Consider the following 70,900-nt stretch of genomic DNA (forward strand, 5'->3'; position numbering starts at 1 on the left):
AAAATATTATATTATTAACCCCATAATATTTTTTTATTATCGATAATTGTTATTATTATTATTATAAATATAATTATTATTATTATTATTATATATTATAACTATTTTATTTTAATAATTATTAATTATCACTATTATTAATAATAATAGTTATTATTATTATCGTTAATAAGAATTATAACTAATAACTATAATTATTATATTATTATTATTATTATTATAATTATTATCATATTTTAAAAATATTATATTATTAACCACTATAATAATAATTATTATTATTATTATCATTATTAATATTACTTTTATCGTTCATAATAATTATTATTATTATTAAAATATAATTGTCTTTGTTATCCATAAGAAATATAATTATTATAATATTTATTATTATTATTACTATTGTTTTTATTATTTTGGTTAGTTTCATATTTTATTTTATTAGGTAAGAATCATGTTTCAATTACTTGTCATTTTTATTTGTTTTGTTATTCATTTATCTTTACATTTAAATAATTATTTCAATTCAAAAAAAGAGTTACATAAATTAATAAAATAATAAAACTAAAAAACATTTTTTTATTATAATTAATTATTTAAATTTAAAATATAATAATTAATAGGGTAAAATTGAAAAAACAAAAGAGGATATCAAAGATGTTTATATCTTTATATATGTAGTTGTATTATTATTATTATTATTATTATTATTATTATTATTATTATTATTATTATTATTTTTATTTTTATTATCACTACGTGATATTATTATAATGATATTATTATTATTATTATTAGTATTATTATTATCAGTATTATTATTGTTAGACATTTTATTTTTATTTATTACGAGATCATATCTCAATTACTTACACTTTTTATTTGTTTTATTGTTTATTTTATCTCTATATTAGTAAAATGATAAAACTAACAACCAATTTTTTATTATGAATAATTATTTAAATTTAAAAAGTTATAATTAACAGGATAAAATTGTAAAATAGAAAAAGAACACAAAAAAAATGTGTATCTTTTTATATATTTAGTTGTTGTATTGTTATTATTAACACTACGGGATATTAATATAATGATATTATTATTATTATTATAGTTAGACACATATTTTAATTTTATTTACTATAAGATCATATTTCAATTAGTTGTCATTTTTATTTGTTTTGTTACTAATGTATATCTTTATATATAATTATAGATTATATTATCGTTAAAATTAACCTTAGTATAACATTGACATTAATATTTATAGCATAAATATTATTATTATTATTATCACTAGTTTGTATTATTGGTATCATTATTATTTTTATTATTATTATTACTATTCATAGTGGTGTTATTAATATAAGTTTTTTTTAATTATAAAAACATTATTATACTAAATACTTTTGCTAAATAGATTTTTAATCTTTTAAAAATTTTAAAATTTATATTAATATTATTATTATTAATGGTTAAATAAATATAATAACAATTATATTATTATTCTACAAAGATTTGAAATAAAACAAAAAACAAAAAAAAAAGTGTGTACACGCTCGAGTTTAGGGATGGCAACAAGACGGGGCAAAGACGAGTTTCGCTATTCCATACTCATTCCTATCAAAAACATTTATCCTCATCCCCAAACCCGACCCAACGGGTATCAAACTTTTGTCTCATCCCCACCAGGTAACGAGTATATACTTGTACCCATACCCATACCAGTTTTCTTACTGTTTTAATATTAATTAATTAAGTTTTTATAAAATAAAAAAAAAATTAGAGCATAGGAAACATAATATTATTAAATATTCAATATTAAGAGGAGGATTGTTTCTCTGATATCAAATATTTGTAAAAAAATTATGTTATAATTGTATATATTTCAAATTAGAAAACCAAATAAAATTTCATGAGAACCAAAGCTTTTGTTAAATTTACAAACATTAATGAATTGTAGTTGATAAAATTTAATTTGTTTAAAAAAATATAAAAGAAAACAGATATTCAGATTAAAATATATGTTAAATGTATCTTTACTTCAATTTTATTTTTTAAATTATAATGAATATCTTTTTAATATACTAATAAAAGTTATAATAAAACACTTGACCCAAATAATGCAAAGAACAAATATTAAACTAATAATAATAAAGTTTTATAATTTATTTATACAATTATAGTGACAAAATCAAAGTATGATAATAAGTTAAAAAATAAAAGATAATTATATAAAATATATCAAAATAGTATTTTACATTATGAAAATAAAAATATTAAAAAATTATCAAATGTGTGCCTTAGAAACAATTTGAGAGACCATTGAATGAAATCACACGAAGGAAAACAACTATATAATCAAGGGTATGTTAAAATGAAAAATACTTTAGAGATCTAAGGAAACTTTTTAAATATCAACATAACTAATGGTGTAGAAATAACGAAAATTATTTTAGCGAAACAAAATATTTCTTCAAATGAAATAATAATAGAGTAAAAATGATAGTTTTTTTATATTACGTAGTATTTTGACGGGTATGAGGACCGGGACGGGACAACTATATAATCAAGGGTATGTTAAAATTAAAAATACTTTAGAGATCTAAGAAAACTTTTTAAATATCAACATAACTAATGGTTTAGAAATAACGAAAATTATTTTAGCGAAACAAAATATTTCTTCAAATGAAATAATAACAGAGTAAAAATGATAATGTTTTATATTACGTAGTATTTTGACGGGTATGAGGACGAGGACGTGACAAATATGTACATCCCCATATTCATATCATTATAATAATAATTTCGTAAAATTAATTAATTGCACTATATTTGATATCAATTTTATTTATTATACTTAAAACTGAAATTATCATTACATCATTTATATTTAGTACTTACTACTTCGTTACTTTAATAATAACATTTACAACAATATAACATAATTTTCATGATATTTCATTACTTAATATACAAAATAAAAAAAATATAACCCGTGCGTACGCACGGGTCAGTCTCCTAGTTTTTAACAAAAAGAAAATTATTTTGTTTTAGCCAAGCTTTGAACCCATCACCCCACAATTGCAATCCAAGTGCACAACCAACTTCACCATGTCATATTTCATACCAATATTTATGCTTCTAACATTAACTATTTCTCATCACACTCTAACCCATCATCCGAAAAATAATAAAATTAAATAACACACAGTTGGCATACATAAGACTCAAACCCAAATCCTCTCACACAATTAAATACTCTTAACCACTTGAGCTAGTACTTTTCCACGTCATTAAAATTAACATTTAAGGCCATAAAGGTTTCCCCTACCCGCATTTATTAAATAATTATTTATTTAATTATTTAAATTTAGTGGGTCTTACACAGTCAGTCAGGGTCGTCGGGTCGGTTGGGCTCGTTTGCATCGTCGGACCAATCAGGCTCATCTGTGTTGTCGGATCGGTCGGGCCTGTTTGTGTCATTGGGCCGGTTGGGCCCATCAAGGTTGTGGGTCTTGCTCAACTCGTCTAAGTCGTTGGGGCGTCCAGCTCATCTAGATCATCGACCCGACAGGCTCATCTGGGTTGTCGAGCTCGTCTGGTTCGTTAGGTTGGCCTGAATCGTTAAGGTTATTGGGCCGGTCAGGCCCCTTAAGGTCGTCAACCCTACCTGACCTATCTGGGTCGTTAGGCACCCCCTAGCCCGTCTGGGTCATCGAGCGTCTGACCTCTCTTGGTTTTCGATCCCACTCGACCCTTTTGGGTTGTCGAGCATGTTTGACCCATGTGTGTCTTCAAGCTTGCCCAACCTGTCTAGGTCGTCAAGCCCGTTTGGGTCATTTGGCCTGCCTTAATCGTCGGTCCACCCAGCCCATTTGTGTTGCCGGACCTGCTCAGTCTATCATGACGTCAAGGCGACCCGACCCATATATGTCGTCGGACTGGTCCAATCCGTTTAGGTCATCTGGGTCGTTTGAGCCAAATTGACATCTCTAATATTGAATAATGAGGAATTCCACAAATTGTGAAATTTCAATTTCCTTCATTTTTTAGTGAATTTCAAATTCTACTATTTTAGTGATTTGAAACACCTTAAAATTCCTCAATTTCAATTTCCTTTTAATTTTCTCATCCAAACAAGTGATTTTACTTAAAAGAAATTCAAAATTTTCAAATAAATGAATTACTCTCTTAAATTACCTTATCCAAACACAACATTAGTGTTTAAGGAAAGAAAGAAACAAATGTACTTTAAAAGGGAAAACAATAGAGAGAAGGATATTATACAAACACACAATTTCATTATACCCATCATTTAATAATGCAGCAACTCATAAAATCCCTATAACTAATAATTAGGGTTTGAAAAAGAATGGGGAAAAACAAATATTAGGGTTTATAATTTTAGAAAAGATCTCTAAATTCATAATTAGGTTTTAACTTGAATGGGAGAAAACATAAATTAGGAACAAACATCATAAGGGGAGAAACATTACATAACAGGAGAATTATAAATCCATGACACATGCTTTGATACCACATGTAGATTAACTTGTTTTCATACGAGCATAATTCATTCTAAAAAACTACTTCAAATCTTAAGATTTATGATTCTCACACATTAATATACATAAATCATACTAGGATGTTAACTTTTGGTCCATCAGAAATCCAATGAGAATGAGTTTTTCAACCTCGTTTTCTTAATCTGTCTCTTTGTCATTCTTTGTTCTACACACTTTCGTGATGACTTAATGTGAAAAAACCTTATAATAACCAATATAACCCAACATCGGTCAAATTGGAAATGATTTTATCTTTATTTTATTATAACTTCTAATAATAACCGATATATCTTTATATCTTGTTAAGTCACATTTAAACTCTCATAGTATTTGAAAGAGTTATATGATAAAATTATTTCGTCAATTAATTTTAACAAATTTAACCATTAGGCTGATTATTAATTTAAACCTTTACAAATCATATATTAAAATTGTGTAAGCAGAAGAAAATTCGTACTTCACTTATGTTACTCTTATTATATATTATGACAAGAAAAGAAAGAAGAGAATATGCCCCAAGCATCTATGGAACTTTTTTGCAAGTTTGTTCGTATCAATAGCATCTTATTTATATAAAAAGGTATTGCATACGTTAACACACACAAAAGTAACTAATTAAAACGGCTAATTTATTATTTTTCTCGATAGTAATGGGTATGTTGCTCTTATCAACTTTAATATATATATATATATATATATATATATATATATATATATATATATATATATATATATATAGATGGTACTCCCTCCAATTCTTTCGTCTTCTACAATTTCTCACCATTTTTTTAAAAGAAAATACGATTTTGTGTGAATATTTAAAATCATATATAACACAAAAGTTAAATTCTAATTTAATAATTTTCACTCAATAATCTATCTCTTTCAATTTATATAACATGTAATTTATAATATATTCTGTTGAGGGTTTTCTTAATTTTTAATATAATAATATAACTCAATTGGGGTCAACTTAAGAAAAATCAAGTATAATTTTGTTAAAGTTAAAAAAATACAAGCGTGGTTTAAAAAAACAGCCGAAATCGTGACTAAAACAGAATAAATTATATTTTACTATCAAGGTTTATCTTTTAAAAAAACTATCCTCAATATACTTACATACATATAATCGTAAAAAAAGGAGTGGAACCGTGAGTTAAAAATCAAAAAATCAAATATCAATATATTTTTCGATTTCTTCAATAATTCAAATTTTGACGTGTTTTCAACCAATAATTATGAATAAATTTGGTGTGTTAAGATAGAAGATCAAAATAGATAATAGATAATAAAAATAATATATAGGAATAAAGAGAGAGTATAAATAAATTAACTTGCCCATAAACGAAATAGGAGTGGAGTCGCATAAGATTCAATAGGAACAGAAAAAAGAGGGAGAGAGAGAGAGAACACTGATTCAAAGTTTTGAGTTAAATCGCAAAGAAACCAAAACGAGTGACGGGAAGAGGCAACACCGACTGACACACACCACCTTCAACCACCGATTTCGCCATGGTAATTTTCTCTCTTAAAGTTCTTTCCTTTCAGCACTAACAGTAGTAATGATTGGATACCTAGATCTCGTCAAGTTCATTCCTTTTACTCCGATATATTATTTTTAACCTAAAACCTAAAAATCCAATAGGTCTAAACTCCCCCATGTCTGTAATCATGGAGATCAATTCCCAATTGGTTACTATTAGGGTTGCATTGTCTCACTGTTTTCTGTTTGTTGCAGCTGCCCCTTTCCCTTCTCAAGACTGCCCAAGGCCACCCAATGGTGAGTCAAACCCGTTTTGGTTTTACTTGACCCTTTACTTTTAGGGTTATAAAAACTTCTGTTAATACTGTTTTATTTGTAACCTGTGACATTTTGTAACAGTTGGTGGAACTGAAAAATGGGGAGACTTATAACGGCCATCTGGTAAATTGTGATACATGGATGAACATCCATCTCAGAGAAGTCATTTGCACATCTAAAGTATTCTTCTTTTCACAGCTTTCTTTCCCTTCATTTTCAGTTATTGGTTTCTCATTTTTTATGTTGTTGCACCTTACAATTTTTCATTGGAATTGGTAACTTAGGATGGAGATAGATTTTGGCGTATGCCTGAGTGCTACATTCGTGGTAATACCATTAAGTACCTTCGGGTTCCTGATGAGGTAAGTTGGGTTGATTCGGTGTTTTTGGTTTTTGGTTTTTGGTTTGTCAGTGAATAAGGTTCAGAACTTGTTAGTGAACGTCCGAAGCTGGGGCTTGCTTACATCTATCCACTAATCTTGCTTCATTGCCTGTTGATTTAGGTTATTGACAAAGTCCAGGAAGAAACAAAGAGTCGTGCTGGTAAGCCTTGATTTTTGCAACTATTTGCATGTTCATGTTGCTATTTAAATTGACTAGGTGATCTGAGAGTTTGAGAAAAAGACATGCCGGTATGCTTATCATCAATGTTAAGGCTTTTTCGATTACAAGTATTACAAATACACATATTAATTTTCTTCACTTGTACATTTAATTTTTCCACCAAGTAACCTTTTCATTTCATCAACTTCCAAAACACAGTTGAAAAATTTGTCATTGGTTATGGTTTCGTGACTGTGAACAATTTATGGTTGTGCAAATACCATTCCTTTTTCAGTTAACAAAAAACTAGAAAATTTTGTGATTGATGTGATCATTTTTTCAGATCGCAAACCCCCTGGTGTGGGACGTGGAAGGGGAAGAGGTAGGGATGATGGTCCTGGAGGACGTCAAGGAAAAGGAATTGGGCGTGGCCTTGAAGAAGGTGGACCAAAAGGACAAGGAGGAGGACGAGGCAGGGGTGGTCCGGGTGGAAAGCCAGGTGGAAACAGAGGTATATCATTCTTTACGTATTAAAATGCAAGTATTCATTTATACCAAGTATTCATTGTTCATAATTTTCTATCTCTCAAATTCACCTTGAAATATGTTCTTGCTTTTGTGCTTGTATTTTCACTTCTATGATCTGCTGTTGGAGCAAACATTTTTTTTGTCGATGTAAAAAGTAAATTATTATTGAAGGAGCTTGGAGGTTTTATTCCTCCTTTTTTTTCATGTTTATAGAAAAAGAATTTGGTAGTTTGGGTTTCATATTTCGGAGTGGTTATAGGTCAAATAACTTGAATTATAATGTAGTCCATGTTGTAATTTTTTATCACTTTTTCACATCTGAGGGGAAGAGTGGCTTCCCTTCCTGTTCTTAAAATCATTCCCGAAATATTGTTTAAATTTGCGTCTTCTTCTTTAGGCCACTTTTTTATTTGTATCTTCGTCTTTACCTTCCATCCAACACATATGGTGTAATACAGAAACTGTGATTGAAGCTCATCCAATGCTTTTTCTTCTTGTGGTAGGTGCAGGGCGAGGTAGAGGTTAATTTGGGTACTGATATGGAGAATACAGAAGGACCAGTTGCTGCTTTTAGAGGCAATGGTGCCCATTCAGAACAAATACTGTTTGCCCTTTGTTTCCTGTGCATTACTTAATTGTAGGTTTCCAATTATTTTCCTGCATTTATAGCCACAAAAATGGTCACCAAAGCTTCTAATGCAAACATCGCTTTCTAATGAACTTGCCTTATATCTAGTGATGAGTAAAATTAAATCAATGGAATAAATAATGAAGTGGAATGAAATTCAGTAGTCCATTAGGTTTCTTTCCATCCTATTCAAAACTACCCAAATAATGGAACCTACTCTTATTCCATTTCACTCCACAATTATTAACTAAAATGTTTGAACTAAACAAGCCCTAAACTCTTTCTAGTGGTGATTGGTTCATCATGAAAATAATTGGCTAATAGTGAATAGATTAAATTTGGCTTAATCTTTTTGTACTTGATGCCAATAATTTACAGCCTGTTCTCACATGCCCTTAGTAATATGGGCTGCTGATCTGACGTTGCTTTTATGGCAAAACTGAGATGTGATGGAAAATATAGAGCAAGATTTATCGTTATGTTTGTTTGCATTTCATCACTTGTTATTGCTGTCCTATTACCATCATTTTAAATCCTACACCCTGAAACTTTTGTTGGTCTCATGTCCACCACTATTAGTGTGATCGGCCTAGTTTCTACTAAAGACACTGAAAATTAAGCGATGAATAGAGTATAAAAGTGAAAGTGAATAAGAAAGATACTATCGTTAGAATAATGGAAGATTTTTTTATTGGCAGTGAAGTAATCTATGGCATTGATATTATGATGATTTTCGTGAGTTTTTTTACCTCTTGCACCTCTCTAACCAAAGCGAACTAGGCTAAAGTTTTGGTGTTTGGTCAAAAAACACTCTGGTGTTGATTAATATTAGTGCAATGGAAATTTGTCTCTGCCGTTTTAAATTTTGTGAAAAAGAAAAAGGCTCTTTTATCAAGAGAAAAACAAAGGGACAGGCTAAAAATAGCACTGAAGAGGGGTGTACATAGCAATGCTGGATTTCTCTTAAACTTCATAATCAGGCCTAGGAATCGATTAATTTTTGGACGGAGTTACTTCCTTCACCTCCATAATTTTCTTCCTGCACCTTCATAATTTTCTTCCTGCACCTTCATAATTTTCGTGTTTTTCATTTTACCTTTCTTGATTATACAATTTTGATTTAGATTATAGAATTTGAAAGGTAAAAATGACTATTGAATTGTATAATCTAGAGGTTATTCTTTTCTTAAGAGAATGATCAACGAATTACACAATCTAAAAATGATTAAATTCGTAAACTGTACAATTTGAAAGTTAATTTGGATTTTGAATTGTGCAGTATGAAAGTTTTTAAAGAAAAAGTAATTTTTAAATTGTGTAAATCAAAAATTATTTTTAACTTTCTAATTGTATAATTTGAATTATAAAAGAAGAAATATATGGAGGTGCAGGAAGGAACTGATACGTTTTTCTTGTCCCAACTCATTGCATCTACAAATTTTTTGTAGTACATGCATTTTGGATTAGATTTCTCAGAAAAACAATATTATGGAATCTTTAGATTGAAATGGGGCTTCTACATAAATCTTCAAACATTTCTTCATAAATCTCGAATTTTTTTTAAATTTTCACTCTACTCCTCGTTAAATACATTTAATGCACACTAACTAATTTCACCTTCAAGTTTTTTCTTCTACGAATGTCGACGTCCCATTTTTTGTTTTATTCTACTTTTTTTTTATTACAGATATTAACATCCAATTTATTGTTTTACGATATCTAATATTTTTTTCTAATAGGATTTCAACATCTAGTATGATTTTAATTTTTTATATATTTAGAACAGAATCTTTACATCTTATATATTTCTTGTCTTCAACAGTTTTCTGTCAAATATATATAGATAATTTATTTTAAATTTATTTTTTATAATTATTAAAATATTTAAAATATAAATAAAATTAGAAAAACAAAATAATAATAATGTAATTAAAAAATTAAAAAAAATTAAAAGAAATACAATTAAATTTAAAATACATATAAATATATACTTACGGATGCCGAAATCACAATTTCGACATCCCATTTTTATTAATTAAATAGATTAAAATATTTGATGATTTTTATATATTATGCTTTTTAAAAATATTTAATGTTTTAAAGAAAATTAAAAAATAATAAGAAACCGAAATAACAAAAATTAAGTTACATAAATATGCTTTTTTTAACAGAACTTAAATATAATTATTAAATATTTTAAAATAAAATATAAGTAAAAACCTTTAAAAATTTATTTGTTTAATCAAGAATCAGATATCGAAATTCGAAATCCGTGATACGTTTCGTAAAAACTTAATATATGTATTTTTAATTTTAATTTTATTTTCTATTATTTATTTTTTATTTTTTTAATAACTTATTCTATTTTATATTTTCTTTAGTAATTTATTTTGTAATGTTTTATTAATCTTTTTAAAAATAAAACTAAAAACATAATATATATTTCAAATTTTATTTTTATTTTGTTTTTTATTATTTTTTATTTTTGTTTGATATATTAAATATTTTTAAAAAACATAATATATACAAAATTACCAAAATATTTTAATTACTAAATTATAACAAAATCGAAATCCGTTTTCACAATCTACGGATTTCGACATGACATCCGTAAGTATATATTTATATGTTTTTTAATTTAATTTAATTTTGTTTTTTCTTATTTTTAATTTTTTAAAGACATTATTATTTTGTTAAGTTTTTAATTTTGTTTATCTTTTAACTTTTGTAATAATTATAAAAAAATTAAAAACCAACTAACTAAATATAATATATATATATATATATATATATATATATATATATATATATATATATATATATATATATATATATATATATATATATATATATATATATATATATATATATATATCAACACCCAATTTTGTCCGAGTGAATGCATTTATTTTGTTAAAAAAAAAAAAAAATAAATATAAGATAAAAATAAAATAAAATAAAATAGGAAGAGAATCTAATTCGTTTAGAGAAAAAGACATCTTATAATCTCTATTTTGTTAGAAGGATATAATATTAGGAGCAATATTCTTTATAATAATTAGAATAAATATCTTGAATTTACACTTATGTGATGTGTCTCAAATTTTCAATCAGAGAAGATATTATTTTAATAATTAGAAGCAAATATTCCCGATAATAATGCTTTTTAGAGAATTATACAATTTTAATAGTTAGAAGAAAATATTCCTGGTAATAATTAATATTAATTATATGAATAATATGTTATGATTTGATTTATGTGATGGAAAATATGATTCTAGTAATTACAGGAAATATTTCGTTAATAATTATAATGAATATAACGTGATATCATGCAACGATTAATTGCTATAATATTTTTCATCAGGACTAATTCTTTCCTCATATATTTTATTATAATTAAAAGACTATGATTTCAGTGGTATCTCAAGTGCCTATATAAACAAAAAACCTCTCCAATGCAAGACATAGAAAAAAAATCGAAAAACCCCTCCTTTTTTATTACCACAACACACATGCAAAATGGGATCACTTTATTATCCTTTCAGTCAGTTTTGCACTATTCGTGGGTTCGAACATTAGGTGATTTTGGGTTTGAGTTCGTTATTGATATGCTCAACTCTTCTCTTTCCTTCTAATTGAAATTAAAAAATATATTATTTCTTTTATATAAGTATTAAATACCATGTCAAGTCTCGGATTTGCTTGATAATCAAAACATTCCTTCATAGGCTTTTAATTCTTTTTTATTCTTAAAATTTTTCTTAAAAGAAATTAATAATAATAAAAAAATAAAAATTATAAAATTATTTTTGAATATCATGTCAAGTCTTGGATTTGCTTGATAACTAAATCTTTTCTCATGTAGAATCTCGGATTCTCTTGATATTTTGTTCAATTTGTTCAATTTTATCTTCAGGTGGTGTTACTCGTAATTTGTTCAATTTTATCTTTAGGAGGAGAAAAACTCTTTCAAATAATGATATTTTGATCTACTTTTAACTCACGATTCTAATCATCCTTCAATTATCTATTTTGCTCTTTTGTAGTGGTGTGATATATATGATGATCTAATGATGATTGGAGCGATGAGTTAAAAATGAGTCAAAAAAGTGGGTTAAAATATCATTATCCAAACCCTCTCATCCCATATTGGAGTGTAAATATACGTTTGTGATCATTGTCCAATTGTGAAAAAAAAAATCTAACCAGATGTGGGGATACAATTCTAAATAAAAATAGTTTTAAAAGCATAGCCTTAGATATGGAGATCCAATTAGGAAAAAAAGATACCGAATGTCAACATCCGTAGAACAAAGAATCAAATGTCGACCTCCTTAGGAGAAAAAACTTGAGAGTGAAGTAAGTTAGTGTGCCTTAAATAGTTAAATAGGAGAAAAAAATTATTTAGTGAAGAACAAAGTGGGAATTTAAAAAAAAAAAAAATTGGAGGTGGAGGAAAAAAATGTTTGAGGTACAAAGAGAAACCCCAAAATGCATAGAAAGTGCCTAGAAGATTGCAGGTCGACCCACTCCTATGACTTTTCTTGAAATCTATGATTGATCAATGAGCGATTGTTCTCTGTTGGTTATCAGAGTACTAGCACAATTACTCACAACTAAAATAAAAGATAAAACTAAAGGAACAAAAACAAATAATAAGCAACAAATATAATTTATTCAAGGAAAGAAAAAATTACATACCATTCTCTCTAGTCCCAAGGAAAAAACAATGACAACCCCTCTCTTGAAAATAGGAAAAACTAATACAAGGCGAACCTTAAAAGAAAAACTAACTTTCTCTCTCTTAGAGGAGAAACTAATATTCTCTCTTAATTTTTCTCTCTCAAGCAATAAAGCAAAAGAAAAAGAAAGGAAGAGACTTTGAGATGATTTCCTAAGGAAACACTGGGCTCTTTTTTATAACATGAAAAGTAAGTCTCAAAGTAAGTTTCCACCGATATGGGACTTCTTTTCTAACATTCTCCCACTTGAAGATTTTGATGAAATTAATCAAATCTTCACACCATGCTTTATTCTCTGCCTTCATGTTGCTTGTTCTTCTGATAGACTTCAGTAGGATCGAATCCTCCACATAGACTTCATTGTCTTCTAAGGACCTCTTATTAATACTTCACTACTCTCCACCAAACTTGCCATGAACCTACTTACCACTCTCACTGCTTGTGCAATGTCTAGTCTTGTATACATCATAACATTCACAAGGCTGTCCCCCACCGATGCACTCAATACTCGAGACTTTTCCATCCTCTCTACTTCATTGTTAGGACTCATACATGAGGAACAACTAATAGAAAGTGGGCTAGGAATTGGCTTGAAATCTTGCATGTTGAAGCGCCCCAAGATTATCACTAAGTATTTCTTCTGAGAAAGCCAAATCTTCATATATTTTTTGTCTCGGTAAATTTCCATTCGTGAAATCCTTGTTTGTTGGTTCCAAGTCCTTCTTCTCATACTCCCTAGCCAATTATGCCTTCAATTTCTAGATTTGAACTTTGTTGGGGGTCTACCTCCAACATGTCATTCACATACAACATCAATGGTCTAAACACCCATTTTGTTGTAACCGAGGCTTATGAAGGAACCAAACCTCTTGCACGAACACCTGAGCGTCCGCTTGATGTTGAAGTTCATTTCTTTTTTTGGCTCACTGTTGCCGTCCAAGTGCTCTGGGATTTTCGAACAGGTAAATCCATGCTTCTTCTTTCATTTTCTCTCTTACACACTTAACATTCATCTCCAAAAATTATTCTTACTCCCTTTACAACTTCGTCTTTACTCAATAACTCTTTTGATGTATTATCCTTCTTGTTAATCCATTTTCCTTTCATTCTTTGCTCCCAATTTTCTCGTGCTGAATCTTTCGAAGGCTGTCCTCAAATCCTTCAAATTTCGGGTGAAGCTTCAAAAGGGGTATGTTTTCTATCTCTTATTTTAGTTATAGGTTAATACATGAAATTGAACTGCTCATGACTCTAATTATTTCTTATTGAATAAACTGAACTATCCAATTATTTTTTACTGTCCGATTAAGGTCGTTTTTGGATTTGGGTAATTGAGAGATATATATTTTTTTAATTGGAGTTATGATAAGAGCTAAAAAATGACACTGATTGACCACCGAAAACAAGGCCATTAAAACTTGAAAACTTGTCTTCAAATGAAACTTCAAGACATAAATTTCTTTCTTTCCAGTGATATTAAAATCGCACACCACAAAATATGATACTTAAATCAATATCAATATATAATGATAGAGGAAGGGCATGATTAAAAGATTGATTAAGACATATCAATTTAAGATAAGAAAAGAAATAGAAAAAAAAGTATGTAATAAATATAAACATATTTAAGACGTCTATGAATCATTTTTCTTCATGAATAAGTGAATGAAAGGGGCTAAAACACAAGTTATGATCATACAAAGGGGATTAAAGACTATAAAAAATACGTGAACCTTGCAAAAAATATATATTTCCAAAATTAAGACTTTCAAATGATTAAGAAAACTTATGAATTCACGTGAACCTAGTTTTTTCACTATTTCAATTCAAGTTCCATCGATCTTTTATGCATGAATGATTCTTTTGATTAGAAGTGAATGTCAAATCACATTTCCATCACACTTAAGGCATGTAAAGTGGAAATTCATACTTTATTACTCATTCATATTTTATTTTACAAGCTCTTTGTATTTTTATACAAGTTGTTATTACAATAGTTTGATCTCTACAACATAAAAAACGTGAGAAAAAAATAAATTTTTAGTTCAATAAACTTGGAAAAAATCCCTAGAAGTAAAAAAGCTTCATTGAAGTATTTACATGGAGAGATGTGTGGAGGCAGACGCATGAATGATTAGAATTTTTATGGTGGCAATATTCCAAAAGCTTCAGTGAAGTATTCCAAAAATTTCTTCTATATATGGTGGCAGTAATTAATGATAAGAATTTATAGTTCCATAGCATTTAAATTTTGCCATAATCATGTCACATGAATGATTATATTAAACATGAATGAGTATTTTTTTAATATTCAAATTTTAATTTTTTGTTGTGTTTTAATATTTATAAAATGTCTAATCAAGATACATTTTCCCTTGTGGATGATGGTCAACAAGGAACATTTGTAGAACCAAATGCAAATGTAGGAGATTCAAATCAAAATGATGTTCCTATAGATTCTATTCAAGGAGAGACCGAAAGTTCAACTCCAACTATTAATTCAAGAAGATTATTGTCAGATGTTTGGAATCACTTTAAGAGACAAATGGTAGATGAAAAATGGAAAGCGATATGCAATTATAGCACCAAAAGTCTTTTAGGTGACACAAAGCACAATACATCACATTTGAGAAGCCATTTCAAGAGTTGCAAGCTTCGGACAACACGGGACATCAGACAATCTTTTTTAAAAACTCATAAAGAAGGTGGTGAAACCGTAGTTGTTGGTAACTATGTGTTCAATCAACAAACAACTAGAGATGAAATTCGTAAGATCATAATTCTACATGAGTATCCAATGTCAATGGTTGATCATATAGGCTTTAAAGAATTTTGTGATGTTGTTCAACCTCTATTCAAGGTGATTTCTCGAAATACCTTAAAAAAGATATTATGAAGGATTACAATGTAGAAAAAGAGAAGATGAAATTAATGTTGTCAAGGATTCAAAGTCGAGTTGCAATTACCACTGATATGTGGGCTGCTACTAATCAAAATAGAGGCTACATGGATATAACAACTCATTTTATTGATGATTTATGGAGGCTACAAAGTCGACTTGTGAGGTAATAACATTATACTCTATTTTAATTGTAAATTTCATATTAACTTTGTTCTTCTTTACTAGATTAATGAAATTTGTCTTTCAAATATAGGTTTATGTATGTGTCTACTCCTCATACTAGTCAAGTTCTTGCTGAATGTTTATTGGATTGGAATCTAAATAGAAAAGTTTCTACTTTGACAATTGGTAATTGCAGTACAAATGATGCTATGATTAATCGCATTTTAGATAAGATCTTAGGTAGGGCTCTTATTATGGGTGGCCAATTGTTTCACATGCGATGTTGTGCACATATATTGAATTTGATTGTGAATGATGGTTTTTCCATAATTGCTAATGTCATTGAAAAGGTTAGAGACAATTCTAATTTTTGAACAGCTACACCTAAAGAGAAGAGAAATTATAGAGACATGTGTTCAATTGAATATTCCATTTAAAAAAAATTATTTGTTGATTGCAGAACTAGGTGGAATTCTACATTTTTAATGCTTCAAGTAGTCATACAATACAAGGAAGTATTTGATCATTTATCACGAGAGAGTCAATATAAAGCTTTGCCCAGTGCACATGATTGGCAAATGGCAAATGAAATTTGTCAAAAGTTGAAAATATTTTATGATGTAACACTCTTTTTTTCTGGTACTTCTTATCCAACTGCCAACATTTTCTTTCCAAAGGTATGTCAAATTAAGTTGGCTTTGATGGATTGACTTAACTCTTCTAATTCTATTATTCATTAAATGGCTGCATCTATGATTTCAAAGTTTGATAAGTATTGGGGTGAGATCAGCGGAGTGATGGCTATAGCTATTGTGTTAGACCCCAGGTATAAAATTGATTTGTTGGATTATTTTTTCCTCAGATATATGGTGATCAATCTGATTGTGAAATTGAAAAGGTGAAGATTCTTTTTAAGGACTTGGTAAGAGAGTATGAAATGAACATGAAAGGTAAGAAGTTAGTTTCTTCACGTCCAAATCCAAACATAAATATATGCCAAAGTGTTGATGGAAGAAAAGATGTTTGGAGGAAATATTTTGCAAAACATCAAATTGCAAAGAAAAGTGAACCATCAAATTATAAGTTAGAACTTGACTATTACTTGGAGGAACCGACACTACATGATTCCTATGAAGAATTTGACATTTTAGTTTGGTTGAAGGCTAATGGGTTAAAATATCCAATTTTGCAAATGATTGCAAGAGATTTTCTAGCCATTTCTATCTCAACAATTGCTTCTGAGTTTTCTTTTAGTATTGTTGGTCAATTTGTTACTCCACATTGCAGTAGATTACCTAGAAACTTTAGAGGCATTGATGTGTGTTCAAGATTCGCTATGGACTGATATAGAAGGTAATTAAATTAGCACTTCAAATAACATATTTATATTCATTCAAATGATTGGCTATGACAAATGAATTGATTTTCCTTTTCAGGTTCTTCAAAATTGAAAGTGGACAAGATGAAGCTTAATACAATACTAGAGGAGATAATTGATGATGATGTTAGTAGTTTTCTTTTTAATATTTTATTCTAATTTTACTAATAGTGTCACTATGTCATTTATTGATGACTTTATTTGTGTTTTATTTGTTTCAGGAATCAAGTGGTCAACATGAAGATATTGGAGAGGAAACATAGATCTTAGACTGTTATTTTTAGAAGAATTAATTTTTAAATTTCTCATATTTTGATGTATGTTTTAGGTACTATTAATTTGAATTTATGTTTTAACTTTTATTTAGTTGTTCATTAACTTCTATTCGGATGTATGCTTAACTGTTAATTTTTTTTTCCGCAATTTAATTTGGACCTCATTTAAAAACTAATATTTTTTTTTAAATATTCATGGGTATTTTTTATGCGGGTATCCAAGGGGTAATGGGGCGGGTAACAGGTACGGTTTTTTCTTGCGAGTTGGGTAGCAGGTTGGCACTATCCATGCTCGACCCAACCCGTTGCCATCCCTAATTTCTACTTAACAATAACCTTGTGGGTAGTGGGACCCACAGGTGGTACCCCTTCACATTGTTAGCATAGTCCAAGCACTTAATTTTTCCCAGTTTCAAGCTCTACTCGTGTTTTGGATTCCTTGAACTGGTAACAACACATTTGACTTTTTCTTGACGTAGTACACCGACAATCTCCTGGAGTAAATTTTGATTCTCATAGTGATAATTCTGGTGATTCCCTTACATCAGAATAAACCAAGTCTTCTTGTGTTTCTTTTTTCCCGGTAGTCAAACTAGCAATTTGCGATCTATGTCTATGTTGGCTTATCATATAGTGTGCGTGCATAAATAAAACAACCTTTTTGAGCCCGAGTAAGAGATTATGTTCCACTTAGATTTGAAAATTTCACTCTAACTTATACCTAAGTTTACGATGTCACGACAATACCACTTCTTCTTGACTTGTCGATTCAACCATTGCATTTGCTTCCTGCAACGTATCTCCCAAAAGCAAATACACATCTGCCATGATCTTCTGAGCTTTCATGACTTACCAGATCTCTCCTCTTCTTCACAATATCTTCATCCTCCGAGGTACTTGCCATACAACCTTGTGAGGTTGATGCCTCAGAGTTTTTTCCTTCAGTATTCTAATGCCAACAATTTTTCTTCACATGCCGTCTTTTGCCACAACGGTAGCATTTGAGATGCTTCTTACTTTGAGATCTACCAAGAGACTAACTCTCATTAGATCCACGTTTTGTTAATCTACCTTTTGTCATCACCAAAGCTTGCGTTTGTTTTGCACTTTCCATCATATTCTCTTTGTTCTTTCACCTGGATTCTTCTTCAAGAAGAGCTCTAGAATCATCCTCAAAGTGTAAGAGGTCAACAACGTTGTAATTTGTAATGTTGATGATGAACTGATCATACGAATCAGGTAAAATTTATAGCAGAAGCTCCGTAGTTCATTTTCAATTATGTTGAAATCTGCTGCTGAAAGTTCGGCAAACAATGTATTTAGATTGTTGATGTGGTATGTCACCGATGTGGACTCACTCATTCGAAGAGTATAAAGTTTTCTCTTCAAGAATATTCTTGTGTGAAGTGACTTAACCTTGTACAGGCTTGTGAGAGTATCCCAAATCTCCTTCATTGTAGTCTGCCAATTCTAAGTGCAAATTTGCTATAGCATTGTTTTCTATTTCCTTCCACTTTTCATCTGTAATGCCCGTAGATTTTTCTTCAATTGCCATTAGACAATTGTCCTTTCTCAAAATTGCCACTTTTGATCTGTAATGCTCGCAGATTTTTCTTCAATTGCCACTAGACAATTGTCCTTTCTCAAAATTGCCTTTATCTTTAATTTCCACAATGAGAAATGCAGAATATAATCACACGAACCAACAACTCTGATACCACTGTTGGGTATCAGAGTACTAGCACAATAAAGGAACAAAGATAGAAAAATTAGATACCCTTCTCTCTAATCCCAAGGAGAAAACAATGACAATCCCTCTCTTAAAAATAGGAAAAACTAATACAAGGAGAACTTAAAAAAAAAAACTAACCTTCTCTTATAGAAGAAACTAATATTCTCTTAATTCTTCTCTCACGCAATAAAACAAAAGGAATAGAAAGAGAGAAATTTTGAGATGATTTCTTAAAGAAACACTGAACTCTTTTTATAATATGAAAAGTAAGCCTCAGAGTAAGTTCCCATGTGCACCCTAAACTTTTGTTGTCCTTCCCATTTCACTACTCCAAATTATGTTATCTGAAATTTGAAATTTGGTATTTGTTTCTCAGATCCAGTAACGTTAATCAGAGTCCATAAATTAGAGTATTTTGAACTGGAATATAGAATCCGGTTTGCATTTCTTGGTGGTGTAGCCACCAGATTTCAGAATCCAATGTGTATTCTGAAAAGGTAACCAGATTGTAGAAGGTGCTCCCAAATATGTAACCAGACTGTATTATGAAAAGGTGTGTTCTCCGATGCTCCCAAATATCACTCAGTCCCATCTTCTAAAGATGTCCAAAGAAGGAAGTGTTATATTTTATAAAATTTTATTCTATAAAATTATGATTCTTTTTGTTGTTATTATTATGGATTAGCCTTAATAATAAATTAAGTTATTTGTTAATGTTAATTATTGTATGGGTAATATATATAATTTTAGGTTTTCTGATGAACGATCCGTGATGGGTTTGATTGTTTAATAAACGGTCTGTGATGGACTTGAATAATCAGATACATTTTGAGAGGTTCCTGGTCTCTACTGAGAGGTTATAAAACTTATACCCATTAGTCAATTTTTAAGTAACAACGTAAAACACTCTTACGTTTTTTAGAATACTTATTAGAAAGAGATAAGTAACATCTCATACTACGTGCTTCCATGGATCCTTCATTAATTCCAGGTACACAATTTTTAACTCATACTTGAATATGATTTGAATAAATTGTATTATTGTGTCTTATACATATTTTATTCCTACCAATTTGTATTAGAGCTGTAAGATATAAAATATAATTATTCTTTTGGAAAGTGTATCATAATTTTCATAACTATTCATTCTTATGGGAGATCTTAACTTTTGGATTGCATTCAAAATTTGATTAAGGAGTTTAATTATTTATTAATTATTGGTCTGATGTGGTTTAATTAATATTAATTCCAGCACCAAATTGGAACCCTAATTAGGAGTAAAATCCCCTTTCCAGAATTTCATGATCTGGGCTCGTGAGATTTTTTATTATTTTTCAAAACCTTGTATATAAATATCAATTGAGTTTTGAATAAATCAACATTCAAAATCAAAGCCCCAATCATTGTGCACTTGGTTTCTCCCGTTTCACCACCAACCAATTTCATTTTCTCTTTCACGAGAAATGTTTGATGCTGCATCACGACACTGCATAGAAGGTGTTCACGGTGCTCGATCTGAGTGGTGGTGGTATGCGTTATGCGTAGCAGCGGTGAACGTCGTTTTCGTCGCAGAGGTTCGTGACAGTGCGAACGGTGATCGTTTTCGGCGGGAAGGTTCACGACAGTGCGTAACAATAATGGGTTTTGATGCTGGATTTGTGTGGTGGTTCGTTGTGGATGATGGTCACTTTTGGTGGCATAAGTTTCGCACCAATGGCCCACGTGCACCAGATTTACGTACATTTTTTTTGAATCTGCTAAAACAATAACTATGTCAGTTCGTGCACCAAATTAATTAATAATAATAACAATTAATAAAATAATTATATTTAATAATAATAAAATAAATAAATAAAAATTAAATTAATAATAGTAACAATCATTATTATTATTATTATTATTATTATTATTATTATGATTTCATGCATTATATAATTTTTTATATTTTTGTTAAGCATGATATAATTTTATATAATTGTTAGCTCACCTATCGTGGGTACAGTTGTATGAAATTTTGTGGGAATGATATAATTTAAATATTTTATCAATTAATTTGATATTACATTAATATTAATTATACCCTATCAGTTTTTTATTATTAATGCATTTTATTTTTCTTGATACAATGTAGTTTTTGAATTTTATTATGTCAATTATTTGTCTTGTACCCTATTGGTATTAGATTTCTTTTGAGATGAGATGTGTATTATATTTTATTATATTTCTTATTTATTATGATTGGAGACCCTTAGTCGGAATCATAGTGAATAAAAAATAATTTGATATTATATGCATATTTTGCTGTGTATTCAGAAACATTTATTTTGTTTATTTACACAATAAATGTGTATTAAATGTTTCTTTGTTATTTTGATACCAGCTTCTTTGCCTATGTCATTGAATTCGGTCAAAACTTTAAATGGGACAAATTTTGAGAACTGGAAAGAATCTTTGGATTTGTATCTAGCAATTACCAACATGGATTTTTCCTTGAGAGAAGCAAAACCTTCAGCTCTTACGCCTGAGTCCACTAGTGTCTAGAGAGCTTCTTATGAAAAATGGGAACACTCAAACAAGGTGTGCCTGATGGTGATGAGATATACCATGGAGAAGTTTATTCGACAGAGCATTCCAAATAATGACAATGCTAAGGATTTTATGAGATTAGTTGGTGAGAAGTTTAAGACTTTTGACAAAGCTCAAAAGGTCAACATCTGTCACTTCTTGAGAAGACCAAATATGATGGTGTCAGTGGTGTTCGTGAGCATATGATTAAGCTTGTGCACTATTATAACAAACTCAAATCTTTAAAGGTAGATCTTGGTGATAGTTACTTGATTTGGCAGGTTATGAAATCTCTTTCTTCTGAGTTTGATGAGTTGAAGACTTCTTACAACACTCAAAAGGAGGAATGGAAAATTGATGAAATGATAGCTATTATTTCTCAAGTGGAAGCATCGATTAAAAAGACCAAGTCTCATAGTGCGCAGTTCACAACTACTACTTCCAGCCCTAAACCTGTGAAAAAGGGATTCAAAGGTAAATCTCGTCCTGAAAAAGGGAACATAGGGAAAGCATTAGTGGTTTTGGATCCTAAGAAGAAGTACTTCAAGGGGAATTATGCCTATTGTAAGAAATTTGGACACAAGTTAGCTGACTGTTATATTCTTAAGAAGAAGAATGTTGATAAGAAAGGTATACTCCTATATGCTCTAGCTTGTTTTGAATCTAATGTTATTGATGTTCCTCCCAATTCTTGGTGGTTAGACTCGGGTGCCACTATTGATGTTGTGAATTCTTTACATGGGTTCATAAGTCTGAGAAAACCAAGTGATGCCGAGTCCAAGACTATCATGGGAGATGAAGCTAGAGCACTAGTAGTTTCTTTAAATTTACCTTCTGGACATGTTTTGTTATTAAAAGACGTTGTTTATGTACCTTCTATGAGAAGGAATTTGATTTCAGTTTCAATTTTAGACAAATGTGGCTACACTTTTGAATCTGGCAATGGTAAACTTGTTGTTTATTTCAATTCAATTATTGTTGGCTCAGGAGTTTTATATGATGGACTTTACATGCTGAATCTGAATGATATGTCTGTTAATTCTGTTATTGGACATAAGCGTAGTAGAGTTGATGAAAATTCCTCTATGTTGTGGCATAGACGTTAAGGACATATTTCTAGACCTCGAATTGAGAGGTTGATTAAAGAAGGTATTTTGCATGACCTAAATTTTTCTGATTTTGATACTTGTGTTAATTGTGTTGATTGTGTTAAGGGAAAGCTTACCGCAAAAGTAAGAAATACAGGAGCAAACATGAGTGATAATGTGTTGGAGCTTATTCATACTGATATATGTGGACCTATCACACTCACTTCCATGGGCAGATATAGGTATTTTATTACGTTTATAGACGATTATTCCCATTTTAGCTAGGTAGATCTCCTACAGGAAAAATCAAGTTCCTTGGATGCGTTTAAGTATTTCAAAGCTGCTATTGAGTTGAAAACATGAAAGAAGATAAAATGTGTAAGGTTTGACAAAGGTGGAGAATATTATGGTAGATATGATGAGACTAGAAGAAATCATGGACCTTTCGCTAGATTTCTTGATGAATGTGGTATTGAAGCTCAGTATACTATGCTTGGTACTCCTCAGCAAAATGGAGTTGCAGAAAGGAGGAATCACACTCTTTTAGAGATGATGAGATGTATGTTGAGTCATTTCTCTTTACCGGATTTCCTTTAGGGAGATGCTTTAAGGACTACTGTGTATATTCTTAATCAAGTACCTAACAAGTATGTTTCAAAGACTCCTTATGAACTCATGTCTGGGAAGAAGCCAAGTTTGAGACATTTCCATGTGTGGGGATGTAAGGCGGAGGTAAGGCCTTATAATCCTCAGTTAAAAAAACTTGATCTCAAGACTGTCAGTGGGTTCTTCATTGGTTATTGTGTGGGTTCTCGTGGTAGTAGGTTTTATTGTCCTTCTCACTATATGCGGGTTATTGAGTCTGACCGTGCGGTATTCTTTAAGGATGACTTGGACAGTGGGAGCAATACACCACGACCAGTCACTTTAAGAGAAGACCGTGTTGTTATTCCCATGCCATCCATTTATCTTCCTGCAGATAATGTGATTCCAGTTGTCCGTGATGAAAATGAATTTGTTCCAGATCTCTTGGATGCCACATCACCTGTAGTAGATGAACAAGTTCATGATGATGTTGTTAAAGAAATTTCTTTGAGGAGATCTCAAAGAGTACGCAGGTCTTCTATACCTGATGATTATCTTGTGTATCTTCAAGAGCATGAATATGATCTAAATAATGTTGATGATCCTACTACTTTTGCAGAGGCTATCTCTAGTTCTCATGGTGATGATTGGTTAAATGCTATGCATGATGAGTTAGCTTCTATGGCTCATAATGATGTTTGGGATCTTATGGATTTGCCACTAGGTTGTAAACCAGTTGGGTGTAAATGGGTCTTCAAGACTAAGCGTAGTCTAGATGGAAAAGTTGAAAGGTATAAAGCCATGCTTGTAGCAAAAGGCTATAGTCAGAGGGATGACATTGATTATAAGGAGACTTTCTCACCGGTCTCTACTAAGGATGTTTTTCGTGTTGTTATGGCTTTAGTAGCTCATTTTGATTTGGAGCTTCATCAAATGGATGTCAAAACAGTTTTTCTGAATGGAGATTTATTTGAAGAAGTGTATATGGTTCAACCTGATGGCTTTGCTAAAAAATGTAAGGAACATTTGGTTTACAGGTTGAAGAAGTCTATTTATGGACTAAGACAAGCTTATAGGCAATGGTATTTGAAATTTAATCAGGTGGTCACTTCTTTTGGCTTCAAGGAAAATGCCTCAGATCAATGCATTTACTTGAAGAAAAATGGGAGCCATTTCATCATTCTTTTCTTATATGTTGATGATATTCTTCTTGCTAGTAGCAGTGTTGAACTTTTGACTAAGACAAAATTTATACTAAATAGTCACTTTGATATGAATGACCTTGGTGATGTTGTTGTTCTGGGCATTCAGATCTCTCATGACAGGTCACGTGGCATTCTTGGTTTGTCTCAAAGAGGATACATTGATAAAGTTCTCAAGAGGTTTAACATGCATTCTTGCTCCTCATGTGCAGCACCTGTTCAAAAAGGTGACAAACTCTCTAAATCTCAGTGTCCACAAAATGACAATGACAGAGTTGAAATGAAAAAAAATCCCATATTGCTTTTGCTGTTAATGCTTTAGGGAGATACTTGAGTGATCCAGGTTTTGGATCATTGGAAAGTTGTTAAAAAGGTCTTTAGATATTTGCAGGGAACTAAGTATCATATGTTGACCTTTAAGAGTCTGATCAACTTCAGGTCATTGGTTATTCTGATTATGATTTTGCTGGTTGTCGTGACGACCTAAAGTCTACTTCTGGCTTTATTTTTATGATGGCAAGAGGAGCCATTTCTTGGAAGAGTGTTAAACAAACTCTTATATCTACTTCCACTATGGAGGTAGAGTATGTTGCTTGTTATGAAGCTACTTGTCAAGCTGTGTGGCTTAAAAATTAGATTTCTAGCTTTCAAATTGTTGAAAGTATTTCTAGGCCACTTGTGATATATTGTGACAACACTACTGCCATCCATTTATCTCAAAACAACATAAGTTCTACTCGTTCAAAGCATTTTGATATAAAATTTCTATTTGTTAGAGAAAAAGTTTTGGATTATCAAACTCGAATAGAGCATATTGTTACAGAAAATATGTTAGCAGACCCACTAGTTAAAGGCTTATCTATTGGAGTTTTTCAAAATCATGTAACTCATATGGGTGTGGTTAAGTCTTTTGATGTATTAGATTAGTGGGAGTCTGAGATTTACACTTTATATTATTATGGTTTTCATGAGATGTAAATTTGTCAATGATGTCAGTTTCGTTACATCTTTTTCTCTTTCTACATAGAGAATTTATGAACCATTTTCGGATCACATATTTATTATATTTGTTTTTATTCTATATATTATCCATTATTTAAGAAATCTAAGCATATGGTAAGTATCCCTATCGGATATTATTTTTGTGATCCATGTTTATATTTCTTAATTAGTATTTATACTTATGTTGCAATTGATATAATTAATTAATTTATTAATTTTATCCAAGTGGAAGAATGTTATATTTTATATAATTTTATTATATAAAATTATTATTCTTTTTGTTGTTATTATTATGGATTAGCATTAATAATAAATTAAATTATTTGTTAATGTTAATTATTGTATGGGTAATATATATAATTTTGGGTTTTCTGATGAACGATCCATGGTGGGTTGGATTGTACATTTAGAGAGGTCCCTGGTCTTTGCTAAGAGGTTATAAAACTGATACCCATTAGTCAGTTTTTAAGTAACAACATAAAACACTCTTACGTTCTTTAGAATACCTATCAGAAAGAGAACACACTACAAAAAAAACAAGTATTAACGGAGGTTATTTTTTTTATTACCCAGGGTTAAAACCTTCGTTAAGTCATTTACCCAGAGTTCTAGTTTCCCCCGCTAAACCATCCCTGAAGAATGTGTTAGCCGGGGTTTTTTTGAACCCCAGGAAAGACTGATCAATTGTGGGGGTTTTGGATACCTCTGTGAACTTCTTTGTGTTTCAAAACCTCCACTAACTACCATGGGTTTTCAAAACATCTGCTAACTACCATGGGTTTTCAAAACCTCCGCTAACTACCATGGGTTTTCAAAACCTCTGTTAACTACCATGGGTTTTCAAAACCTCCATTAATTACCATGATTTATCATTTATACATTCGTATATATTTTTTCAACCACAATAATTTCCAGTATATAGTTAAAATATTTCTCCATTACTATATAATTATTTGCTACAATTAGAACCAAAGAACCTGATAAACAACATACTATAAATGTATTCTACAATGTAATCCACATGTTCCTTTCTAAACCAGCCCAATACAATTCCCCACAAATGCAACTTCATGGTGATATATTCCTTACACTAGAAAATAAATAACATAATAAACAAGCATGGCATCTCAGAGAGCTCGGATGGAAGATTTCCTATCAAGTTATTGTTGTCAAGATGCATTCCAAACATACATATTAATAACTACTAAAACATTAAACCATGGTCCTACATGCTGGCCAAGATAGATGAGTGAATTTACAAGAGTTTCAATGTTTTGATATTGCCAATTTCAATGTTAGCATGATTTCCCAATATTTCACTATATTTCATACCAAGAAGATTAATGTCTCATACTAGATCCTATTTTTATGTTAGGAAGATGGATAGCAGCTACTGTTTTTGAGTGCCCGTGCTATTGTCCAAGCTTATCTTACCGAGCTTTTTGGTTAACCTGAAACAGGTACTGAAGCCACCAAGCTCTTCTGTTAACAATAAACAATTAAAGATAGTTTTTATAGTAGGATTATTCCGTTTCTAATGAACACCAAGGTGGAAGTTGAGGTAACAGGACTCATGTCTATATCTCGTACTTTTCCAACCTTACCTTTTCCTCCACACTTTTTCAACCTATCTACAATATTAGCATAGATAAACAAAATACCAATCACTGGCAAAAAAAATAACTCAGCGTACAAGTATCTATCACATTCCATAACTACAGAGCATACTATAGATGCTTATTAATTATTTACACAAAAATGAAAAGGATAAAAGATGTCAATACACCATAACCATGGGGCCAACCATACAATTTTGACAGCTAGTGTTTCATTTCATGAGAGCTCATATATTCTCAAAATAACATTTTCAATGAATATAGAAATATCATGTGATTGACTAAAACAATTGAATATTGATTTTACGGAACAATAAGCTTACTAAAATGAAGAAAGGAATAAATATCTAAAATAGGAGGAGAATGATGCATACCAAGCCTCACTGCCAAAGATGTTATTCCAAGCAATTGGACTCCCAAAGCAACTTATACATCACGCTTGAATTTCCTTTCTTGAACAACCATTTTCAAGCCACAGGGAACATCAATTAAGGAACCATTTTCTTGACCTTAGTTAGTGTCTGTTGTGTTTTTAAATAAGAAACAAAAGTAGAAGTTGAGTGCACAAGGTTATCCAATGCCGTTTTTGTTTCTTAGTTTTACTTTTTTTTTTTTTTTTGCATTTGTATAGCTATAAGTTTCTGATTTTTGTGGTGTTCAACTGTTGCAACTGTAAGTTTGTACTTTGTATTCTAAGTCATCATGGGGTTGCCCTCTCCGAATTGGAGGGAGAGCGTGTAGTGTAGTATATTTAGTAAAATGTGTGTATTATTCCAATGTACTTTAAATGATAAATGTATGAGTTTTAGAACCAGAGATGATAGATGACTTACTATATTTTACTTCCATCTTGATACTGGGATGAACCACACATTATGGTCCTTATTATAGTTTTTTTTTTTCGATTTTTACTTTTATACTGTTTTCAATCGTCTAGATTGAAGTATCTTGAATAATGATTTGAATGTTCACTATAGAAACTTGAAAAACCTAAGAAAAAGAAATTAAGTGTGTATGTATGTATGTACCACAGCCTAAATCTTATATTTTCATAGAGTTTATATGTTATATTTTAACTATTAGATTTATTAATTATGTAATATATAAATATAATATTTCTAATTTTATGTATAACATGTATATTTAAATAAACTATAAAAAATAATTACAAAATTCAAAACATAATAAAAAAAAACAAATATTATATTGAAATCTATGTAAAGATTTATAACTTGACATCTATTTAAATTATTATTATGTTGATAACACATCTCTTTTTTTTATGTCGTATGGGTCTAAATGGGTGGAAAGGGAGTGCAACAGAATGGAACAATACTATGTTCATTCTTTGGATTGTTCAAAATAAGATGAAATGAAATATAGTAAAAAATAACTCAAGGTAAGCTCTGTTTGAATTGTTTAAAATTGAATGGAACGAAATGAAGTGCAATCCATTCCATTCCAACTAAGACCCTTCGTTTCCTCCCCTTCAATTTCAGAAAAATGAAATGAAAGCAGCAGTTTTTTTTGTTCAAATATATACAAATAATGGAATGGTAGCTTCATTCCATTCTGTACCATCTCAAGTTCAATTCCATTCCACTTCTCTAGAGATAACCAAACAAAGGCGGCTTCTTTCAGTTCATTGTTTCAGATTATCAATTTCATTACTTTTAAGATGTGTAATGTTTTATGACCAACATCATTTACGATTTCACCCATCCTTAGGCATAACATTTGTAATTCCAATAACATTCTAGCAAGTAACAATGGCTTTAAACTATTATAGTTATTATTTGCCACGTATTATATATAGAAACTACTTGTTAGAGATAAAGAAGCTACAAACGTATAGTAAATAGGAAAGGCATTAGATTTAACCTTCTTTGTTTGTGCCATTCGGTCATTTCCAGCACTTCCAGGACAATTTACATGGGGAACCCAAAATTGGTACCCATTAAAAATCCAGGTCCTATCCCTGCAACCAAAGCATCAATTTTCTCTCTTGAGTCTCTCCAGATCTCAGGGCCCGTCGTCTCATAATGAATCTACAAGGATGGAAAATTAATCAGCTGCAGTTTTTCTTCATACAACCACCAAACTAGAAATGTGCTGTGAATAATGAGAATACATTTGGGTTGGCAGGATTATCAAATTGGTTGAGAATATAACCATCAGCTGACTTGGCTAGTACTTCTTCTCCTTTCTCAATAACCCTAACAATTCCTTTGGCTGGGTCTGTAAGATATACCTCAGCTCCAAAGGCTCGCAGTATAATTCTTCTCTCAAGACTCACATAAGATGGCATAGCAACCTGAAGTTTATAGCCCCTCAATGCTGATATGAATGCCAATCCTATGCCAGTGTTACCACTTGTGTACTCTATCAGGACAATCTTTTCAACCATAAGAAAAAATACTAAATTTAGTTAGTATTTTGAACAATACAGACAATATAACAAGTGTCTGATGTGTGGAAAGGGCCAATCTTGAGCATTATAAGCAATAATATTAGACAATCTCAATAAACCATGTTTTCTTATTATGATTTGGAAAACATTGTTGTCCAAAACTCAAAAAATATCATTACAGGCCAAAGTTGAAGGACTTTTGGAACTTGTTTGATTCCCTTCTCACTCTTTGGTTTTAAAAACTGTTTTCTAAAACATTTGCACACAACTCAGCAATCAATTATGTAAATGTAACTTTCACACAGCTAACCTTTCCAGGTGTGATAAGGCCCTTTTTCTCAGCATCCTCAATCATGCTCAATGCAATCCTGAGAGAAAGAAAAAGAAGATTATCATGAAAAACCTCATATAAATCTTAAAACCTTACAGATCCAAATAGCTATAGTTTGAGAAATCAAGACATTGCATGCCTATCTTTGACACTACAACAGGCTTGCATGTACTCCAATTTAGCAGCAATGCGGGCTACACATCCTTCCACAATGTTGTTCAGATACACCATTGGGGTATTCCCTATCAACTGTACGGTAAAGAGAAAAACATTTCTTAATTTTTCAACAAAATGTAAAGGGAAAAGAAAATACCACAAACATGGTGGAACAGAATAAATAAGCTTTTTAAGGTAAAAGGAGAACAGAGAAAGAGCTCTACTTCAGTGACATCCTTCTTGATCGCACACTTTGGCTCCATGCTATCACCTCAAAAACCCCTGCAAGCAAAGGGTAAATAAATTACATGCAGCAAATGAAAATATTTTAGCATATCTTATAATTAGTCTCCAACAATGACAAGCTCTGGCTATTGATTCCTTCAACAATGTATGAATACTCAAATAAAAGCATATACGAAGACATAACAAAGGAAAATTCTAAACAGGAAACAAAATAGAGCCATTAGATAATGTGATACTTTTTTAAACAAAATAGAGCCATTAGATAATGTGATACTTTTTTAATCTTACATTTCAATGTATATCCAAAATTCTATAGAAAATTAACGAAACTTGAAAGAATAGTAGCCAAATTAGAGTATAATAACTGGGAATATCAATTTTTGAGCTCCACCAATCACTCATTGGCATTTTTGGGTGAAAGAATACATAAACTGTGTAAAGATTAAAATAAGTGAGCAAACGTACATTAATAAGGCACCGAAGAAGCTTGGCTCAAACCCCATCTTTGACGTCCTACGAAACTTGAAGGCAACAGATTGAACATGTACTGAGTAAACACAGATTCTCCAATTCTATTTCAGAAAACACCACAATCCATGTTGAACATCTGAATTATGAAATCCACGAATAATGAAGCGAATAAATGATGTGGCAACGTCTAAGGAAAAGGAGAAGAAGGAAATCAAAGGAGTGAGGTTGAGAGAAGAAAAGACGCATTACCATAAAAAGACGAGAAACCGTGAAAGTGAAGCGGAACCCTAGAAACCAGAGGCGCGAGCTATGGCGGTGAGCTACGACGGTGAGGCGACTTCGTCGGTTACGACGCTTCTTTTGGTGGAGTGCCTGATTAGGGTTTAGGAAGATGAAGAAGAAAGAATGAAAACAATGAGTGGGAGGGAGAGAACGAAAATAAACATGAGGGAAAAATAGAATAAATTCTATATATTTGTTGGGGTTTTGAATAACCTACATTATGTTGATGGGGTTTTCAATAAACTTATGTTATTTTGATAGGGTTTTAAATAAACCTTTAGAATTTAAAAAGGTTCTTAAAATCTCTACTATTTAAATTTTTTTACCAAGGTTATATTAACCTCCATTAAATATCCTTTGTTAAAAGTAATATTTTTTTGTAGTGACAGTAACATCTCATACTTCGTGCTTCCATGGATCCTTTATTAATTTCAGATACACAATTTTTAACTTATACTTGAATATGATTTGAATATATTGTATTATTGTATCTTATACATATTTTATTCCTACGAGGGAAGTTGGTAGTTTCTTGAGGTAGAGTGTTGTCCATAAAGGTTGAACCACATAGTTTTATACGAGGATGATAAATATAAATTGCTTAATGACCTGTACATTTTATTGGTTAATACCATTCTAATTTCAACACTTACCATATCTTAAGGTTGGATTATTATTATCAGAGGTACATAAATTTCTATACAGATAAAGACATCAGGGTCCGAATCTGTTAGTAGTTTAACAACAGTATGTGAAGTATAACTTAATTATTATATTATTGTCCCGTCAGAAAAGTATCTTGACATTCATTAACAAAACGTAGAATCTAAGTTTCATCATTCACTCTTTTTAAAGATGACTTAGTTTATATGAAGGAACTATTTTTGTCAAATGATTTGGCATACTCAATTTGTAAATGAAAAACATGGTTGGAGTAATAGCTTTCCATATGGCAATTTTATTGACTACGAATAGTAAACACAAGTTGGGTTTTGTAAAAGACCATTACCACTGACAGATGACCGTTTCTCACTGCATCTCCAACAATTTCTTGAGCAACCCAACCCTTCTACAAATTCTCAAAATAATCATATATATATATATATATACACATATATATATATATATATATATATATATATATATATATATATATACATATATGTATATATATATATGTATATACATACATATGTATGTATATATATGTATATACATATATATACATACATATGTATGTATATACATATATATATATACATATATGTATATATATATATATATATATATATATATATATATATATATATATATATATGTATATACATACATATGTATGTATATATATATACATATATGTATATACATATATATACATATATATATACATACATATATGTGTATATATATATATATATATACATATATATATATATATATATATGTATATATATATATGTATATACATATATATATATATACATATATATATATATATATATGTTGGGCCTCAACAACAATTACGCAGGCCCACTCCAATTCTTTTCTCACTTTCTCTCCTGATGCTTCCACACCACACGCACTAGCTTTCATACAAACTGGAATAATGAAAGAAGAAAGAAAACAATAAGGGAAAGATGTGAGCTTACAAAGAGAAGGTAAAATCTCTTTTTTATTGAATATATGTGTGTATCTCTCAAGTACATGAAACTGAAGCAAGTATTTATATGTTGTTAGTTTGCACTGTTTCTAACAGAAACAAAAACTGAAACTGGAACTAATTTTTGGTTACAACTGTCAACACCCCCCCTTAATCCAAAAATTCTAGGCTTGACATTCCAATCTGTTTTCTGAGCTTGGCGAACCTAGCTTGCTTCAGCGGCTTGGTGAAGACATCAGTTGTTTGGTCTTCTGTTTGACAGTAAAGTAGGGTTAGCTTTCCTCTACTCACTTGATCACGAAGGAAATGGAACTTCGTGTCAATGTGTTTACTTCTCCCGTGTAGAGTAGGATTTTTTGACAAGTTGATTGCTGACTTATTGTCAATGTTGAGCTTAACTGGTTTCTTGTAGTCCAGTTTTAGCTCCTCCAAAACTACCTCCAACCACAAACTCTGACACGCTGCTTCTGAAGCAGCTATGTATTCTGCTTCACACGATGATAGAGTCACGACCTTCTATTTCTTAGAGCACCAAGAAATTGGTGCATCTAAGTATCTGAATAAGTACCCATAAGTACTCCTTCTCTCCACCTTGTCTCCACACCAGTCTGAGTTAGAAAATGCTTCTAACACAACTTCATTTTCCTCATCTGCCTTTGGGAAGAAAATTTCCCAATCTGTAGTACCTTTTAGGTACCTCAATATATGCTTAGCAGCAGCCATATGGGTGTTCTCGGGTCATGCATGAACCTGCTTATCAAACCCACTCCAAAGCTTAGATCTGGCCTACTATTACAAAGAAATCTTAGTGAGCCAACAATTTGCTTGTACAAAGTCCCATCCACAACTTCAGCTTCCTTTTCTTCTGTCAGCTTTAGTCCAGGAAGCACTGGAACTGCAGTCTTATTGCATCCTTCCATCTTAAATTTTTTTTAAAATCTCTTGTGCATATTTCTTCTGATGTAGGAACACTCCCTTATGCGTATGCACAAACTCTAGCCCGAGAAAGTAGCTTAGTGTTCCTAGGTCTGTCATTTCAAACTCTATCTTCATTCTCCCTTTAAACTCTTCAATTTCTTCTTCCACACTCCTTGTAATGGTCAAGTCATCAACATACAAGCATACAATGAGTGTGTTTGCTTGACTTGTCCTCTTCACATACACTCCAAACTCAACTGTGCATTTCAAAAATCCTAACTTGGCTACACTGCATCAATTAATTTGTTCCAAGCTCTAGGAGCTTGTTTAAGCCCATACAAAGCCTATCTCAGTCTATATACAAGGTGTTTTCTCCCCTCCTTCTAAAATCTGGGTGGCTGTACAATGTACACTTCCTCTTCCAATGGGCCGTTGAGAAAGGCTGACTTCACATCCATTTGACTCATTTTCCAGCCTTTTGAACTGGCAATTGCTGTGACCAACCTCACAATTTCCATCCTCGCTACAGGGGCAAACACCTCTGTGTAGTCAATTCCTTGTTGCTGCAAAAAAACTTTTGCAACCAGCCTGGCCTTGTGTTTAGCCACAGACCCGTCTGGCTTCAATTTCAACTTGAAAACCCACTTCACATCAATGGGCATTTTGTCATGTGGCAGATCAACCAGCTTCCATTGTTCTTCTCAATTGCTTCTAGCTCTTCTTTCATAACATCCTTCCATTCCCGTATTTTCAAAGCTTCTCTCCATGTGATAGGTTCTGTATCAGCCATTAATGCTTGATGAACCAAATCACCACCACCTGTAATTACACCATTACCATAAACTTCATGGCCAGCAAGTCTAGTAGAGGGGAACCTTGTTCTTTGGGTTCTTCTGTTGTCTGGAACAGCAGCAATAATTTTAGTTTTGTCTTCCAAGACACATAGAACATGTGTCACCACATCATCCTTATTCTTTCAATCTCAACTAGCTGCCTCATCTACCACCACAACTCTGCTAATCACCACCAAATTCTTTTCTAGATCATACAACTTGTATGCACCTGTTGGATGGTATCCAATCAAAATTAAAGGCTCACTTTTATCATCTAGCTTCTTCCTCCTTTCATTTGGAATATGTCTATGACATATTGAGCCAAAAATATTCAAGTGTTGCACGTGTGGTTTGGCACCAGACCAAGCTTCCTCTGGTGTCACTATTTTCAACCTTTTTGTAGGGCACCTATTGAGGATATAGGAAGTAGTGGTTACTGCCTCTCCCCAATAACTATGTGGCAAATTTTTCCCTTTCACCATGCATCTTGCCATGTCCACAAACATCCTATTTCTCCTTTCGGCCAACCCATTATGTTGTGGTGTGTAAGGTGCAGTCACCTCATGTACTATCCCTTTTTCTTCACAAAACTTGCTAAAATCCTTGGACTTGTATTCTCCTCCACCATCTGTCCTAAGGATTTTTAAACTCTTCTCAGCCTGTCTCTCCACTCGTGCACAAAATTTTTCAAACACAAAAAATACATCTCCTTTCTCTTTTAGCAAATAAACCCATATCTTTCTTGAGAATTCATCTACAAAGGTGAGAAAATATCTATTTCCTCCAAGTGATGGTGTGTCCAAGGGACCACACAAATCTGAGTGCACAACCTCCAATACCTTATTAGCTCGTTTTGGTGCAGAGGTTTTAAAAACCTTTCTAGGCTGTTTCCCAATCACACAACCTTCACAGATTTTGGCTGGTTGCTAAATTTGTGGCAGTCCACTCACCATCTGCTTATTGCTGAGTTGATTCAAGCTTTTGAAATTCAAGTGGCCGTATCTATAGTGCCATAGCCAACTCTCTTCCCCCACACTAGTGGCTGATAGGCACTGAATTTCAATGGTGTCCAAGTTCACTTTAAGGTCTTGTTTTTATACAAAGGTGCCTTGATCACAAGTCTATGTTGAGAGTCAAATATCTCAATGACTTTCTGCTGCATATTCATAGTAAATCCTTTCTCCAGTAGTTGTCCCAGGCTGAGTAAATTATTTTTCATGCTTGGGACGTACAAAACATCACTCATATAGGCCACATTGCCATCCTTTCGTGTAATCATCACCTTCCCAATTCCTTCTGCCACAATAGAGCTGTTATCTGCAAACTTCACAATGTTTTTCACACACGGGTTAAGATCAATCAGCCAATCTCTGTTCCCAATCATGTGATTAGAGCACCCTGTATCCAAGTACCAAGTCATGCTTTCCTCCTCTTCACTGGTTGTTGTTGCCATCAGCAAAACTTGGTCTGAGTCAGACCCATCTTCTTCCTTTTGCACTAAATTTGCTTCCTCTCCTTTCTTCCCATTCTTTGATGTATCCTCATGCCAACATTCATAAGAATAATGCGCATATTTGCTACAGTTATAGCACTATATTTTTCTTTTATCATATGGCCTCCTATCACTTCTTCCTCTGCCTCTGTTCTTATTTCCTCCTCTGGCTTCAGACCCATTGTTTCCAGAATTTTCTTGGGTCGCTGATTCACTTTTTTTGCCACCATTTCTGTTTCCAGATCTTCCTCTGGACCTTCCTCTACCTCTGCCTCTCCAGCCACTTCTGCCTCTGCCTCTGACTTCATAACTCACCTTGGCCTGTAGAGCCTATTTAGTCAACTTCTCACCATTCTTCCTTTCATTTACTCTTTGTTCATGTGCTTCAAGAGAGTTCTGTAGTTCTTCTATTGTCATAACATCAAGATCCTTTGATTCCTCTATGGCAATCACAATGTGGTCGAATCGTGGGGTTAAGGTCCTCAAAACCTTCTCTACAATTCTGTTGTCTTCTATGTTCTCATCACACGTTCTCATGGCATTGGTGATCACTTGCAATCTGCAAAAATATTCTGCCACTATCTCCTTTTCTGTCATAGAGAGGAGTTCATACTGTGTAAGACCCGGGAAAATTAATTAATTAAATAATTAATTAATTAATTAATGCGGGTAGAAGCCGCCTTTATGGCATTAATTGTTGTTTAATGTGACGTGGAAAAGTGCTAGCTCATGTGGTTGAGAGTACTTTGGTTTGTGTGAGAGGGCTTGGGTTCGAGTCCTATGTATGCCAATTATGTGTGATTGTTTTGTTATTGATTTTTAAGGATATGTATGAGTATGTGATTAGTATTGTAAGATATTGTTGATTTGTGAGTATCACCAAATGTGGTTTGGCATAGTGGTTGTGCTTGGGCCTTATGAGGGGAAGGTCACAAGTTCAAACCTTGTTGGGTATAAAGTATGCTTTATTTTTGCTAACTATTAGTGGTGGTATGAATGTGAAGGGGTAAAGAAAACCTAGTAGAAGGATAACCATTAGGTGCTGAAAAATATTTCCACTAAGTGACTTGAATAGCTATTAAGCCCACACTTAAGTCCAATTCATTTTTTTTTTTTTGCATTAACCTACCATGAGAGAGAATAGGGTTTCTGCAATTTGGTTATTGTGTCTATAGAGAGGAGAACGAATTTGAGAGAGAGTGAGTGGAGTTGTTAGTGTGCAAGGGCTGGACCAAGCGGGGACTGAGATTGTATGCTTTTGGTCAGATTGTATGCTTGGGATGTTGTTTTGCCATGAAATTTCGAGTTCTTTATGAGGGAAATTAGGGGATGTGTATTTGGTACTGTTGGATTGGGAATTTCATTTGAATTGGTGCTCACGATGCCTAATTTGTGTTGTGTATGTTTTTATGGTATGAAATGTGGGAATGGGAGTCTGTATGTCAATTGTTTCTTGTTGTTCGGTGAGTGTAATGTTGACAATTGAATTGGTGGGTTTTGGGAGCTTTTTGGGTCGTTGATGCAGTACTGGTGTGCGTAAAATAGGATAGAACCTGCAATTCTCGCTCAGGCAGGTGGGACTCGCCTAGGCGAGACATGCAGGGACTCATGTTCTCACCTCACTTGAGGTTCTCGCTCAGGCGATCAGCATTGGTTTTAAGCGACTCATACACTCGCTCATGCGAGTGAGGTTCGCCTAAGCGAGATAAGTGATGAAATGTGCGCGTGTTGAGCGCAACTTCTCGTCCAGGCGAAGGGTTTTGAGGTTTTGGCGACAAACTATCTCGCCTAAGCGAGACTTCTTGGTCATGTTTGGTGCTTTGCGTGTATTTCAGCCTAGGCGAGTTGAATTGTATTTTTGGGCGAGAGATGAACTCGCCTAAGCGAGAGGATCTCGCCTAAGCGAGATAACTGGTGTTGTTGCTGTTTTAAGCTCGCTCAGGTGAGGTGGGCTAGCCGAAGCGAGGCTGGGGGCTTAGCTTGGGCGAGAGGTCCATAACTTAAGCAAGTTTATGTGATTTACTATGTTTCTATGTGCTTGTGAGTGTGTTTGGTTGTTATACCATGGTTAGATTGTATATGCATGTGTTGTGGTGTGGGCTTGAAGGACTAAGTCCATTAGGGGTTTGGGATGTGCTCGGTGGTTGGACACATTATGGGCATGGAACTGATTGAGTTCCCGTCGGCTACTATTGGGCAAGGAGTCCTTAGTATGGTGATTGCATGTGTCGGGCGCACGATGGGCAAGGAACTGTAATGTTCCCGTCGGCTACTATTGGGCGAGGAGTCCATAGTATGGTGATTGTGTGCGTGCCAGGGTCCAAGTTATGAGACTTGAATGTTTATACTACAGGCGAGGAGTCTGTAGGGCAGGACTATGAGCGGGATAGGCTCATAGGGTTGGACCACAAATGAGTTAGTTTCGTGGGAGCACAGGGAAGTCCCAAGACTTAGTTCATGCATATGACTCATGAAGGACTATGAGGTCATGATTTGGGTGATTTGGAAATTATGAAGTTAATTATGTTATTTTTGGGTTGGGAAATATATTTATATTCATGTTTTATTTATATACTGTGCATAACTCACCCTTTCTGTGTGTGTGTGGCGATGATCGGGTAACTTGTTATCCGGGAGCAGATGATGTGACAGGTGGGCCAGGAGATGCTTAGACTCGGAGCGAGGGCTAGCATGGGATGTTTTGTAAATACATATGTATATGTTTACTATTTTGTTTTTTTGAATATTATGTAAACCCGGCAGGAGCCGTTGACTTTTATTCCAGTTATATGAATCATGGACTCCTAGTCTTATGGCTTATGTATGAAAGTTTTAAATTTCCCGTGTTTTTGGGAAATGGTTTTCATTAATTGCGTTCTTTATTTTAAATTGGATTTTTCAAGTACATGAAACTGAAGCAAGTATTTATATGCTGTTAGTTTGCACTGTTTCTAATAGAAACAAAAATTGAAACTGGAACTAATTTTTTGTTACAACTGTCAACAATACACACACACGCACACACACACACACACACACACACACACACACACACACACACACACACACACACACACACATATATATATATATATATATATATATATATATATATATATATTAAAATTTTATTTTTATATAATGTATTAAAAAATAAATTAAATTAAAAAATCGTTAACTTATAAAAAAATATCAAAATTTAATATATATATATATATATATATTAGATTTTTTTTCTAATTTTATTTTATTATATATATATATATTAGATTTTTTTTCTACTTTTATTTTATTATATATATATATATTGTTTTAATTTTGTTTTCATATAATATATTAAAAATAAATAATATCTTGAAATAAATTAAATTAAAAATATAATTAATCTTTTAACAAAAATATTAAGTTTCAGTATATATTTGTTCATTATATATTTGTTCATTGAGATTCTTAAATTTGAGTAGAACACTTTGATATGATCTAGATAGAATGCATCATTCAATTCCACAAACGTGGACACCAAGGGTTACCAATTTTGCTAAACTTTTGCAAGAAGACATTTTTATGATTTGGATATTGAAAAACAACATTTGCATTTATTGGCCATATCATGCTGTATATGCTAAAATGCAAGGGCATTGATTCACCTCTTCCTCATGGTATCTTGATAATTAGAATCATGCAATATAGTGGAGTATAGGGATGTCAAAACGGGCCAGCTCGGCCCGTTTTGGCCCGGCCCGATTTTGGCCCGTTTTATATGGGTCGGGCCGGGCTGGCCCGGAATGGTGAAACGGGCTGAATTTTTGAACCCGGCCCGCGGGCCGGCGGGTTAGCGGGCTGGCGGGCTGGCCCGCTAGCTTTTTTCCACATGTTCAATTTTTAGTCCAAAATCAAATTTCAATTATCACAATAAAAACAACCCCGCAATATATAATATAATTGATCACAAAAAAAATAACCATACTACAATATATAAATATACCACCACCAGTGACTATACTGCATTAATACAATAGTCCATCAAAGTTCAAATAGATTGAAAAGATTAAAAAGACATATCAATGACGTTTTGCTCTCTGCATTGCAAGTCATCAAGATCACTGCTGCAACATCAATCTCCCCAACATCAAACCCTGGTAGAGATGCCTTAATCAAATTAGAGTACTCTTGACAGTTGTTATAAAGGAGGTGGCATTATACTCTTGACAGTGTCATACATAAATTTGCTTGAAGGATGATAGAATAATGTGAAACAGTGGCAATATTTATTTGATCACAGTGGCAAGACTTCTCTATTGATCATCAGTAGGCAAGATTTAGAAACATCCAGAGGACAGTACACACATGTTAATAACAAGCAGTGGCAGCAATTACTTATCAACAAACAATGTATCTGTAAACAGCAACACAACACCACTCACTACTTCTTCTTCCACTCCAAAATCCCTTCACACCTCGCCACCCTTAAACCCAGCACCACCGCACCAATTTAGAAAACAACACATCTCGTTGTCTACGAAATTGAAATTGGGGGAAAATTTTAAGCAAGAACAGCACAACAATTACGATTTACAGAATGGGTCCAATCAAACAAGGGCAAATCGCAGCAACAACAACCACACATACACCATAACCTCCAATTTAGGGAAACCAATTTTAGGGTTACGAAAATCATAAATTTAGGTCACAAATTGAAAAAAAAAGAACCAGAACTCAAATTACGAGCAAACCTATCTTCGCGGTGGTGGTGGCCGTCGGAATCGTCGTGAATCGCAGTCCGATGGTGGCTCTGCTGTTTTCGCGGTGGTCGTGGACGCTGTTTTCTCCAAATAGCAAACGCCGTGGTGGATGTCAAGGTGGAGGAGAAGAGAAGCGGGTATGGTTAGCGACGACGACGTGGTGGCCTGTGTGTTTCGCGGTGGCCAGCGGCGACGTAGCCAGGGCATACAATGGAAATCGGAGAGAGAGAGTGCGCGGAGGGAGAGATTGGGTGGGTGGGTGGGGAGCGCAAACAGAGAGACAGTGAGTGAGGGGTGGCCTGTGTGTTTGGCGGTGGCCAGCGGCGACGTAGCGAGAGCAGGAAATCGGAGAGAGAGAGTGCGCGGAGGGAGAGATTGGGTGGGTGGGTGGGGAGCGCAAACAGAGAGACAGTGAGTGAGGGTGAGGGATGCTGAAATATGCACGTGGGTGGGATATTTTTAATTAACTGGTACGGGCCGCGGGCTGGCCCGTTTTGGCCCACGGGTTGGCCCGACGGGCCAGCGGGCTTGACGGGCCGGGCTGTATAGGGTTGGCGGGTTGAATTTCTTGACCCGGCCCATGTTTTTTTTGTCGGGCTGACGGGCCGGCCCGTCGGGCCCAGCCCATTTTGCCATCCCTAGTGGAGTAGAGCTTTATGCTAAGGCAAACCCAATAATGGGTCCAGATATCATTTCACAACAAATTCTTAGAAAAAGCTAAATATAATTAATGTTAATGGTGCATGGCAACATCATCATGGAAATGAGGTTAATTCACCTTAAGAAGACCACAAAATCCATTGCCTGAAGTGATTATAAATAATGAATTTCAAAGTCAAATATAGGATGGAGTGCAACACTTGCAAGGACATGTTGATGTTATTGAAGAAAAATTTAGCAATTTTACCATTTATATAAACCGACAAATGAAAGAAGTCAATTTCAATGTCAACCAAAATTTTCACAAATTAGAGGATCAACATGACTCTAATGACAAACTTTTATATCGGGTAATGTATTGTGTATTTCATTTCATGTACTTCAATTATATTTCATTTTGTAATACTTATTAACACATTTTTACTATTAGTTTGACTTATGTGTGTAGGAAACACAAATGGATTCAAGAATAACTGAATTAGTAGAGGAAGCAAATGGCCTAACACAAAGGATGTATGTCATTATTGACCTTCAAGTTGCAGCTTTTGAAAGTTGATTCATCCTCATGGAACAACGTAACAACATCATTAGTGGTACATCATCTTAATATACCGCATTACAAATTTTAGACTTATAAACAACAATGAATATTTCATATGACGACTTATTTAGAAAGTACTATGACTTTCTTTCTTCACACCCGTCTCATATTAGACGCCTTATGGGGATGTCAACACATCGTCGTTGGAATAGGTTGCAAACTTATATGAATAAAACGACATGAATAGGGATGATGACAACAAATATTTTATGTTTTTCTTATTATTTTTAGTTGACTTTATTAATTCTATGTTCGTTGTGTTTTTTCAAAAGATAATTTCTTAATGACTATTACAATCACTTCAATTTTATGATTTTCTCTTATTAGGGAAACAAAATAATAAAAATTATTTATAATATGTATATATTAGACAATGTAATTTTTGGACATAATTTAGTGCATTGAAATATTGTTTAAATTTATTTTAAAATTTATTTTAATCATGTTTAATGTATCTAAAACTAGTATGTTTCTTTTAAGGAATTCAAAGGTGATTTTAGAGCGGATTAAGGAGTGAAATTTGTGAAAGTTTGTTTGTAAAAGTTTGTGACTAAATTGACTGATGTGACATATTAAAAAAATTTAATAAATAAAAAGTTTGATTACCAAAATATCCCTATTGTTATACATAATATAAAATTATATATAAATGATTTAGAATTATTTTTATAAATTTTATTGAATGATTGAAATTATAAAAAAATTATTTATAAAAAATGAATAATACAATATATTTTGTATGGAAATAAATTTAATATGTAAGGTTAAAATTAATTTATTTACATGAAGGTTTTTTTATTTTTAATAGTAATTTTAGAAGTAATAATTTTTTATTATAACCATAATAAATTATTATTTGCATTATTCATTTTGATTATGTTGTTTTTTCATAATAAGGAGTATGAATATAGGTGAAGGGGTAATTTGGTAAATCTGACAATGTCACCATCTAATCTCACCCTGGATTATGAGATTGGATTTCCAGTAAATCTCCTAATCATCTCCACCCATCATCTTATATCACTTTCAAAAAAAAATACACTACTCACTCACTCATTAATCATCGCTTCCTATTTTTTGTGAATAGTACATCCACCTAAAAGAATATCATGTTAGTATAGATAGATTTATTTATGCAAAGCTTTTAATACAATCCATTAAAATATTAATATAATTATTATACAACTTTTATTATAAACAACTAAATGTTATGAATTAATGATTGTCCATTGATTTGATACATTTACTCATATGATTCATTACTCTTTATGGTAAATATTTGTATTAACTAAGTTGATTTGTTTCCTTTATGGATTACATATTGTATCTATAAATAGGACTCTTCCTATCAATAATAATACACAGATGAGTTGCTCCATATTCTCTCATTCTCTATTCTCTCTTGTTTCTTCTCCTCTATTATCTGTCGTCATTCTCTATGTTATTCGCTTTATTTCATAACACGTTATCAACACGATGCTCCAACCAATTGAGGACTAGTGTAAGTTTTTTCTCTATAACGACAGTGTTATGCGTGTCTCAATCCAGGCTCTTTCTAATCCTTTCTCAAATTATAATTTTACCTTATATTCTTCCTCTTGTGATAAGAATTATTTAACTTTATCAATTTTCATCTTTGTCTTATTATTTTTATTTTTATTATGACGGTGATGATTATTATTATTAATATTATTATGTTATATGCTAGTTCTAAACACACGAAAAGTTGCAAAATTTGGATTTGTGACTCTGGATATTACAAGGAAGAATTCCTAATATTGGAATTTTAAATGTTGAAATACATTTATATGCAATTGATATTGGGATACCATTGAATAAAGAAATAAAGCATCTAAGCAATTAATTTGCTCATGCGACAAAAATATTGTGAAAAGAGATTTCACAAATATTATGAATTTATTTCATGCCTATGAAAGGCTGGCTGGACAAAGCAATAAAGCTTTTGATGAAAAATCATGAGATCCGCCTAATCTGCTCCATTCCCAGAAGTGAATGCAGCAATAAATATTGAACAAAGCAATGAGCTTTTGACCTCAAGAAAATCATGAAACATGTCCAAACTGGTTCTACTTCATTCCCAGAAGTGAATGCAACAACATTTTATTTATATTTTCATGATCGTGATCGTGATCTTGATTATGGACATGATTATAAAGAAAATTTCAAAGACACATTTTGTCACCAGAAGTGGCACAATAATGTGAAAAAAAAAGGAAAATGTGAAAATATTGACAAAAAGATGAAAGTATATATTATCATTACGGTGGTAAAGGCCATTTGAGTTGTACTTATTGTACACCAGAGCATCTTACAAATAATGAGAAGAACATAGAAACACACTTTGCTTATGAAGATGGTGATTCTGATTATGGCCATATGGATGCTACTCATAATATTGTTATTTTCTTTGCTAAAGCAAATGAAAGCATTGATCACCTAATTGATTATGAGAGTGTTGAAAAAAAAAATCTCATATTGATATTTACGTTTATATGAAAAACGAATGTTTTGCACTAGTACCAAAAGATATGTGTCTTATTGATTGTGCAACAACTTATACAATTCTCAAGAGTAATAAATTTTTCTCTTGTTTGATGATGTGAGACATCGATGTTAGTATTATTTATAGTACTACAAATATATTTGAAGACTCTAGAAGAGCTATTATACTTCTACCAAGAAGTTGAATAGAAACTTATTAAGTTTCAATGATATTTGTCTAAATGGATATTAAATTGAGACAAACAATGAAAAAGATATGGAATATCTTTATATCTCTATGATTGAGTTGAAAAAGAAAGTGTATTGGAGAAATTATCAACATTCTCTTATAGTTTGTACTACAAGTTTATTAGTACAATTGAAATGCATGTCATGGTAAACTAGAAGTTTACAAATCAAAATGATTGCCTTGTTTGACATGATCAGTTATTATGATGCGAAAAAAAAAGGTTGAAAAACTCATGTGGACACGTTTGAAGCGTGGTAGACCTATTGGTTCCAAAGATAAAACATCTTGAATGAGAAAGGGAGCTAACATGCAAAATGACCTAATCGAAAAGGTTGAAATCCCAAAAAATTCATTTGACATAATTAATGGTTCGGTTCCAGAAGAACCTCAGGTACCTGAAATGGTTGAAAATGATGAGATCTCAATAAATTATGTCATCAATCATATAATATGGAACCAAAATGAAGTTAACATTGACGAAACTTTTACTTATAACATAGCGATGAATGCTACGAATGACAATGAGGATCAATAAGCAATGATCATTGAAGATTGTTGGCGAAGAAAAGATTGGCCAAAATGAAAATATGCAAAGAAGCATAATTGTATTTGCTTACTGAATGAAAGGTTTTTGAACGTATAGTTCGCACACCTGAAGTTGCGAAACCCGTTGGGTACATATGGATTTTTGCGCAAAAATCAAATTAAGAATGATAAAATTGTTAGATACAAAGCACAATTGGTTGCTCAAGGTTGTTCACAAAACCTTGTATTGATTTATGAAAAAACATATTCACTAGTATTGGATGCAACAACATTGCAATATTCGATTATCTTAGTTGCACAACAATGTTTGCATTTACATCTAATGAATGATGTTACAACCTATTCGTACGGTTCTTTTGAGAATCATATTTATATGAAAATCCTGAAGGATTTTATTTGCCCAACCAGACAAATTCTAAAGAGGGTTATTCAATAAAATTGAACATGCTCTTTTATTGATTAAAGAGATCAAGACGTGTGTGGCATAACCGTCTTTTTGAATACTTATTAAAAGAAGGATATAAAAATGATCTTATTTGTTCTTGTATTTATATGAAAAGATCCAAATAATGAATTTGCCATAATTATTGTTTATGTAGATGACATAAACATCGTTGGAATTCCTAATGAGCTCACAAAGGCAATTGATTACTCAAATAAATCATTTGAGATGAATGATCTTTGAAGGGCAAAGTCTTATTTGAAATTATAAATTGAGTATTTAAATAAATGTGTTTTTATACGTCAAGAAGCTTATATAATTAAGGTGCTTAAAATGTTCTAAATAGACAAGTCATGTCCATTATGCACTCTAATAGTTGTGAGGTCGTTAGATGTTGATAAAGACTCTTCTTAGACCTCAAGAAAATGATGAAGATCTTCTTGGTCTAGAAGCACCATATCTTAGTGTCATAGAAACACTAATGTATCTTGCAAATTATACTCGATCTAATATTGCATTTGCTATAAATTTGTTAAGCAAGATATAGTTCTTCAACTACAAGAAGAAAATGGTTTGAAGTAAAACATATGCTTCGTTACTTTAAGGGTACTACGAATATGAGTTTATTCCATCCAAATGATTCAGATTCAGACCAATGGGTTATGGATATGCATGTTATTTTACATATTCTTACAATGTCACAATGGTTAATCACAAACAAGATGTTTGTTCACATGTGGTAGCACAATGGTTTCATGAAGGTATATGAAACAAACCATAGTAGCAACATCGTCTAATCATACAAAATTACGAGGAAAGTTGTGAATATGTTTGGTTAAGGTTTATAATTCAACATGTGCAAGAAACTTGTGACTATCCCCGAGAAAGATGGAATCAACAACCATATATGAAGACAATAGTGTATTGTTCAATTGAAAGGATGATATAGATATCCAAAAATTCGTTCATCTGAAAATATGACAAGTCTATTTGTAAAGTTTTTGCCAAGAAAAACTTTTGAGCAAATGACTCACAAATTCATACTCTGTCACCTTAATGATGTAAGTTTACATGAGGGGGAGAAATAGAATATGTGATGAACAATATTGTATTAAAGAATACAGAATGTTGTACTCTTTTTCCTTCACTAGGTTTTTTTATCCCAATGGGTTTTTTCTAGTAAGGTTTTAACGAGGCACATTCTTTATCAATGGACACTCAAGGGGGAGTGTTATGAATTAATGATTGTCCATTGATTTGATACATTTACTCATATGATTCATTACTCTTTATGGTAAATATTTGTATTAACTAAGTTGATTTGTTTCCTTTATGGATTACATATTGTATCTATAAATAGGACTCTTCCTATCAATAATAATACACAGATGAGTTGCTCCATATTCTCTCATTCTCTATTCTCTCTTGTTTCTTCTCTTCTTTATTATCTGTCGTCATTCTCTATGTTATTCGCTTTATTTCATAACACTAAATTGTTAATATAAAATCGTTATAAACCTTTTAATATAACTTTAAAAGTAATTAAAATTTTAATAAAGATCACTATAGATAATTTAGTATAACTTATAAAAATTAAACTTTTGATATAAATTCTGTTAAAAAATAATTATTCAAACCTTGAAATAATCAATAAATTCTTAATTTTGAGTGCTAACCAAACTGAAACTGATGAGATAATATAAAATTAAAATCCTCTATTTTTAAGTAATTATTCTCATAAACTTTTACAGTATCAGGTTTTTTTAATATTTTATTTTTAAATAACAATTTTATCATACTAGTGTACGGCGCTTGTGTATACGGATATTTTTAATATACGTGATATTATATTAATAGGTGATGATAATGTAATGTTATTAAGTTAATATATAAAATAAAATTATATTTATTAAAAATAAAATAAAATAAAATATATCAAAAAAGATAAGAGAATAATTGTTGATAAATAAAGATAAAGAAAAGAACAGAAATAGACGATTTTATAAAGTATTTTGTAAAATTAACGGTCAATTTTAAAAAATTTAATTATATTTTAAAGGATAAAATTAGTATTTTAAATGTGAAAAAAAAGGAAATTCTTTTTATATATCGTTATAAATAATATTTTAAATTAGTCATAATAATAAATTATTCACTAAAATTTCTCGTGCACATGCTTTTACAATGTTCTAACCTTTATTTGTCTCTACAGACAAGAGAAGAGAAGGAAAGGAGAAACATAAAAAGATAGCTCCTAACTTCATTTATGTGTAACGGATGAGAGACGAGTCATGACTATTTTGGAAAAAAAGAAGAGATGAATAGAAATTTACATGACCAATATTATATTATGTCATAAATATTTAGATTTTTTAATATAATAATAAATATAAACAATTAAAAATTAAATTAACTATTAATAAACAAATATATTTAACTTTTTGCTCATTTTTATTTTCTATTACCTAATTTAAATAATTTTCCGTCTTGTTTATTTTTATTTTTTTTCTTCTCTTTTATTTACTTTTTCCGCCTTTTCAATATCGATCAGTTCAAATAAAGTGTGTATGATTGTCCAGACAGATTAGTAACATAATTAAGGTCATGGGTTGATTTAGACAAAATGATCACATAACCTTATTAAAGGAAATCTAGAATTAGGTTTGATGTTTGCATTCAAAAATTTGTACAAAACTCATCATGTAAACAGTAAAAGTTAGTTTAAATTGAGTTTAATGAAATCATAAAAAGTCATCTTAATCTAAATGTGTGGGGGTTGGAGAAGATGATTTAATGGTCACATCCAATTAACACTTATACCCACAATCCTTGAGACAGTGATATCCATCAAATTTAAGACCCTTTAAAAGATTTTTTTAACTGAAATACATAAAAGTAACTTTTGCAGTGATAATTGTTTAATTGGAAGACCTTTTGCCCGGAGTGGGTAGCGATTGGACAAAGCTTTCAAAATCCGTTGCTGTTGTCTTTTATATTCCCAAACGGCCGACCCAAATCCTTTTCCGCGAACATCAAGCCAACGTGTTCCTCTATTGCTCATCATCACACATTATTCCATTGCTCAGATTCATAAAAGAACAATTGTCTTTCTGCTTCTTCACTCGTCAAACTCTTCTTGAACTTGACTTATAACATCTGGGAACCTTGCACTCTGTTTCCTTAAAATGATACTGTTTCTTTTCATGCTGCTATAGTTTTTTATGAAAGTTGGTGATGATAGCAGTAAAAATCTTTCCATAAAAGTTCCTTCAAATTTTGTCCAACCGTGCTTTCTTGTTTCAGAGGGTTATATAGTTGTAATACGAGTGAAGAAGTTTCTTGTTGGGGTAGCTGCAAACTAGGATGTCTTTTACAGCTTCAACGTGGTTCACGTCCCTCTCGTGTTCATTGAATGCAACTCCAAATCTGCCTCACTGGCTGAGATTCATTTTCCTCTCTCCATGCCCTCAGAGAGCTCTTTTGTCTGGTGTTGACATTCTGCCTCTTTTCACCCTCTTTGTGTTTGCGCTTCGAAAGCTCTATTCTAGCTTCACTTCCAATGCCAACGCTGACTCACACCTTGATAAACCACTTATCAGAAACAACAGAGTTTCTGTCAGGACAACGGCATGGTTTAAGCTAACTCTAACTGCAACCGCCATTTTGACGATATTGTACACGGTGGCCTGCATTCTAGTGTTTGTTAGTTCCACCAACCAGCCCTGGAAGCAAACTGATGGCTTGTTTTGGTTACTTCAGGCCATAACACAATTAGTCCTTGTAGTCTTGATCGTCCTCGAGAAAAGATTTGAAGCCTTTGCTCACCCTTTGTCTCTCAGAATATACTGGATTGCGAATTTCACTGTGGTTTCTCTGATAACTGCTTCTGGGATCATACGTTTGGTCTCAGTGGGAGTGGAAGATGGGAAATACTTCAGCTTCATGGTTGATGATACGGTTTCTTTCATTTCTTTACCCTTGTCACTTTTTCTGCTCTGTGCTGCGGTTAAAGGATTCACCGGGATTGTGTCTGGCGAAGAAACAGAATCCCTTATTGACGAGGAAACAAAACTACATGAGAAATCCAACGTTACTGGCTTTGCTTCAGCATCTGCAGTATCCAAGGCCTTCTGGATTTGGATAAACCCGTTGTTGAGTAAAGGGTACAACTCACCGTTGAAGATTGATGAAATTCCATCCCTTTCACCTCAGCATCGAGCTGAGAGGATGTCCGTTATCTTTGAATCAAAGTGGCCTAAACTAGATGAGAGGTCAAAGCACCCGGTTCGAACAACGTTGCTTCGGTGTTTCTGGAGGGAGATAGCCTTCACAGGCTTCCTTGCTGTTATTAACCTATCCGTGATGTTCGTAGGCCCAGTTCTCATTCAAAGTTTTGTTGATTTTACTGCAGGGAAACATAGCTCTGTGTATGAAGGGTACTGCCTCGTGTTAGTTCTCCTGTGCGCCAAATTTGTAGAAGTTTTGACCACTCACCACTTCACCTTCAACTCTCAGAAGCTTGGGATGCTTGTAAGATGCACCTCATCACTTCTCTGTACAAGAAGGGGCTCAGGCTATCGGGTTCCGCAAGGCAGGATCATGGTGTTGGGCCTATTGTCAATTACATTGCTGTTGATACTCAACAACTCTCTGATATGACGATCCAGTTACATGCTGTGTGGATGATGCCATTTCAAGTTGGCATTGGTTTGGTTTTGCTGTACAATTGTCTGGGAGCCTCAGTGGTTACGGCTATGGTTGGACTTCTTGGTGTCATTGCATTTGCTGTGGTGGCTAACAGAAGGAACAAGCGTTACCAGTTTAATGCAATGACGTGTCGCGATTCAAGGATGAAGGCAGTGAATGAGTTGCTTAATTACATGCGTGTCATCAAGTTCCAAGCATGGGAAGAGCATTTCAATGGGAGAATTTTTGGTTTCCGCAAGTCTGAGATTGACTGGGTTTCCAAGTTAATGCACTCAATCTGTAGCATTTTTATTGTGTTGTGGAGCACCCCATTGTTGATATCGACTCTCACATTTGGTACCGCGCTTTTGCTTGGAGTTCGACTTGATGCAGGCACGGTTTTCACCACCACAAGTGTATTTAAGATCCTGCAGGAACCTATTATATCCTTTCCTCAGAGTATGATATCTCTTTCACAATCGCTGGTATCACTTGGGCGGTTAGATGGGTACATGTCTAGCACGGAATTGTCGGATGATTCGGTTGAGAGAGAGGAGGGGTGTGGTGGACGCATTGCTGTGCAGGTCAGAGACGGAACCTTTAACTGGGATGATGATGGCCCGCTTCAAGACTTGAAAAACATTAATTTGGAGATTAATAAGGGGGAGCTTACAGCAATTGTTGGGACTGTGGGGTCGGGGAAATCTTCACTCCTTGCTTCAATTCTTGGTGAGGTGCACAAAAATTCTGGGAAGGTATGTACTTATTTCTTGTTTAGAAATGAGGACTTTATTTTCTGTACCATGCAGTCACTAATTTGTGCGGTGGTGTTCGATTCTGACTGTATGTTTTTGTGGAAGATTCAAGTTTGTGGGAGTACTGCTTATGTTGCACAAACATCTTGGATTCAAAATGGGACGATTGAGGAAAACATTCTCTTTGGATTACCAATGAACAGGCAGAAGTACAATGAAGTGGTCAGAGTTTGTAGCTTGGAGAAAGACTTGGAAATGATGGAGCATGGTGATCAGACAGAGATTGGAGAGCGTGGCATCAACCTAAGTGGGGGTCAGAAGCAGCGCATACAGCTTGCCAGGGCTGTATATCAAGATTCTGATATATATCTTCTTGATGATGTTTTCAGTGTTGTAGATGCATATACTGGCACTGAAATATTCAAGGTCATTATCTGATATCTTTCTATGTTTCCTACTCTCAGCATTCTATAAGTTAGACTAGTTCATGTTTTTTGGACCACTGGCTAGTTCAAGTTTCTTGCTAGTATAGCCGTATTTTAAATTAGAGTAATTCTATGCAGGAATGTGTGAGGGGATCTCTTAAAGGCAAGACCATTATTCTTGTAACACACCAAGTAGACTTCCTACAGAATGTGGATCTTATAGTGGCAAGTCCTTTTTATGATCTTTTGTTGTTTTGTCTAAGTCAATCTGCAATCGAACTTGGTGACTGATTCTAAATTTCTAATACACATGTTTGTTTGGTGAAAAGGTGATGAGGGATGGAACGATAGTACAATCAGGCAAGTACAATGATCTACTTGCTTCTAGAATGGATTTTAGTGCTCTTATTGCAGCACATGAGACATCTATGAAACTTGTGGAGCAAGGTGTGGTCGCGCCTGGGGAAAATCTGAACCAACAAATGAAATCACCGAAGGCAGCTTCTAATAATAGAGAAGCAAATGGTGAAAGCAATCCTCTTGATGAGCCCAGATCTGACCATGAAGGTTCTAAACTCATCAAAGAAGAGGAAAGAGAAATTGGGAATGTTAGCTTTCATATCTATAAACTTTACTGCACTGAGGCTTTTGGGTGGTGGGGCATTGGAGGAGTAATCTTTCTTTCTGTGTTGTGGCAAGCTTCTACGATAGCGAGTGATTATTGGTTGGCTTATGAAACATCAGAAGAGCGTGCACAGTTCTTCAATCCTTCTGTGTTTATTTCTATCTACGCCATTATTGTTGTAGTTTCAGTTCTTTTGATTGTGCTAAGATCCTACTCTTTCATGATCCTGGGGTTAAAGACAGCACAGATATTCTTCTCTCAAATCCTCCACAGCATCTTGCATGCCCCCATGTCTTTCTTTGACACCACTCCATCCGGGAGAATTCTAAGCAGGGTAAGAATTCGAAGGCTCATAGTATGCTATTCTAAATGTCACATATGTATAATGACTTCCATTGACTTAAACTTTGACAGGTATCCATGGATCAGACCAATGTTGATGTCGTTATCCCCTTGTTCCTCAATTTTGTGGTAACCATGTACATTACAGTGATCAGCATCTTCATAATCACATGTCAAAATTCTTGGCCAACAGCTTTCTGGTTAATTCCTCTTGCTTGGTTAAACGTTTGGTACCGGGTATGTACGCGGTGGTTTCAATTAGTCCAATGTATTGCTGTCATTTTACTATTTAAAGAATGATGATGTTAGATTATCAATCATTGTCTATATTCTAAACTTTGTGGCAGGAAAGAAAACTAAACGTGCTTACTATTAATGAGTTCTCAATTCGACTATTGAAGTAATTGAACAGCCGTGGTAAAATCACAGGAATTGCTCACAGCTAAATATATCTCATGCAGTATATGTCAACAATTCATGTGTTTGATTTTTCAATTTTGGGTTTTGCAGGGTTATTTTCTTGCTTTGTCTCGTGAGTTAACTCGTCTGGATTCAATTACAAAAGCACCTGTCATTCACCATTTCACTGAAAGCATTTCGGGGGTCATGACAATCCGCGCATTCAGAAAGCAGAAGGAGTTTTGCGTAGAGAACATTAAACGAGTAAATTCTAATTTGCGAATGGATTTCCACAACTTCAGTTCCAATGCGTGGTTAGGTTTCCGCTTAGAATTGCTTGGAAGCATAGTGTTTTGCTTCTCCGCCATGTTCATGATCATGTTACCCAGCAATATCATAAAGCCAGGTAAGCAAACTCACTAGAAAATGATTTGTAAATTATTTACCTTATTTTGTCAATGATCCTTCACATTACATTACATCTGGTTTAATCTTTTAAAGTGGTCCTCAGCGGTTTTGTTTCTGTCAATATCATCATAACTGAGAGTCCTTCGAACAAGTATTTGTTCCATACAAAATTCTACGAAAAACTCATAATAGCTGGACCAGGTTCATAGTGTAATTTTTACACAAGGATAGAGCAAACGTGGAGTTACAAAGTGGGAGTAGATGAAAGTGTTAATCTTTTCGTTTATTTGGAAACAGTGTAGTGGATTTGGTTACAAGTAAAATAAGGAAAATAACAGAATCACTATCTGCATAGGACAGAAACACATAAAACAAAATTATATGAAGAAAACATTAAAGTTGCAACTTTTCTTAAAGAAAAAGAATTCCACCTGTTACCCGACAATGAGAATTTGGCCGTCACCCTATCCCACTTCCATACCTTGCTCAAGTTGTCTTCTAATTTCAAATTATTTAGTATATTTAGTAATTACAACATACCCTTGTAGCACGTCTCTAGCAGCATACTCTATTGGTGCAAAATGTCCAAGAGGTAAGACAAAATATAGAGACAAGATGATTTCAAGATGGTGCAATAGTTGAATAAATTCAACTATTCTTACATGCATTGTCTTTCGTATTTACATGTGTTGAAAAGAAAAGCAATGGTATTGCAGTCAAAATTTTATCGTGATAAACAAGTGATTGGGATGTTGTGATTGATGCAGAGAATGTTGGTCTGTCGCTCTCATATGGGTTATCGTTAAACGCCATGATGTTCTGGGCCATATACACTAGCTGTTCCGTTGAAAACAAATTGATATCTGTTGAGAGGATCAAACAGTTCACAAATATTCCATCGGAAGCAACATGGAGAAATAAGGATCGTGTGCCTCCTGCAAATTGGCCGGGTCATGGCAACGTTGATATCAAAGATTTGCAGGTATCCAGAAAAAACCAAATTGATTATCATTATTTCTTGTGGTAAATGTATCCTAGTTTATTAGAGTGTTCCATTTTAAAATTTTATCATTGAGACTATTGTTAAGCACGAAAGCAGAGTTTTATTAAGTTTGCAGGTGCTATGTTAAATGACAGAAATTCTAAAATCTTATAACTGGTTAACAAATAAGATATGTATTTTTATTTAGTACATTACTTTGTTAATGATTATTATTAAAACATTTTAAAAACAAATACTTGGTAAAAACACTTCTGTTGTTGTTGTTGTAACAAGCTTTGATCAACAAATTGTTTCAGTAAGATAATCACTTAAACTTGTGGCAAACAGGTTAGATATCGTCCAAACACCCCTTTGGTTCTGAAAGGCATCACCTTAAGGATCAATGGAGGGGAAAAAGTTGGTGTTGTTGGTCGAACAGGAAGTGGAAAATCAACTTTGATTCAAGTTTTCTTCAGGCTGGTGGAACCAACAGGAGGAAAAATAATCATTGACGGCATTGACATATCTATCTTGGGACTTCATGATCTTAGATCACGGTTTGGTATCATCCCTCAAGAGCCTGTCCTTTTTGAAGGAACAGTTCGAAGTAACATTGATCCAACTGGACAGTATACAGACAAAGAGATATGGAAGGTAAATAAATAGCTTCAGACCCATTCACTTTCATGTTTGTGCCATTAGTCTAATCACTTCTTTTTTACTGTTGTATTGTAGAGTTTGGAACGTTGTCAACTAAAAGAAGCAGTGGCTTCCAAGCCTGAGAAACTTGACTCCTCAGGTTCCAAACATTCTTACGATAATTTCACTTGAATACAATTTTTCCCTTTACTAATGGAAATGGTACTTGAGTTTACAGTGGTTGATAATGGAGATAACTGGAGTGTGGGGCAGAGGCAGTTGCTTTGTTTGGGAAGGGTTATGCTTAAGCAAAGTAGGTTGTTGTTTATGGATGAGGCAACAGCCTCTGTTGATTCTCAAACCGATGCTGTGATTCAAAAGATCATCCGAGAGGACTTTGCATCACGTACCATCATCAGCATTGCTCATAGAATACCAACTGTAATGGACTGTGATAGAATTCTAGTTGTAGATGCAGGTATATATCAAACATATTCATTCTCCTTTGTCTTCTCTTATGGATTACACTATTTGTAGGCTAATTTCTGTTCATTTTTTGGTTAACAGGGAGGGCCAAAGAATTTGACTCACCAGCCAACTTGGTCCAAAGGCCATCACTCTTTGTTGCTTTAGTTCAAGAGTATGCCAATCGCTCAAGTGGTCTATAAGAAACTATAATTTTTCAGAATGTTTATCTTTGTAGATTTTCATGCCCAAAATTTTCCTAAACGAGAGTGGAAACTCATGTAGAAAATTATAAATTATAAAATGTTTGACAATAGGAATTTGACTAAGTTCACATGATGCAAGAATTACACTACTAAACATAGTACAAGTAATTTGATTGTTGTGTTGTGGCTACCCTCATATAGGTGTGAGAGATGCTCTTAGGTAAAGAAATCGTACCACGTATATAAGGGCATGATTGCATGCATGTAGAAAATTTTTTACTTTAATAATGATTTAGAAAGGTTAAAATACCTTTTTTTGTCCCAATTTTCGTTAAGTTTTGTCAAATAAGTCCTAATTTTAGTTTTGTGTTCAAATAGGTCCCAATTTTCGTCAATTTTGTTCAATTGGGTCATTTTTTTGCTAACACTGTTTAAATCACTAACAGCCGTGAACAGTGACTGTCACGTGTCACTTTGTGGTTTTTTTGAATTTTTTTTGAATTTTTTTGAATTTTTTTTTTTACTTTTTTTAAATGTCCACGTGTTAACCCAATAGCGTGTCACGTGTCAAAATAAATGTTCTATATTCAATTTGATCCCTATATTTGTTATTTTTGTTCAATTTAATACCAATTTTGTTTAAAATTGACTAATTTTGTCCCTATCAAATATGTGACCAAATTTAATTTTTATATCAAAGTTATAATTATGCGAATTTTAATATATTATATAAAAATATTTAATAAAAAATGTGAATTTTAATATAAAAATTAAATTTAGTTTCAATTTGGAGAGGGACTAAATTGAACAAAAATAACAAATATAGGGACCAAATTGAATATAGAACATTGACTTTGACACATGGCATGCTATTGGGTTGACACATGGACATTTAAAAAAAATTTAAAAATTTTAAAAATAAATTAAAAAAAAAACCACGAAGTGACACGTGACAGTCACTGTTCATGGTCGTTAGTGATTTAAACGGTGTTAGCAAAAAATGACCTAATTAAACAAAATTGACGAAAATTAGAACCTATTTGAACACAAAATTTTTAATTCAAAATTAGGACTTATTTGACAAAATTTGACGAAAATTGTGATCAAAAAGGTATTTTAATCATTTAGAAAAGACCGAAAATTATTTTGTTAATTGTATAGTTTACATAATGAGTTTATATTACGATGAGTTGGCATGCTTTATATAAACAATTGTATAAGCTATGTTTTTTTAATATCACGTTATTTTACAAACAAATAACCATATTAACATATTCGGAATTTTTCAATCATTGAAACAATACTTCTAGAACAAAATTAGAAAAGCAATATTTAAATTATAAATTATTTTTCAATTTTCTATTACATTTTAAACTGTACTTACCCGATCAATAGATTATGCTAAGTAATGCGGTTCAATAAGGTCAATTAGTCTCATCACCAAAAAGACTACAAAATATTCTATGATACATCTATTGGGGCAAATATTGACATATTAACGATAATTATGACAAATCTTGGTAGTTTGATTACGTCTTTGATATCCCTTGATGCCAAATATTTATGGGATATTTGGTATAAAGATAAATCATACTTATGATTATTTTAAAGATATTTGAGAGATTTCAACAACAAAAAAGTCAGATCCATGCCCAATCAAGTCCTATATAAATAAACCAAAGGGAAGCATAAAGACAAGTTTGAAACATCTGAGTTTAGGAATCCTTTAGGAGAGCCTAATTTCGCCCTCTCTCCACCTTTCTTCTTTTAATTTGATGTTATTTTGATTCCATGGAGGACTAAGCTTATCGAGTTGGTTCCAATGTAATCTCATTCTGGATTATGAGGTTAGAACGCAATAATTGGTTTGTTATTTTGATTACTAAGATTTATATTTGTCTTTGTCTTTGCCTTTTAATCAAGTAAAAGTAATAATTTTTACATTATAGCAAGTTAGCATGGTGTTAAATCTACATAACATATCAATCATATGAGTTCAAGGGTTTTTTATTTTTATTGATAATGTACTTTGATTAAATTTAAAAATTTTCATGTGATTGAATGAGTTTTTGCCAATGATTGACATTAAACTTTGATTAAAGGTAAAAACTTTAACAAGAATCAATCAAAAATGTACTTTGGTTAATTAGTTTTCTACTTGATATAAGAGGGAAAAGAATAGATATGATTATGCATAGTAATATTTAATTGAGAATGTACATGTGATTGAATGAGTTTTTGCCAATGATTGACAATGTACTTTTACTAAAGGTAAAAAGTTTAACAAGAATTAATCAAGAATGTACTTTGGTTAATTAGTTTTTTACTTGATATAAGAGGAAAAAGAATATACGTAATTATTCATAGTAATATTTAATTGAGAATGTACTTTGGTTAAATTTACTATAATTAATCTACAAAGTTCTTGCTTTTAATTCAGAATGTAATTTGGTTAATAGTAAGAACACCATCAAATTAATTGAAAATTTACATTGATTAATTTGAAAATCTAAGACAATAATTAATTGAACGATAATCCTTAGATAATCAATGTTTATCATGAATAATCTATTTTATCTATTTTGAAAGTAATGGAATCAATCTATTTTTTTATCATTGTTTTTACATTTTTTTATCTTTTACCAATTTATTTCTTTATTTCTTATTTTATTTGAGTAACCTCTTTTGTATAGTTTTATAAAAACTAATTTGTTAGAAATCAATTCCGTTTTTGTCGGGAGACCACTTAGGGTTGACTTTACCCTTTATATTTTATTGGATATTACTATATTAGACTTACTGAAGATACTATAGTTTAGTAGTACTCGTTCTATTGCGTCAACGATAGTGTTATCACTAACCAAAAACCAATTGCATAATAGAGTATTTGTGATAACTTGCTAGCTTGAAGTGAATCAATACAGCAACATGCAAAATTGCATATCCCAAAGTGGCCATTGGAATATTAACTCTCATAAGTAATGATCTTGCAACCAGTTTTAGACGTTTTATTAATGATTTCGCAAGTCCATTTTGAGTATGAACATGCGCTACTGGATATTCAACTTCAATTCTGATTTATATACAATACTCATGAAAAACATGAGATGTAAATTTCAGCAACATTATCAAGATGAATTTTCTTAATCGAATAATTTGGGAAGTGGGCTCTTAACTATGCTAATAACTTTGCAAATGCATGATTGCAAGTTGATAATAAACAAATATGTCACCATCTAGTTGATACATTAATTAAAACCATGAAATATATCAATGATCCACGTGATGGGTGTATTGGACCATAAATATCACTTTGTATTCGTTCTAAAAATGAGATTAACCAATTTCTAACTTTTCTAGTGATGGTCTTATTATCAACTTTCTTTGTGAGTGTGTAGTAAATGAGAAATCATTGGACTGAAGAAGTTTTTGACTATTAAGTGGGTGTCCACATGAGTTTTTCAACTAGTTTTTGCATCATAATATATTCAGGATCACCCAATTGATCATGCCAAACAAGGAATTCATTTTTATTCGTAAGCTTTTGGCTTACAATGACATGTGTTTCAATTGCACTAATATATATATGTAATACAAGCCATAAAAGAAAATTGATATTTCTTCAATACACATTTTTTATATTCAGCTCAATTCTCCAATACACATTTTCTTATTCAACTCAATTCTAGTGATGTAAAGATATTCATATCTCTTTCATTGTTTGTCTCAATATGATATTCATTTAGATAAATATCCTTGAAACTTAATAAGTTTCTATTAAACATCTTGGTAGAAGTATAGTCGCTCTTCTAGAGCATTCAAATATATTTGTAATACTAGATATTACTAAACAAGAAAAAAAAATTATTACTCTTGAGAATTGTATGAGTTGTTGCACCATCAACAAAATACAATATATTTATTAGTTTATACAAAAATATTGCATATCAAATGATCATATATATATAATTAAATTTAATATACTTAATAACCTCAACTCGTTGAGGTACCACCCAAAATTAAATAACTTCGTAGGTCATATAAAATAAAACTAAATATAAAATATCATCTCCGAAAATCTTTGAACTTTTATATATGTTAGTATAACAAAATCAAACCATAAATCCATCTCAAAACCCTTGTTTCACATTCTTTCATATAATATGTACATTTTAATATATCATTAACTTAAAAGATATCTATTTGTATAATATGTAGAATTGGTATTTGAATATCTCCATTCACATTTCTATAACAATTATGATGTAAGATCTATGTAATAATAAATGCTCATAATAAACTCACTTCACATGTACCTTCTATAATACAAAAGAAGTTGTATACCTATACATAATATCAACATTAGACATGCATATTTTACATTAATATAGTAAGAAGGCCATAGAGAATTTATATATATATATATATATATATATATATTTCTTGAGACTCTCATCATTAATAAGGTGATCAATGCTCCCATGAAATTTATTACTAAAAAAAACTCATATTTCCTGTCAATTTTGTTTTAAAACTTTTTTTGTAGGAAATATTTATAAATTTTGTTATGAAAAAAAATTTGTAGGAAATTGCTGCCAATTTTTTTGTAAAATATTTTGGATAAAACACTTCTCATAACAAATTTCGTAGGAACTACTTACGAATTTTATAATTTTGTACGAAATAATTACCCACAAAGGAATTACTTGTCAATTAAGATTCTTAAAGAAAATAGCAGAAAAAAGTCTTTTCCTGCAAATTTTTACAATTAATATGCAAGAAAAATCTCATGTAATTTGAGAATTTTTAGTGGTGAACAAAGAAAACAACAATATCAAGTGGTATCCAGATGGCCATAATCAAAATCGCCATCTTCATAACCAAAGTATGTTTTTATGTTTTTTTCCTTATTTTGTAAGATGTTTTGGTGTACGATAAGTAAACTCAAATGACATTTACCAGTACAATGATAATTTATATTTTCATCTTATTTGTCATTATTTTCACATTTTTCATATTATTGTTCAACTTCTAATGATAAAATGTCAATTTGAAATTTTCTTTGTAACCATGTCCACAACCATCACCAGTATGACCATGATGACAACCAATGTCATGACCATGACCATGAAAATGTGAATAAGATATTGTTGCATTCACTTCAAGGAATGGAGCACAACCAATTGGGTGGGTCTCGTGATTTTCTATCAAAAGTTTTTTGGTTTTTGTTCAATTACAACAAGACATGAAATAAATTCAAAATATTTTTTAAATCCTTTTTTACAATATTGTTGTTGCTGGAGCAAATTACTTGCTCAAATACTATATTTATTTCTGTAAGTAATTTTTTTTCGTAATATTAATGGTCACAAATTCAAATTTTGCAAGCTTTGACATCTTTAGAACTAGCACATAAAATAATAATACTAATCATATTTCATGTACAAAACTATAAAATTAATATAAAAATATTAAATTTTAGAAAAAAAATTCAAATATAAATAATAATTATAATAATCATCACCATAATAATAATAATAATAAGACAAAGATGAAAATTGATAAAGTCAAACAATTTTTATTGCAACAATAAAAATATAAAATAAAATTATAAATGAAGAAAACATTAGAAAGAGCTTAGATTGAGACATATAAATTATTGTTCTTAGATAGAAAATGCTTACAATAACATTTTGTTGGTTAAAACATGGTGTTGTTAACATATTATAAAAATAAAGTTAATAATAGAGGAAAAAAAGAAAAGGAAGAAAAGAAAATGGAAAACAACTTCTTTGTGTGTCTTATTACTATATGAAGAGTCTCATTTATAGATATAACTCATAAAGATACGAATCAAATAGTTAATACAAATATTTAAACCTCATACGTAATTAAAATTAATCATATGAATAATTGTATAATTGTAGCAAATCAATTAATCATATAAATCAAATCATATGATGATTGATGGTCCATTGACTTGATACAATTACTCATGAGTAATTGTATCAAGTCAATGGACCATCAATCATATAATCATACGAGTAACTCTATCAAGTCAATGGACATATAACAAAATTTATTTTTGGATAGTTGTCAAGAAAATAAACATGGATAATAAAATAAATTTTCTAGGATCTTCTTTTTCTTATATTATAATAGAATTTTATATTTATAGTTATCTTTTGGGAGGAATTTTTTAGAATGAATATTCCGAAACAAAATTTCCATAACACATAAAATGTATCCGAAAAATAACTTTTCGAAATGAGTTCTCCATAATAAGTTTTCCAGAATACATAAAATGCTTCCTAGAAAAAAAGAAAGTCTTACAGATCGAGCTTTCTCTGCAACATATTATTTCTCTCTTCTTTTTTTGCAAAATTGTCTTTCTCTTCTTTCTTTTTCTGCAACGATAATGAAAATAACGACAATTGTACTATTTTAGTCTTTTTCTTATAAAGTGGTAATGCATTTAGAAATAATAGGGTGTGGAAAACAAAACTAGGAGATAGGAGCCCATTATGGCCTACATATAAAATTGTCCACAAAATACTCTTATCTTATATCTCCCAAAAGAATTTAATAATTTACCATTTTAAAATATTTTATTTTAAAATGATAAATTAAAAATATATTTAATTTGAATGTTTACTTCTTCAATTTTTTTATTTTTAAATATTTTATTTAGATAAAATAGTTTAAATTTGTTGAATTTTACTTTTTTATTTAGATAAAATATTTTAATTATCATCAAATATAAAATATTTATAAAATATCTCTCGTTTTGATTATGAAATAATTTAAGTATACCCAAATAAATCATCAAGCACACAAACTCTTAATATAAAGTTATAGAGATAACAAAATGAGTTCAATTTATCAAGTTAATTTGGCTTACCACTCATTCAATTAATATTTTTGAATATGGTTTAAATTGAACCAATTCACTTAATTTATTGGCAAAATTTGTTTAAACTGTGTTGAAGATGTGTTGACTCATAATCTATTAATAACAATCTTTTATTATTATTATTATTTTTTATTTTTCATAAGCTTTTATTATAATTATTTACTTCCTTTATTTATGTAGGTTGAAAATTTAATATTTTAAAGACTAGAATGTTATTTAATAATGTTTGAATAATTGAATGTTTAATTTATTTATTTGTCAAATTATGTAGGTTGATACTTTAATTTTTAACTATTATTCTTATAACAATGTTTGGTGAAATAGACAAATAATTTGACTATATTGGTGTAAGAAAAATTAGTAAAGTCAATCTACTTTGGTTTTACTACAATAAATATATAACATAAATTAGAAGAACAAAACTTTTTTAAATGAGTCGATCCACATAATTCCTCAACTCGTTTAATTCACCAATGTGTAATAGATTGAAATGGGTTATAACATTTTTAATTCACCTAAAAATAAATTGAGTTAAGCTGATTTACTTTTAATTTATAACAAGTTAACTCGTATAAGTTAGATTGACTCATTTTGACACTTGTGCAAAACTTTCGGTACAATCTAAAACCATCTTAATATGAATATAAATTGTTGTGTAATCTTTACACAATGAAACTCTTAGTATAGAATATTGTAGAATATAAGTAATAAAACTCTTATTATAAAATCGTTTCAAACCTTTTAATATAACTTAAAAGTAGTTAAACTCTTAATAAAGATCACTATAGATTATACTGAATAACTTATGACATTTAAACATTTTATATGAATTGTTGTAAAAAAAAAGAGTTGTCCAACCCTTGGATGAATCAATGAATTCCTATACTTAACCGAAATGACCAAGCTGAGATTATATATATATATATATATATATATATATATATATATATATATATATTAAAAAAATACATATTTTGGAGAACACTCTCAATTTCTTTTTTTTTTTTTAACTTTAAAATTATCTAATTTTAAGTAATTATTGGAGCGGGACACGTAACTTATGAGGATGACAGGCGAGTCACGACTAATTTTGCAATACAAAAAAGCGATGAATAGAAATTTATGAGATCAATTATATTATGTCATAAATATTTGGATGTTTTAATATAATAATAAAACTAAATAATTAAATATTAAATAATACAAAATAAATGAACTATTAATAAATAAATCTATTTCACTTTCTGCTCATTTTTTATTCTCTCTTATTTAATTTAAATATTTTTACTTCTTGCTTATTTTTATTTCAAATAAAGTGTCTATGATTGTCCAGGTAAATTAGTATGATATAGACAAAATGATCACATAATCTTATTAAAAGAAATCAGGAATTAGGTTGGATGAATACTTGTACAAAACTCATCACGTAAATAGGAAATTAACTTAAATTGAGTTTAAAAAGTCATCTTAATCTGAACGTGTGGGGTTGGAATAGATGATTTAATCGTCACATCCAATTAACACTTATACTCACAATCCTTGAGACAGTGATATCCATCAAATTTAAGACCCCTTAAAAGATTTTTTTTATTAAATTAAAATACATAAAAATAATTTTTTTCTAGAAACTATACCATTTGCATGCAAAAAAAATTAGTATGTCATCATGTATAAACATATAGCGAACATTCATATTTAAATCATATGTTTTAGAAAATTACTTTAAGGTAAGTAAATTTAAGAACACGTACCTATTTTTAGAACTAGTTTCATGATTGTTGTTTAGAAAATTGACATTCTCGTGTTTCATTTAACTTCTACTTCATCTATTGAAGATGCTGAGTATGTTGCATTATCATAAAAGTGATTATACCTTATCTTGTAATGTGATAGTAACTTCCTACTCATACACCATTATAAGAACTTTCAAAGTTATTATAACATTCTAAAAAATGTCACCCAATACGTTAAAACCTTCGATTTTTTACCAAACTTCCATGTAATTTCACATTTGACTATTGCCATTTATTTTAGTTTGTTGTTTTTATTTTATATGCATCATACTTTAATTTTTTTAACACTTTTTTACCACAACTTTTCTTCATTACTTTTAGAAATTTCACATCGACAGAGATTATAGACGAGTTTAGAGTATATAAGTAGATGTAAACTCCACCTTACAAGTCGATTTTGTATGATTGAGTTAGATTTAAAGTTCACCTCTTAACATGGTATCAGAGACATTGTTAGAATTCATCCTAGAAATATATATACATCGGCATAAGAGGATGTGTTGTGTTGAAAGTCTCACATCGATAAAGATCAAACGAGTTTAGGGTATATAGGTGAACGTAAACTTCACTTTACAAACCGATTTTGTAAAAGTTGAGTTAAACTTAAAATTCACTTTTTATTATTGATATTAATATCTAAAATTTATAATAAATAAAATATTAAAAAAAAAAAGAAAACAGAAAACAAATACTTCACAAAATATTACAAAAAAGAATAAGAAAAACAAACACTTTACAGATAGGTTTCCGTATGCAAGGTTTGTATTCACTGTATATAATTTAAGCAATCTATCTCCTTCATACAATAAATCAAAGAAATGTTAGAGAAAATGTCATAAAACACTCTATTTTCTTGTATTTGATTACTATTTTTAAAATTGCATGTAATAGAAGTCCCATAGTAAGAGTAGGACATTGGGTCGACAATACATGGGTTTAGGAATTGGTTTGGAGGAGACAAAGACTTGTTTGGGAGCAAGTTATGGAAGCACAACTCTATCAATTAATTAATAGTTTTACATTTAGGAAAGGGAATCTGGATACTTGGAGTTGGAAGAAAACTACGAAAGGAGCATATACTATAAGGTCTGCATATATGAAAGTTGATGGGTAACTCTGAAGGGGAAAGCGACAAGGTGTTCACAGAGTTATAGAGTATAAGAGTGATTCCAAAGACACAATTATTTGGGTGGAGGCTACTCTTGGATAAGTTACCGGCAAAGGATAAATTATAAGTGAAGGGGGTCTAATTACAACATTCTTTGTGTGAGTTATGCCTAGATTGTGAAGAGAGTGCATCAAACATATTTTTCTCTTGTACAATGTCTCAAAAGGTGTGGAAAATGTGTGATAGTTGGATAGGGGTGGGCTCATTGCATCACAACCAAGCTAGGATACACTTTCAACACTTTCATATGAGTAGCTTGAACACTAGGCAAAACATAGTGTGGAAAGGAATGTGGCTGGCTATAGTTGGGGAAATTTGGAAACATGAATGAGGTGATCTTTAAGCAAAACAAAGTTGACACTGAAGAGATTTTTAGTCTTGCTCAAGTAAACGTTTGGGCATGGTTGAAACATAAAATTCCTTCGGTAAAATATTCATATAATGACTGGTAATTCTATGATATGATGCTTTCTATGTTTAAGTTGTCAGGTGAGCATGAAAGGGATTCCCATGTCTAAAGCAATGAGTTTTTCATCAGTGATCATACACACTTCTTTGGTTTACTGCGTAAGAAGCAAGAGAACATAGTCTTGGGAGAGCTACGAACCATGCATACCTAGTTTTATATTCACTTTCTGTGTAATCTTGTAGACTGGGGGGGAAGGTGTGATATGGGTGGCTAATCTTAAGATTCCTACCCAACTTGACGTTAGGAAGGTATAACTCTTGCATTGAAAGTCTAGTTTTAATTGTTCTACCAGATTATTGTAATAGCTTAGTATGTTGTTGACGCCTACTCAAGTTCTTTTTCCTTTCCAAGAATGTTGATTTTGTTCGAAGGTTCCTATGATATATATTTTTATGCCCAATGTCTAGAGGAGTCTTAGCTTTTCTATGTAAAAATTTATCGTTGTTTTGACAGGTTTTGGAGATGTATTGCATCTTTCTCTCATCTTTTTATAAAAATGGGTTAGAACATCCCCTTAAATGCTCTATTAAAAATTTTAATTTAATTCTCTACCGATAAAAAAAAACTCGTAAATATAATAGTTAATTATTTTCTTACCAAAAGAGTTTGATGTATTAGAATTTATGTTTTGGATGTACTTTTTATAATTCTCTTTTCTTAATAACTAGTTTTTTATTGTAATGGAATCACACAAATAGGCCACAACGTTATTTTTTATTGGATGGAATTTGCAACACGGGTTCATGTGACATGAGAAAGGGTAATTTGCCTCCACCTCCACATATCTATCGTGGAATTATATGCCTTTCACTTAAAAACACTGAGAAAAACAAAAAACAGAAAAAGAAAATAACAAAAACCACAACTTTCACTCAAATTCATATATTTCCATTTTCTAGGGTTTGGTCCATGCAAAAAGAAGCCTAGGCAAAAAAACAAGAAACTAATGGGAACTACTTCCATACGTGGTGAGGAATCAAAGTACGTAACCTTTGATGTGATACCAAATGAAAAAGCTCCAGAATTTTTTCATTAATCATTATACTTTAAAATACGTCAGAAAATATCCTACCAAAAGTCACGGGGATTTAGTATTTTCAACCTGTAATTATGTAAGAGGATGACATTATTATTAATATAAAGTTTTCAAATTTAATATTAATTTCGCGGTCAGAGAAGCATGCACGACTCCAGAATTTATTAAGAGGAATTGGGAAATGGAGTGAAATGAAAATGAAGTTTCGCGGTCAGAGAAGCATGCACGACTCCATTCTCATGCAGAACTTTTGGCATTCTGGCGGCGGGACCAGCTCATCTGTTCCTTTGTTTCTTCCTTTGCCAGTAACATTTTTGTGGTGTGACATTCTTGTGCCATCATTTCCCACTTTTCCTACCCATTATTCACTTCCATAATTGCTGCACATAATTCATAATAAACTACAATAAATGCAGTCTAAATCAATATGTTTTATGTAATTTTCAATGGAAAAGATTTTAAAATTTATGACAAAAGTGACATCAAAGAATATCATTCCGTAGAAGTTTCAAGTTTCAATGTTGGTCCATTTGAGTTAATTTTCTAAGCTTTGGTTCTCAAATACTTTTAGATTAAATTTTGTTATTATTCTATAAATGATATAATATAATATTTTTTATATTTACATTATATAAATAATTTTTTAAATTTTTCACATATTTTTATCTATCGTACTTACGTGTATCTTAAAAATGTTGTTTTATTATTCTCAAACTTCATTTTGTTATAAGTTTAACTTTTTATATTTTTATTTATTAATATTGTACATTAAAAACATTTCAATATATTTTAAAATATTAAAATAAGTGTTCATATATTTTACGTATATAATAATGGAGCAACACAAAAATTCGTGAAAATTAAAATTTTAATATTACTGATAATGTGTAATGTACCTTTTTCTAAATGATTATTTTACATTCATATAATTATTATATATTAATTTATATTAAAATTATGGATGACAATTTGGGACGGTTCAGGCTGGCTGGTCCGTAAGTCTGCAAAAAAAATACGGGACGGATTGGGATGTTAAATTTGTTGACCCGCAATGGTTCGAATCGCATAGGCACGCAACATGCGCAAGCTAAACACGGGCGAGGCAGACTGGCCCGTTGGCCCGCTTACAAAATTATATGTTCTCATTTTTTTAGTTCTTACATCATTTATTATGTTGTTTCTTTAAGTTTCTTTTATTTTATTATTATTATTATTATTATATTTATGTATAATCATTGTCTATAAGATAATGATTTTAGTTATTGAATATGAAATATCTTTTTATGTATTGTTAAGGTACATGTCTTATAAGGTGACATGTTGCTATTGTACTTTAGCTATAATCTTCATTGTTAACTTTTTTTTGTCTTTGACTAGGTAAACTAATTGGAATTATTTCGATAGAAAATGAATATAAATTATTATGAAAAAATAAAAAAGTTTTTATTTTACTCAATACAAAAAAAAAAATATTTCGTTCATCATAAATGCGGATCAGCTCATGGGTCAGCAGACTAATCCGTAGAACGGGACAGACTAGAAAAGTGAATCCGATATTAAAATACGGAGTGGGCCAACTCGGCTCGCATTTTTCGGACCAAAACACGGGCAGATCAAAATGAGTCGGACTAACCTGCTTTGCCATCCTAATTAAAATTTATATAATTATAACTTTTTTTCAAAATTTAATATTTTAATATTATTATTTTTTATAATATCATATTTTTACGGTAATTTTAAAAAACTTAATTTTTAAAATAATAAATAAATATATATATATATATATATATATATATATATATATATATATATATATATATATATATATATTCGTCATCCCACAAAGAATCTAGCAAAAACTTTACATTCAACATGAATGAAAATAAAAATAAAAATAAATTTCTATTTGAGATATGAGTGAGATAATGGATGTGATGGATTCCCTTCACACCGTTGTTATTTCCAGTTATAGAAGTGTGGTACCGATGGTAGATGAATCCCTAAAATGGATTAGGGGATTGTGGTAGCAATATCTAGAATGAATTTATTGACATTTTTGTATTTTGGGGTTCATTTGAACTGTAATTTATAAAAATGGGTTCGTTGAATTTTTTTTTTTTTGTAAAATAGGGTCAAGTTATTAGGGTAGAGGACGATATTACAAGTGAAGTCATCATCCACCCTGCCAGTTTCTTATTTTTTTTTTCAAAAACTAAAATCGTACCGTAGGAGGCCGGTTTCTATTCATTTCAAAAAGTGAAGTCGTCCTCATACATGACGACTTCACTTTTCAGATTATTTATTATTTTTTAAAAATTGGGTTCGAACGGGAGCAGTCATGCTAGAATCACAGTCAACAGAGTTTGAAAAAATGACAGTATATTATCGTCACATCCACGCTCTGTGCGAAGAGCCTTACCATGTCCACTCCCAGAATTAGGTAATAGGTTGAGATGAAGGGAAGAAAAATAGTACAGCTTTTCAACTCACATTTGATCTCATAGGACCCCATGGTTATGGATCTGGAGAATGATCATTTCATATATAAAATTGCAACGAAAATATATAAAAAGAAAAAAACAAAATTGAAGAATGAAGTCGTTATACACTACGACGACTTCACTTTTGAAATGAATACAAACCGGCTTCTCACATCACGACTTCGCTCTTTAAAAAAAAAAAAAAATCGACAGGATTGAGGACGACTTCACCTGTGATGTTGTTCTTATCTCTAACGAGTTAATCCTATTTTAAAAAAAAAATTCAACGAACCTAATTTTATAAATTACGATTTAAATAGACCCAAAATACAAAAATGCCGAATCTATCGCATGATATGAACAAAGAGATATAGTTTATGAGTGCAGAACCGTTTCTTGTTTGGCGGGAATCCTGGTCATAGTAGAGTCAGAACGTCAATGTCAGTATCATATCACGTCAAACTAGAGACAAGTGCAATGAATCCTAATAAATAATAAATCAGTTAATGTCTGACCTTAGATTTGACAGATGAAACTGTTGACATCATGCCTGACGAATGTCTACTTGTACTTTCTCACACAAGAAAGCGGAATCTTTATCTTTTTATTTTTTATTTTTTAAAGATAATACTAGTTTAAGACCTCTACGTACACAACTCATTAGTTTATTAATTAGAAAAGATTTGAAATATTTTTAGGCTGTTGGGAAAATATAATATTACTATTGAATAATTTTAAAATTTATTTTATATATTATCATCTATAACAAAAAAAGAAAATATATATATTATTTATTATATATAAAAATAAAGAAATTTTCTTAATCCACATTTTATAATACCAATTCCATCTTTTATAAAAATAATGAGAATTTTTTTTATTGTGTCCACATTTTATAATATTAATTTTATTTTTTACAATATAATTATTTATTAAATTGTTTAAAATTAATGTTTATTTTTATCTAATTTCTATAAAACTGTTTATCGTTTTTTTTCTATTCATCAACAATTAATTTCACTAATTTAATAACATTATACTATTATCACTTACTAACGTATTATTATTCATATTTTAATCTTACTTGAGTTATATTTTAATGGATAAAATATGTTTTTGGTCCCTCAAGTTTCAGTGAATTTTGGAATTAGTTCTTCTTTAAAACTTGATACCAATTTAGTCCTTCATCTTTAGAAATGTGTGGATTTAATCCTTTTTACCAAATTTTGTTAAGTTTATTTGACATTTTA

The 70,900-nt window shown here is 31.4% G+C and overlaps 3 protein-coding genes and 1 pseudogene across 12 annotated transcripts; 3 read left to right on the plus strand and 1 right to left on the minus strand.

Annotated features, from left to right (window-relative positions):
* Window positions 1–5,907: 5,907 nt before the first annotated feature.
* EMB1644 (Small nuclear ribonucleoprotein family protein) lies at window positions 5,908–8,157 on the plus strand. Of its 2 annotated transcripts, none has more exons than XM_028079220.2 (7): window positions 5,908–6,080; window positions 6,304–6,345; window positions 6,448–6,546; window positions 6,651–6,728; window positions 6,870–6,909; window positions 7,253–7,420; window positions 7,941–8,157. In XM_028079220.2, exons 1-7 carry the CDS (start codon window positions 6,078–6,080, stop codon window positions 7,961–7,963), a joined length of 453 nt encoding a protein of 150 aa, XP_027935021.1. In that variant the 5' UTR covers window positions 5,908–6,077; the 3' UTR covers window positions 7,964–8,157. The 2 variants fall into 2 exon arrangements, with proteins under 2 accessions (XP_027935021.1, XP_027935022.1); XM_028079221.2 differs by having other exon boundaries at window positions 7,947–8,157.
* A 12,379-nt stretch (window positions 8,158–20,536) lies between these two features.
* Window positions 20,537–31,369, minus strand: LOC146884759 (putative inactive cysteine synthase 2). Of its 7 annotated transcripts, none has more exons than XM_085665155.1 (8): window positions 31,181–31,369; window positions 30,926–31,067; window positions 30,439–30,496; window positions 30,198–30,307; window positions 30,038–30,095; window positions 29,449–29,712; window positions 29,199–29,365; window positions 20,537–21,013 (listed from the first exon to the last, which is right to left on the minus strand). In XM_085665155.1, the coding sequence occupies exons 3-7, from the start codon at window positions 30,475–30,477 to the stop codon at window positions 29,246–29,248; spliced, it is 591 nt and encodes a 196-aa protein (XP_085521281.1). In that variant the 5' UTR covers window positions 30,478–30,496; window positions 30,926–31,067; window positions 31,181–31,369; the 3' UTR covers window positions 20,537–21,013; window positions 29,199–29,245. The 7 variants fall into 7 exon arrangements, 6 of the variants coding, with proteins under 6 accessions (XP_085521281.1, XP_085521282.1, XP_085521283.1 ...); XM_085665156.1 differs by lacking the exon at window positions 20,537–21,013 and adding an exon at window positions 24,781–24,914; XR_014983918.1 differs by lacking the exon at window positions 20,537–21,013 and adding an exon at window positions 26,850–27,183 and having other exon boundaries at window positions 27,692–29,365.
* Window positions 31,370–48,869: 17,500 nt separating this feature from the next.
* LOC146884760 (ABC transporter C family member 14-like) lies at window positions 48,870–52,016 on the plus strand (annotated as a pseudogene). The gene is made up of 3 exons (XR_014996543.1): window positions 48,870–51,300; window positions 51,406–51,726; window positions 51,864–52,016. The product of XR_014996543.1 is annotated as an ABC transporter C family member 14-like (transcript).
* A 26-nt stretch (window positions 52,017–52,042) lies between these two features.
* Window positions 52,043–55,835, plus strand: LOC114190116 (ABC transporter C family member 4-like). 2 transcript variants are annotated; one of them, XM_085675538.1, is made up of 8 exons: window positions 52,043–52,684; window positions 52,765–52,929; window positions 53,203–53,497; window positions 54,267–54,481; window positions 54,830–55,135; window positions 55,217–55,280; window positions 55,359–55,598; window positions 55,688–55,835. In XM_085675538.1, exons 1-8 carry the CDS (start codon window positions 52,058–52,060, stop codon window positions 55,786–55,788), a joined length of 2,013 nt encoding a protein of 670 aa, XP_085531664.1. In that variant the 5' UTR covers window positions 52,043–52,057; the 3' UTR covers window positions 55,789–55,835. The 2 variants fall into 2 exon arrangements, with proteins under 2 accessions (XP_085531664.1, XP_085531665.1); XM_085675539.1 differs by lacking the exons at window positions 52,043–52,684; window positions 52,765–52,929; window positions 53,203–53,497 and having other exon boundaries at window positions 54,327–54,481.
* Window positions 55,836–70,900: the final 15,065 nt, after the last annotated feature.

Source organism: Vigna unguiculata, chromosome 7 (assembly GCF_037176805.1).
Source record: "Vigna unguiculata cultivar grain cowpea cultivar isolate G323 ecotype 2 chromosome 7, ASM3717680v1, whole genome shotgun sequence".
Classification (NCBI taxonomy): Eukaryota; Viridiplantae; Streptophyta; class Magnoliopsida; order Fabales; family Fabaceae; genus Vigna; species Vigna unguiculata.

What these genes read in the sequence shown, in the direction of transcription:
- EMB1644 (XM_028079220.2), top strand. An exon ending in ACCTTCGGGTTCCTGATGAG is followed by an intron (nt 6,729 to 6,869) that starts GTAAGTTGGGTT and finishes CTGTTGATTTAG; the next exon opens with GTTATTGACAAAGTCCAGGA. An exon ending in AGAAACAAAGAGTCGTGCTG is followed by an intron (nt 6,910 to 7,252) that starts GTAAGCCTTGAT and finishes TCATTTTTTCAG; the next exon opens with ATCGCAAACCCCCTGGTGTG.
- LOC146884759 (XM_085665155.1), bottom strand. Translation starts at nt 30,477, where the DNA reads ATGGAGCCAAAGTGTGCGATCAAGAAGGATGTCACTGAA. An exon ending in TCAAGAAGGATGTCACTGAA is followed by an intron (nt 30,308 to 30,438) that starts GTAGAGCTCTTT and finishes TTTACCGTACAG; the next exon opens with TTGATAGGGAATACCCCAAT. An exon ending in ATAATCCTGCCAACCCAAAT is followed by an intron (nt 29,366 to 29,448) that starts GTATTCTCATTA and finishes CCATCCTTGTAG; the next exon opens with ATTCATTATGAGACGACGGG.
- LOC114190116 (XM_085675538.1), top strand. Translation starts at nt 52,058, where the DNA reads ATGAGGGATGGAACGATAGTACAATCAGGCAAGTACAATGATCTACTT. An exon ending in TGAGAAACTTGACTCCTCAG is followed by an intron (nt 55,281 to 55,358) that starts GTTCCAAACATT and finishes TTGAGTTTACAG; the next exon opens with TGGTTGATAATGGAGATAAC. An exon ending in AATTCTAGTTGTAGATGCAG is followed by an intron (nt 55,599 to 55,687) that starts GTATATATCAAA and finishes TTTGGTTAACAG; the next exon opens with GGAGGGCCAAAGAATTTGAC.